The sequence below is a fragment of the Cetorhinus maximus genome, chromosome 19 (genome assembly GCF_964194155.1).
Source record: "Cetorhinus maximus chromosome 19, sCetMax3.hap1.1, whole genome shotgun sequence".
Lineage (NCBI taxonomy): Eukaryota > Metazoa > Chordata > Chondrichthyes > Lamniformes > Cetorhinidae > Cetorhinus > Cetorhinus maximus.
The window spans coordinates 13,760,273-13,832,361 of NC_135897.1; positions in this window are offsets into that span (position 1 = coordinate 13,760,273).

Genomic DNA, 72,089 nt, shown 5'->3' on the forward strand with positions numbered 1-72,089 from the left:
CCCTGCACCTGCAGAACTAATGAAGCACCCAGAGGCTTATTGAGCAGAAACACATTTAATGATGTGGTGCCTGGCATACATAATACAAATTAAATTGAAAGGTGTTATCCATCACACCAATGAACATTTAATGTAAAAGCGGGGGAAACAACTATCACCAGTGATAAGCCCATGTTGTGATTAAGGTGCTTTAAGTTTTCGCTTGCGCATGCTACGTCTGGGTGCTCCCCCCTCGCTGGCACCGGCATTGGAGACAGCCTGCTGACTCTGCTGTCCTGTTGGCCTCGATAACCTCGTCGGGCATCCTCTGGCCAGTGGAGCCTGTGCTGGCCCCACATAGGAGGGAGCGGCCAGTGCCATGGCTGGCATCTCCCCAGTCACCACAGCCTCATCGGATGCCACGGTCACTGGCAGAGGAGCTGCTGCCGTCATCTGGAGCACCCTGAGAGGAGCCCACAGAGATGACAGGCAGCTCGTGTGCCAGCATCAGGTCGCTTCTGACCTCCCTGCTCACCATTGATGGACACGTAGCTGGGATACTGGGTGCCCAATCCATCTCCCACACTGACAGTGACCACCTGAGGGCATTGCCGCTGTGAGGGCTTGCAGGTCCAAGCACATCCCCAGGAAACCCTGATTCAGCTCCTGGAGGAGTCTCTCCGTGAGAGTCGCCACTCTCTCCATGGAGGAGGCTGTGAGAGTCATTGCATTGCTCACACTCCGCATGGACTCCTCCGTCATGGGGACCATGGCACACATTCCCTCATGTATATCCGCCAGATCCTCCCACACACTCTGCTGGACTTCCAGCATCTGCCGCCTCAGGGACAACTCCAGAGGCTCATCATCAACCACCGACTGAGCATGTTCCTGGTCTCCAGCAGTCCTCTGACCCCGGTGCCATTGGCACTCTCTGTCTCTGCCTGCACCTCAAGCAAGTGTGAAGTGCCCTCACTGCTGTGCACCGAGATACTATCCGATAATCTAATGGCCACCGAGATGCTGGTATCTGCGCTGGTGCCTGCTTGGCTGAGAGGGTGTGACGCAGGTGCGTTGTGATGGTTGCTGTCCTCTGGGGTGAGCGGTGGGCCTTCAGGCTCCTCACCCCGATAGGCTGCTGGTGAGCCTGAAAGGAAGAACAAGGGCATGTCATTAGCTGAAGTCATTACACTGTCACTGTGCATGCCTGGCACCCGGGTCATGGTGCCCTGGTCTTTCCATTATCAATGGGGATTCCAGGTTCGAGGCTCACATCAATATACAGACAACAGTGGAATGGTTGCTATTACAGACATTCTGACCTCAGTGCACAGCACTCTTACCTCCCTGTGGCACCCCAACCTCACCGCGGCCGGTTCACTTAGGCACATGGCAACTCTCCAGCTCCAGGGTCTCCTGTTCATATCTACTTAGGATTAGAAGGTGGGGCGGTCCCCTGCTAGTCCACAACCTCTCGGCATTGTTATAGGATGTCTTCTGCTGAAAGGAGAGAATAGCATTGATTAGTCCGCCCTGTACCTGCATTGCCATTGCAGCCTGGCCAACCCCACCTGAGGAACACCTCGCAGGGCTCAGCCGAGTCGTGACCCTGGAACTGCAAGGCACTCAGTCCAAGCAGCCAGGGCTCACCCCCTTGGCCAGCTCCTGCCTCATTGACATTTGCCATTCACACTCTAAGAACCCTGAGTTCCGGGGTTGGCGGGTTGGGGTGAGGCGGGAGCAGTCCTACCTGCTGTCTAAGTGACCCATGCCAACACGGTACTCACCCTTCCCGATTGTAGGAGGTCATTGAAGCGTTTACGGCACTGCGCCCATGTGCGCCTCACCGCATCATGGGAGCTGAAGCTGGATGCCACCTCCTCCCAGGTATTTTTGGTGAGGTGGGGAGGCCTCCTCCTCCCGTCCTTGGGGACAAGTATCTCTCTCCGTGCTGCCACCTCCTCCAGGAGGGCAGTGAGACACTCGTCGGGAAAACGCGGGGCTGACCTGCCCCGCCGACCTGCCCTCCCGCCTGCCGTGTTCAGCGCTGAGGTTCTCCATACCAAGTGTCCTCCGAGTCAATGACAGCCTTCACATGGCTGCCTGGGCCACTTCTGAATCGGCTGCATTGTCACCATTGGACCCGGCGGACATTGAGCTCCCGCCCCCACCCGCCCCTTCTCACTGAAGCCGCTGTCGCGTATTACACTGGGAAGGCCTTAATTGGCCCACCCATGTAAAATGGCGGTGCGGAGCCGATCACGGGCGGTGGTCGGATTGCCGACCACCCCCGCCCGCTCTCGCCAAGCCTGCCCGACCATTGTAAAATCCTGGCCCATATCTTTCTCCCCTGTTCTCAAGTTTGGAGCCCTATTTCTGTTACAGTTTAGAATCCATCAGAGAGACAGAATTTTGGAATTCTGTCCCTCAAAACACTGTTGAGGTTAAATCAATTGAAAATTTCAAGACTGAGATTGATAGATTTTCGTAAGGCAGTTGTTTCAAGCGATAAGGATCAAAGGCTGGTAAATGGAGTTAAGATACAGATGAATCATGGATGGCAAAACAAGTGTCATGATGATGTGGTGTGTATGTGTGTGATATTAAACTTTTAATTTCATCGGCTCGTCAAATATACATTTAATTTCTTTAAAGCGACTTTTTAAAACAAACCAAGACATTACCTTAAGATGGTTGCCACAGGTCACCTGACATGTCTGGTATTACAAGTTGGCAAGTTTCTGGAAGTTTCCAATGTGGGTTACAATTAAGACATGCCAAGGCAACCCCCTATGGAATTTCACACCTGCAGAAGTCAAGAATTACTTCAAAGATATACTGAAACTTGTAACTGACTCATACCATTTACATTTCTAAAAAGCTACCTTTCAGGCAGAGACAGAAAATCTACTGGGACAATGGTTACATAGGAGACATTGATATGTTCTTTCTAGCTCATCACAGGAAAGAATTACCTATTCAGAAGTGATGGCTGAGACATTAAAGAATCTAATCTCCTAGGCCATAACACAATAGCTGAGGTCTATCCAGCATGAGCTAATCAATTACCTTGTGTGGGAAAACTCATAATTATGGCCAGAGAGATCATGTGACCAGAGCAACCATTTTAAAATGTCTTTTATTACAAAACCCAAGCTGCTAAAATACAGTCTAGAAGAAAACTGCCAATGGAACAGTAACACTATCTCTTTCTCCCTTGTTCTCAAGTTTGGAGCCCTATCCCTGTTACAGTTTGGAATCCATCACAGGGATAGAGAATTTCAATCGAAAGGGACCTCAGGTGCAATATCATCAACTAATGGAAAAGATGGATTACATTTAAAAAAACGAGACTGTATCCAGAAATTGCAGTTTATATCGTCCTCAACCCCACTGAAATTTTAAAATCACTGTAGGAAAACATCTGCCTCAGCCATAAACAACACCAGTGAAGGACTCATAAACAGTGAACTCTCCATGTTTTACATTTTGTCACTGAGTCTTAAATTTGGCCAAACTCCTACTGTATAACATGTAATTTTGCATGCTTGTGTGTATATGTGTGTGTGTTGCGAAGATCGGAATACGGGTTTACCTTTTTAAATATCTTTATATCCTTGCCTGGGTGGGTTTTTACCACAATTTAAACAAATCCCTTTAAGTCTGAACTCAAAAAGCCTGTCAGACTGAGTTCTTCGCAACCAGCACGTAAATGGTTAGGTACAGACACTGAATTAATACCTTCATCCTCGTAAATTTCAAAAACCCTGTTATGATTAATCGAGGAGTGAGAAAGAAAGAGTAACACGTGTCCTCACTGTTTGTAACACAGGTTAGAGCAATAAATGGCCTCCTCCTGTTCCCATGTAATTCAGCATATTGCACCTGAAACATCTGTAACCTCTATGGCTCAGAGACTGAAACTTTGGCTTTGCATCATCATTTGCAGTTTTTAAACTGGCAAGGGGAAGTTTTATAATCATATTTTTTGACTGATTTTTGGATGAGCAATTAGGAGAGCAAGTTTAAGTTTAGGCTTTGCTTCCTGTTCAGCACACACATACAAAACAACTCTTGCCTATTTAGTCCTTCGCTGGTGTTTGGTCAAGAATTGTCAGTGGAAAATTGATCCTTAGCTACCTTAGAGCATTGTGAATGCTATTATGTTCCTCATTGAATGGCTTGGCCTGCTCTGAAATGGATTGCCTTTGGGAAGATTGCAGATGTAAGCAGCTATTGGCAGAGGCTGCACAGACAAAGGGCTAAGTTCTTAAAACTAAAGCATCCTTTCCTGTAGCCCTTCAACCTTAACCTATTTCAAACTGTCTCCATTTCCTGCTCCTGCTTGTTTTAAACAGCGACTCTCTTCAGTGTTATCTATAGCAGATATTTTTTTGTGGGGTAGTAATCAGATTGTGTTGCTAGGGGTCGAGGTTATTGATTCTGTTGGGTGAAGTTGTTGGCTACCTGTTACTGCAGCAAAGTGACTCTGTCAATACAAGGCTCCAGTCTCATTTATATCTCCAAGGTGAATAGTAGTGAGTGTCAAACAGGCACCAAGCGTGCCTACCAAAGAGGCTGCTTGGATTGAGGCCTGAAAATAGGCTGGAGCTGTCGTCAGGAAAAGATAAACAAAGGAAAAACTTGAGCAATAACTGGGCTTGGTGGTGCCTGATTGTTTTGGCTGCTATGTTAGAGATCCAGAATGCTGTCTGCAGGCTATGCACACATTGCTAACACAAAGTAATGCTGGTTTGGCACCAGTGCTGCTATTCTGGAGCTTCACGCTTTGGCCAACATACTGCCTTAAACTCACACAGCTGAACACACATTAAGAAGCTGGGAGGACCCCTCATCTGTGTTTTGTAAAGCGATCATTAAATACCTACAGCTTCATTGTTGGTTGATTTCTTCTGACTGTTGCTACAGTTGTACATTTTTGACGCTTTCCATAATTGTTTCAAGTTGCAAAGGGAATGAGGAGGCAGGTGCTGAAGGACTTTGTCCTGGCTTCAGGGCTCCTGCACAAAGCAGTTGTTCACAGAAATGGATGCATTAGACATTCCACTTGGAACTGAATGTGACTGGAAGAACGATCTGAGGTCACACAGAGCAGGACGAGCTGTGGGAAGAGGGAGGAGGAGAAGTGGGAGAAGTGCTTTCAGCAGGAGACCCTACTTCACACAGGGTGTTAAGGGAGCAATTCTCCTATCTAAACATCAGTTACAAGCACTGTTTGCAATGTCCTTGCTTGAATAAGGAAGGCGTCACTGAAATCTACCAATAGCTGTATCCACAACTCCAAGTTGAGAGCCAGTGATTGTGAAGATGATCATTGATCGATGAACTTTTATGCATTTGGCTTCTTTCAGGCTGCTACTTGGAGCTGTTAGCAATGTCTCACAGTTTGCAGTTCATATGGGAAGCCACTGAAGCTCTCTATTCAAAGAGAGGTAATTTTATTTCCTCTTGCCAGTGATAAGGTGGCAGAGTGAGCACAAGGGTTAACAAGGCTTGCAGACTTCCCCATAGGGCTGAGTTCTATGGACTGCTTGCACATGGCTCTTGTCAACTCTGCCATGCACTTGAACTGAAAGGGATACCAGTCCCTAACATTCAGCCACTGTGTGACCATGGGACATGCATCATATACGTCCTGGCAACAGTCATGGTGTCTTCATTCAGTGGCAGCCCTCAGCTCCATCTGTACTTCATCCACTATGCCATACCAAAGGGTGACTACTAGGTGATGAGGATTACTTGGCGCCAAAGTGGCTCATGTCTTTGATTCGCAAACCATGCATATATGTGCAACATGCATACAATGAAAGCCGTGCTGTCACAAGAAGTGTAATAGACCACTGGCATGCTGAGAAAAAGCTCTGGAGGCTTCCTGCAACATCAAACCGAGTGGATCTCAAAATCTATCATGGTCTGCTGCAAGAAAGAGGAGAGTGTCAGGGAGTGTCGGAGAATTTTAGAATGGTTACAGCATGCAATATATTTGGGTGATGTGACTGTCATGGTTGAATAGCTGGCAGTGTATGCAAGATGTGAGATGTGGGTATGAGGCTTTGCAATATCTTGTACATCCTTGATTTTAATCATTACACCATTGGAAACTGTGTTTTCTAATGCCTGGAGCCTAGCTCAGGAATTCTCTCCTTAAACTTCTGTGCCATGCCACCCCTCTCTCCTCCTTTGCAACGCTCCTTAATCAAACCTTTAGTTATCTGTCCTAATATGTCCTGTAGATCGGGATCAAAAATATTTTCATTGCCATTGCTCTTATTAAGCACCTTGAAAAGTTTTTCTACATTAAAGGCACTATATAAATGCAAGTTTTTGTTGTTACAACAATGCTACGTGTGTGAAGCTGAGGAAAAACTTATTAAGGTTAGGTAAGAGTCCTGATCATTCAAGATTGTTGGTAGGTGAATGATGTGGTGATTTGAGCAGTTAGTGAGGTTATTGGTGCAGTTAATAGGATATGACATTTAAACATACGTTTACTGGCCTTGACCATTTGATGAGGTCATTGAACTTCTTGTGGTGCTGCCTCCGGGTCCTCAGGGCTTGACTTCTGGCATTGACCTCATGACTATCTTATCCCACTGTCCATTGATCATGTTACTGTAGAGCCTCCTGGCTCCTTGTGGATGCAGAACATCTCTCCACTTCTCCACCTCCTCCAACAGCATCCCCAGTGCAGAGTCCAAGAACCTGAGTGCCCACACTCTCTCATGTTCATTTAACCTTCTCTCTTTTCCACCTCCCACAGGACTCCCAGCACCTTGTCCAGCTACAATACACCTTCCTGTTAAGAGGTGCAGGCTAGCTTTAAGCAGCGTAGACTAGGTTTAAACAGTGTAGGAACATACATATATACTAACATATCAAATAGGAGCAGACATAGGCCATTCTGCCCCTTGAGTCTGCTCTGCCATTCAATAAGATTACGGCTGAACTGTTTCTGTTTCAAATTCCATATTCCCATCTACCTCTGATAGCCTTTGATCCCCTTCCCTAACAAGAATCTAACTACCTCTGCCTTAAAAATTCAATGACCCCGCCTCCAGCACCTCCTGAGGCAGAGAGTTCCAAAGTTGCACAACTCTCTGAGAGAAGAAATTTCTCCTCACCTCTGTCCTAAAAGGGTGACCCCTAGTTTTAAAGCAGTGCCCCCTAGGCTAGCTTTAGACAATGTAGGCTAACTTTAAGCAGCATTGACTAGATTTAAACATTGTAGATAAAAGCAAAATACTACAGATATTGGAATCTGAAATAAAAACAGGAAATTCTGGAAAAACTCAGCCGGTCTGACAGCATCTGTGGAGAGAGAAACAGAGTTAACATTTCAAGTCTGTATGACTCTTCTTCAGAGCTGAAGAAGAGTCATACGGACTTGTAACATTAACTGTTTCTCTCTCCACGGATGCTGTCAGACCGGCTGAGTTTTTCCAGCATTTTGTGTTTTTATTTAAACAGCATAGCCTAGTTTTAAACAGTGTAGCCTTGTTAAAACAGTGCAGGCCAGCTTTGAGCATTGTAGACTAGCTTTAAACAGTGTAGGCTTGCTTTACATAGTGTAGGCTAGCTTTGGGCACTGTAAAGATGCTATGCTGCCTATTCAGAATTGTGCAATGTGATTTCCATGCCTGTTTTTGGGGGCGATCCAACTTAATCCTCCCCATGTAAATTGATGTGTAGCTGGTGTATTGATGGAAGTTAGAGTCGGAGAATGTGGGGGTTCCAAGAGCAATGGTCCCTGGCATTGAGCTTACCACTGGCCCAATTAGGGCATTTACATTTCCGGGTCATGTTGCATGAGTGATGCCGATACAGGGTGGAGTCAGGGCCCGGAAATTACCATTGAAAATTAAGCTCAAAGTGTCCATTCTGCAATTTTTTCAGACACCCATGCTGTGAGTGATGTGTCCTGTTTCACAGGCCACTGCCTTGCACTAATTATCTCCCCTTGCTTTCACAGGCATATCTGGGAAACAGCTGACAGAGTCCATGACCCAGGGCCTCCAGTCTACTCCCGAAGAAACCTCTGAAGAGGAATCTGAAGGCACCCTCCCTGAAGTCCCATCAGAGCACTCACCCACACCCTCCACCAGTGCAGAGACACACACCTCGGTGGGACCTAGCTTTAGAGTAGCCTTGGGATCACAATCTGGTGAGCACAGTGCACATTCTGATCCACAGCAGGCGGTGGCAGGGAATTCCCAGATGTCTGGCACTTGGAGGACTGCTGGAGGCCAGAAATTTGCTGAGTCCGAGTCAGATGATGAGCCTCTGGACCCAGCCATGTCTCAGTTGCTGGAGCTGCAAAAGCAAACTCAGGAACATCAGGAAGGGATGTCCACTGCACTCCTCAGATTGCAAGGCACGATGGAGGAGTCCATCTGTCTTCAGGCTGAGGTGATAGCACTGGGATTGCAACACACCGAGGTCAACACTGGTAGTATGGTGGCCGCCATAGAGACCTTGGTCCAGGACATCGCTCCTGCACTGCTGCGTGGGCTGAACTCCATCACTGATGCTTTATTTGGCTTCCAACAGTGTGTACATGAGAGGGGTGCAGGGCAGCTTGATCTCGCTCCAGCTTCCCCTTTTCCTAAAGGAGTCAGCCAGGGGCTCTCGGGCACACATAGGGTGGAGGATCAACAGGTGTCCCACCTCCTGCCTGGAGCTATCCATCCAGGTGACTACGGGAGTGTTTGGCCCGTCCGAATCCCCTCTTCCTGTGATCTCAGCAGCTCCAGCTCCACAGGCTGAGGAGGGTGCCACTGCCACACAGCAGGACCCCGAAAGCAGGCCAGGGCCCTTCAAGTCTCTTTCTTCTAGAGGACGCTCACCAAAGTCATCACAGACAGGGCGTTACAGTCAGCAGGCTGCCTCCACCTCCGCTGTGGATGTCCGGGAAGCACTAAGACGTAGCCACAGGGTTAGGAAAGTTAAGAAGAAGTAGTTGCACAGCCTGGGCATGGGTGTTAATCACTTGTACATAATGTTCACTATTGCCAATAAACTCCAAAGAATGTCTCCCTGCCTATGGCTCCTTGTTCTGATGAACAGTGTTCTTGTCACTCAGATGTGAAACCTTTCTGCATAAGATAAAGGCTGGTGTCTCAGTCCAGGGCCTCTTCCCTTCAGACCTTCAGACCACAGTGATGGTCCAGCCTCACACTCCCTGGACACATTACTGATGCCTGCACCTCGATGGTGCTCGTCATTGCTGCCAGAATGTAGTGGGCAGGTGTCACAGAGTTCCCTCATTCTCTCTGTGTGCTCTCAACACCTTTAAGGTGGGGCTGGCCCCCATCTCTTCAGTATCTGTGACCGGTAATGCTGTGCTCCTGAAGGGCTCAGGTGCTGAAGGTGGACAAAGGATCAGATGCTTTTAAAGTTTCATGGCTGCGTCTCTACGATATGACCCTGATCACAGAGCGCAAGCGACCTGCCCTCAGCCAGACAGGAGTCAGACGTTCTCAGAGGCTGTGTGAAGATCTATGGAGTGTCCTCACTGCATGTCGTCATCATCCTTCTGCAATCGAGTGCCTATTACGGTCTCCACTGCATCTCTATGACAGGAGCATTCTCACAGAGGGTATTCGCACTGCCATCAGCCAGACCCGAGTCAAATGTTCACAAATGCGATGTGAGGATCTATGGTGTCTCCTTACTGCATGTTGTCATCCTCCTCCACAAATCTGGCAGCTGTGAGGGCCTCCTGAGTATCCCTGCCGCATCTAGCCAGTGTGAGGGCCTCATCGCCGCCATTGGTGCCTTCAAGGATCTCCTCACCCTCATCCCCAACAGCGTCCTCCTCATGGGAGGAGACCTCGAGCTCCTCCATCTCCTCCTCAGCCAGCTCCTCACTCCATTGCAGTGCTAGGTTGTAAAGGACGCAGCAGGAGACAATGATGCGTGACACCCTCTGTGGACTGTATTGCAGGGCTCCACCAGACCGGTCCAGGCACCCGAACCTCATCTTCGGCATCCCGACGGTCTGCTCCAGCAAGTTGTGAGCTGCTGCATGAGCCTCATTATAGCGTCGCTCTGCTGCAGTTGAGGCCACCGCACGGGTGTCATCAGCCACTGCCTCTGCGGGCAGCCCCTGTCCCCAAGGAGCCAACCCTGCAGCCTCTGTGGACCCTGGAAGACTTCAGGGATTTGTGACCAACTGAGGATGTAGGAGTCGTGCACACTCCCTGGAAACTGTGCGCACTCCTGCAGGATGTGTTTCTGGTGGTCGCTCAGCAGCTGCACACATTCAGTGAACACTTGCAGTTAATATAGTTCACCACATGTTGTGATGGAGAACTGAGCGCCATGTGAGTGCAGTCAATCACACCCTGCAACTGTGGGAAACCCGAGATCTGGGTGAATCCAATCGCTCTTACATCCTGGCTGTCCCGGTCCTGGGTGAAATGCACAAAGTTGTGTGCCCTTGTGAAGATTCCATCCGTGACCTCATGGATGCATTTGTGGGTGGCAGCTTGTGATATCCCACAGAGGTCCCTGTGGAGTCCTGAAAGGAGCCACTGGTGTAGAAATTGAGCACTGCAGTCACTTTCACAGACACTGGCAGTGGATGCCCTCCATGTCCCTGTGGCACCAAATCCTGCAGCAGGTGGCAGATGTGATCGACCAGTTCCCTAGACATACGCAGTCTTTGGCGGCATGTGCAGGAGCCCCAGCCGCTCCTGCCTCTGTGCAGTCCGGAGCCTCTTCTCCATCGTCTCCGCTCTCTGTAGGCCATCAGGCATACAGCTAGTTCACCAGGCTCCATGATCCTGATGTACTCCTCCTGCAGGATGAAAGAGAGACACGTGGGTTAGCATGAGTGTACTAAGACCCTGTCCTGGTTAAGTGTGATGGCCCCTTAACGATTCCCAGAGAGTGCTGGTCACCACTTGGATGGCCAGAGTTTAGTGCGCTGCATGGCTGCCCGAAACCCCAGTCACCTCCACCCCATTCCACCTGACCAATTGGCGGCAGCTTTGCCCATTGGACTGCACGCTGTGCTCTCAGCTCAGGCACAGGCATTCTCCTAACCCGCACTGCAAGGCTGCACTGTTAGCTTGAACCATGGGGGAGACTGGTCCAAACCGGGATGATGACATTGCAAGGGGCTGTGAGCACCTCCACCAGTGACTGCTCCATGGTCAGCTTTAGCAAGGAGATTGTACAATGTGTCCAGTCATCCAACTGTTCTGCAGTCCAATAAAACACACATGATTTTGCAGACTGCAGGGCTTGGGGGTGGGGTGTGGTGAAAAGCTCTGGAGCATTTGGTGGCACTTTGATGCCTCTGTGTTGCTTGAGTGGGCAGATAAGTTAGAGGCCCAACTCCAATCATATCAATGTGGCTCCAACTGAACTGTCTCAGCTGCAGAGCGATGGTCACTTCATTCAGGTTTCCCTAACGCGTGACCACTTCCCTCACCCACACTACTCACACCACCACCCCACAACCCCACCCCACAACCCCCCCCCCCACCCCCTCAACCTCCCATCCCCGTCCCATTATATTCAACAGCAGGGCTGCCCTTGTCATCTCCCTTCAAGTTGCCTCAACGGCAGGGCTGCCCCCAACCTCCCACAACGCTCCTCAAGCTTGAGGTCCAACAGGTGACACTGGCAAGTGCTGCACATCGTGAGCTGTGTACTCAGCTCCAAGTTCCCCTTAAAGTGCAGTCCGCCAAGTGCACGCCTTTCATGTGCTGTTGTGAAAAATGTTGATGTGCTGTTCTGCCGATGTGGACTGACGATCCAGTGGGCTGGCCTGATATTGATATTGTAATGTGAGGTATTACAATAAGGTTCCCGACACCCGACAGTGGGAAATGCAGCCCGCCATCGGCAGGCTGAGCAGACGACCGTGAACTGCTTTCACGCCATTGTGAAATGGTTCACACCATATTGCCCACTCATGCCACCAAACGCGCACAACACCAGCGGGCACGGAATGTCCCAGCCACTGTTTTGTGAAACATATGACAGCCAATTTTCACACAGCAGAATCCCACAAGGAGCAATGTGATAATGACCAGGTATTTTTTTGATGATGATTGAGTAATAAACATTAGCCTGGACATCAGGGATAACTGCGCTGCTGTTCTTTAAAATAGAACCATGGGATCTTTTACATCCACCTGAGAAAGCAGACAGATAGCTTAACATCTCATCTGAAAGACTGCACTGCAGCAGCCCCTCAGTACTGCGCTGGAGTATCAGCTTTGATTTTCGTACTCAGGCTTCTGGGTCGGGACTCAAACCCATGACCTTCTGACTCAGTGGCAAGAATACTACCAACTGAGCTACAGCAGGTGCTTATACCTGCATCTGCGATGTATTGTTTTATAAGCTAAAGTATAGATTAGTCCAGGTACTTGATGAGTTTCCATTTTATGGACCTATAATGAGTGTTTCTGGAATTTATGCTTCAGTCGTTTATCTCTATCGACCGTGTCCGAATGTTAGCCCTGGTGCTTTGTAATGAATAATCTGTCAGTGGTGATATAATTCTAAAAACTCATTAGCCCGGGTGTCAATACCTGTTCCTGTTCATTTTACAACGTCTGCTTAACAGGAACGATCAGATGCAGATGACACCTTACTTGCTCATTAAGAGTCATCTGGTGTGTTCTAATTAGCAGTGAATGTTTAGGTTGAGAGGGAGGTGTGTGCTGCACAATATGCAAATCTGAGGAAGCATTTGTTGGTTTGGAGAAGGGTTGTCACAGCACAATATGCTAATTACATGATTAATTCATAGCTTGGTGAAATCTGTTCATTAGGCAACCAGTATAAAGTCCAGTTCATCTGGTGGATGTCTGTATAGGCATATCAAGCCTCTGATCCTATTCCCTGCAAGGTATCTTGTAATTCACTATAAATTGGAGCATGATTAGGGCAATTTATTCAGTTGCCTTGGATTCCTTTTGCAGGGTCATTGATACAGCTGCCATTACTCCAAGGATCAGTCAATTGAATCTTTCCATGTATGACATTCATACTAAAATCAGCTAAAAATCATTCAGATCATCACTTCTCATCACTGCTTTTCTGTTTTCCAAGCTCTTTGCTGCTATTATGTGATAGAAGAAAATGTGCATCAAATTATCCAAATGCGTGACCTTGACTGGGACTTTTAGTTCATTAACTATGCAACTGGAGGAGCATCAAAGTGGAGCTCAGTGCCACCTTCTCTGGCATTCAGGAACCAACGGGACAGTACACGACAAAAACAAAATTCTGCAGATGCTGGAAATCTGAAACAAAAACAGAAAATGCTGGAAAAACTCAGCAGGCCTAGCAGCATCTGTGGAGAGAGAGTTAGCATTTCGAGCCCGTATGACCCTTCTTCAGAGCAATGAGGCAATGTTGCACCCAATTATATGAGCAGAGATTTGGGCGTGAGTCAGTTTTGCCTGATTTTTATCTGTTTCCAGCTCTGTTCCATCTCCCACTGAGGTCTGAGCTGGCTGGTGGAGTTCCCATCTGAAACATTGAGGAATCTCAGTTGTGGTGTTCTGGCTGCAGAGGTTTGCTTGATCTCACTTGAACGCTTGATGCTAAAGTTATTATAATATTTCATTTAATAGAACGACTCAAATACCAGCTTTAGAAAGGCAGAATTTGAGTTTACAATCTCAGGACTTCCCAAAGTGCTCCATAACCGATGAAATGGTTTTGAAGTGTAATCTGTGATAAATATTTAGAATTTTATTTTGTATCATCTCAGCATAGGTCCTGAGGTCTGCCCATGGTGGATACTGGATGAGTTGGCATGGAGGGTGCAAGGGCAAAGGGTTGTGGGTAGGGGGGCATGAGTTGGCACGAAGCTGGCATGGGGCTATGAGGGTGGGAAGGTGGGACATGAGTTGGCATGGATAAAGCGTGGGGAGAGGGTGGGAGATGAGGAGGTGCAAGGTGTGAGGATTAGAGGACCTAATGTTTAAGAAAACTGGGTCAAAGTCCCAGGGAACAGAAGCAGGGCTTTTAAACTGCCTGCCTCGACACTCAGCAGCACCTCTGGCCGCCTTTAATCTTCCTACCTGACTCCATCCTAAAACTGCAACCTTCACCCAACCCCTCCACCCTGCCACCACCCCCACCCCCACTCTTCCTCCTCCACCCCTCCCCCTCCCCTCACCACCTCCCCCCCCCGCCCAAAACCTCGGCACTGGGAAAGAAGATCCTGCCATTTGGAACACATCCTCCTGAGGCCAGCGAGCCAAGCTGGGAAATTTCCCGACTCTTGCTACCCGGCTCATTAACGAAAATCCAGGCCCCTGTTTCCCCTGTTAGTTAGCCAATCCTCTACCCATGCTAATATATCACCCCCAACATGGTGAGCAGTAAGCTTTACTGTGGCAGCTTATACTCACTGAAAGCCTTTTCTGTCCAATGACATTGCTCCGCCCCATGCAAAAGACCTGCTTTTGCGGGTTTCCTGCATTCACACCAGTAACACATTGGTGTAGATTTACCCTGAACAGTCAGCAGCAGCAGGACAGAAGTCAGACTGTCAGTGGTGTAACTGGAGAAGTAACTCACTTTTTCAGAAAAGAGATTTTTATGGTTATTCGTGATTCCTTGTTCAACAATACCATTTTAAAAATTTCTCTCTATGTCAATACTTCTAACTGTTAAATGAAGCCACCTTCGAGAAGCGAATACTTTTCCAACCTCCTGTCCTGAGGACCATTAGTTTAATTAAATGAATGTTCAATCTGAACACATGATCCAGTGTGTCCTTATGGAGCTGGATTATCCAGTCATTGTCACGGTGATGTTTGTGGGAGCTTGCTGTGTGCAAAATGGCTGCCTGTTGCAACAGTTTATAACAAGCTTTTGGACATCTTGAGGTCATAAATGGTGCAATATAAATGCATGTCATTCTTTAGATAAATACTGCCCCAATTCAGCATTTTTTTTCTATTCGTTCACAAGATGTGGGCTTCACTGGCTGGGCCAGCAGTTATTGCCCATCCCTTGTTGCCCTTGAGAAGGTGGTGTTGAACTGCCTTCTTGAACTGCTGCAGTCCATGTGGTGTAGGTACACCCACAGTGCTGTTAGGAAGGGAGTTCCAGGATTTTGACCCAGTGATAGTGAAGAAACAGCGATATATTTCCAAGTTAGGATGGTGAGTGGCTTGGAGGGGAACTTGCAGGTGGTGGTGTTCCCATCTATCTGCTGCCCTTGTCCTTCTAGATGGTAGTGGTCATGGGTTTGGAAGGTGCTGCATAAGGAGCCTTGGTGAATTCCTACAATGCATCTTGTAGATGGTACACACTGCTGCTGCTGTGCATTGGTGGTGGAGGGAGTGAATATTTGTGGAAGAGGTGTCAGTCAAGCGGGCTGCTTTGTTCTGGATAATGTCAAGCTTCTTGAGTGTTTTTGGAGCTGCACCCATCTAGGCAAGGGGAGAGTATTCCATTAGATTCCTGACTTGTGCCTTGTAGATGGCGGACCGACTTTGGGGAGTCAGGAGGTGAGTTACTTGCAGTAGGATTCCCAGCCTCTGACCTGCTTTTGTAGCCACAGTAGTTATATGGCTAGTCCGGTTCAGTTTCTGGTCAATGGTGACCCCCAGGATGCTGATAGTTGGGGTAATGGTAATGCCATTGAATGTCAAGGAGAAATTTTTGGGTTCTCTCATGTTGGAGATGGTCATTGCCTGGCACTTGTGTGACGCGAATGTTACTTACTTCTTATCAACCCAAGCCTGAATGTTGCCCTGAATGTTGCTGCAGGTGGACACAAATTGATTCAGTATTTGAGGGGCTGTGAATGGTGCTGAACATCGTGCAATCATCAGCGAACATCCCCATTTCTGACCTTATGATGGAAGGAAGGTCATTGATGGACTCTCACCGAACCTCTTGAGTTCAGCTCTTTTGTCCATGTTTGGTCTAAGACTGTAATGAGGTCAGGAGCTGAGTGGCCCTGGTGGAACCCAAACTGAGCACCAGTGAGCAGGTTATTGCTGATTAAGTGCTGCTTGATAGCACTGTGAGTGACACTTTCCATCACTTTACTGATGATCAAGAATAGACTGATGGGGTGGTAATTGGCCGGGTTGGAATTGTCCTGCTTGTTGTGTGCAGGACATACCTGGGCAATTTTCCACATTGCCGCGTAGATGCCAGTGTTGTAGTTGTACTGGAACAGCTTGGCTAAGGGGGCAGCTAGTTCTGGAGCACAAGTCTTCAGCACTAATTGCTGGAATGTTGTCAGAGCCCAGAACCTTTGTAGTATCCAATGCCTTCAGGCATTTCTTGATATCACGTGGGGTGAATTGAATTAGTTGAAGACTGTGATGTTGGGGACCTCTAAAGGAAGCTGAGTTGGATCATCCACTTGGCACTTCTGGCTGAAGATTGCAGCAAATGCTTCAGCCTTATCTCTTGCACTGATGTGCTGAGCTCCCCCATCATTGAGGATGGGGATCATTTGGAGCCTCCTCTTCCTGTTTATTGTTTAACTGTCCACTGCCATTTCCACCACCATTCATGACTGAATGTGGCAGGACTGCAGAGCTTAGATCTGACCCGTTAGTTGTGGAATCACTTATCTCTGTCTCTCACATGCTGCTTATGCTGTTTGGCATGCAAGTAGTTGTAGCTTCGCTAGGTTGACACCTAATTTTTAGGTATGCTCAGTGTTGCTACTGGCATGTCCTCCGGTACTCTTCACTGAAGCAGGGTTAACCCCCCAGCCTGATGGTAATGGTAGAGTGGGGGATATGCTGGGCCTTAAGGTTACAGATTGTGATTGTATATAATTCTGCTGCTGCTGGTGGCCCACAGTGCCTCATGGATGCCCAGTCTTCAGCTGCTAGATCTGTTTGAAATCTGTCCCATTTAGCACAGTGGCAGTGCCACACAACACGATGGAGGGTATCCTCAATGTGAAGACAGGACTTCATCTCCACAAGGACTGTGCGATGGTCATTCCTACCGATACTGTCATGGGCAGATGCATCTGCAGCAGGCAGGCTGGTGAGGATGAGGGCAATTAGGTTTGTCCCTCTTGTTGGTTCCATCACCACTTGCCGCAGACCCAGTTATATCATTTAGGACTCAGGCAGCTCGGTTAGTAGTGGTGCTACTGAGCTATTCCTGGTGATGGACATTGAAGTCCCCCACCCAGAGTACATTCTGCGCCCTTGCCACCCTCAGTGCTTCCTCTAAGTGATGTTCAACAATGCAATTATAGATGTGGTTGTATGAAACCATATGATCTAGCTATTGCTATTATTGCATCGGAACATCAGAACATAGAAGCAGGAATAGGCTGTTTGGCCCCTTGGGCCTGCTCTGCCATTCAACTAGATCATAGCTGATCTTCCACTTCAATGCCATTTCCCCCCACTAGCTCCATATCTCTTGATATCTTTAATATCTAGAATTCTATTGACCTGTCTTGGAGATACTCAATGACTGAGCCTTCATAGGAGTAGAGAATTCAAAAGATTCACCACTGTTTGAGTGAAGAAATTCCTCCTCATCTCAGCCCTAAGTAGCCTACTTCCTATCCTGAGGATGTGTCCCCTGGTTCTAGAACCCCCACCAGCCAGGGGAAACATCTTTCCTGCATCTACCCCGTCGAGCCCTGTAAAAATTTTGAATGCTTTAATGAGATCACCTCTCATTCCTCTAAACTCTAGATAATATAGGAGCGTTATCTTCAATCTCTCCTCATTGTTCTCTCCTCAAAGAACAATGCCACCATCCCAGGAATCAGTATGGTGAAACTTTCTTGCACTCCCCCATGGCAAGTATATCACAATAAGTATATTCAAATTAAAATGTATTTTTAAGTGTATTCAAAAGTGGTTTTCAATAAATTCACAGTTAGGTTCCTGAGTTAATTGAATTTTCAAGAACTCACATAGTGAATAACAGCATCTCGTTTATTAGTAAATTTGATGATTTTAGCTAATATTCAATGATTTGAAGATGTTATCAAGGGGGTTTAGCTTTGACCAACCTGATTTGAACATGACTGAAACTACCATTAATGTAAACTTCTGTCCAGCCATTTAGAATATTGAAATTAGAATGCAATGCCATAGGAGGAGACAGTTGCATATCAGTACTGTCACTGGGCTATCCAGAGGTCCAGTCTAATGCCCTGGGGACATGGGTTCAAATCCCACTGTTGCAGCTGATAGAATTTAAATTCAATTAATAAAGTCTGGAACTGAAAGCCACTCTTAGTAATGGTGACCATGAAACTATCATCGATTGTTGTAAGAACCCTTTAGGGAAGGAAATCTGCCATCCCTACCTGGTCTGGCCCACATGTGATTCCAGGCCCAAAGCTATGTGGTTGACTCTTAACTGCCCTCTGAAATGGCCTGGGAAGCCATTAATGGGCAACAATGCACTCACATCCTATCAGAGAATAATAGAATTTGGGATTGATTTTTGCAGGTTTTACAGCTGCAGGTAAAGAGTTCCTCAGGAGATTTAAGTGTAAGTACCATCAGTTAGATTGGACACATTTCAGCACAAATCTAATCCAGGAAATCCCAGGTCAACGTGAATGGAAAATTAGCCTTAATACTCAATGGGGCTGATTTTAGACTGGCTGTAAGTCAGGTCTGAATGATTATATGAATGATGCACTTATTTGCATAATTATTCACATCACCAGGTGAAGATTCAAACTGGGGAACGAAAACTGCAAGCAAGTCACATTTAAAGGGAGTTGACCAATTGAATAGAAAATTTACTGTAGGGCCACAAGGATCCTGAAAACCTCCGGGGATCCGCAAATGTCACTTCAACATATTGTGTCTGGTTTTTAAGGCTGAAGGGACTGGAGGAAGTGAAGGGAAAATGAAATCAAGGTGTAGAGCTGATTCTGCAGATGAGTGAGGGAACAGCCCAGCACTGACCCCTGTTTTATGGCTGCTAAAGGCTAGCTCTCCACAAAAAATGAGATTACTCATGTGGCACTCCATGGTATCATGTCATGGGCCACCACCAGGATGACAACAGGAAGGTGCAGTCAAATTTCAGCCCACAGCTGACGGTTAAGGGCATAAGTAAAACAGCCTGCCCCTCAACTTCACCTCCCCTCCCAAATTTAATTAGATCATGGCTAATCTGGTCTTCAGCTCCATTTGTCTGTTTTACCGCACAAAAGTCTGTCAGTCAGTCTTGAACACTCCACTTGTCCCAGCATCCAGCCCCTTTGGAGGCTCTGAATTCCAGATTTCCACTCCCCTTTGTTTGAAAGTATGCTTTATAACACTCCTGTGAAGTGCATTGTGAAAGGTGCTATGTAAATAGAATTATCGGTGATGCTGAAAAGATGCTTCCTGCTTTCATCCTTGAATAGCCTAGATCTAAGTTTATGATTGTGCCCCCTTGTTCCAGATATCCCCAAAAGAGGAAATAATTTATTTCTATTACCCGCTATTGAATTTCTTATTCATTTTAAAGAGTTTAATTAAATCACCCTTCAAACGTCTAAACGCCAGGGAACACAAGTCAAGTTTACATAATAAAAATAGGAAATACTGGAAAATTCAGCAGGTGAGGCAGTATCTGCGGAGAGAAAATGAGTTAACATTTTGATTCTGCACGACTCTTCTTCAGAGTCAAGTTTACATAACTTTTCCACATGACAGAGCTTAATGGAACAGTTGTTTGTTCTTGCCCATCCATTTTGAATATTTGTATAACTTCACACAGAGTTACATAGCATGTGCAGCACTGAAACAGTGCATTCAGCCCAACTGCTCTGTGCTGGTGTTATAATGCTCCATCTGACCCTCCTCCCAACCTTCTTCATCTCACCTTATTAGCAGGCCCTTCATTCTTTATTCCCTCATGTGTTCGAGCCTCCCCTTCAAAGCATCTGCACTATTCATCTCAACCATTCCCTGAGGTAGCGAGTTTCATATTCTAACCACTCTCTGGGCAAAGATGTTTCTCCTTAACTGGTTTTAGTTGTGACCATCCTATATTTAATACCCCTAATTTTGGAGCCCTGCAAGTGGAAATACCTTCTCTGCATAAACCCTAGCTATCAAACTCTCCCATAATTTTAAAGACCTCGATTAGGTCAATTCTCAAATCAACAGATGACTTTTTATTCTGAAGCAATTTGGGGGGTTTGATATTGGATTTCAATTTGCAGTTGAATTGCTCCACTAGGTTCCTTATTCAGTAATTGGGCCTGTGTAAATGAAACTCAGCTTCTGAAGGAGCAGTTTATAGAGATAAAGCACAACTTGAAATAGGTGTGCATACTCAGAAATAGAAAATGACAGTAGCGTGTGACTTTTCTACCAGGTCAGCGGGCACTGTGAAACTGATACACATAGCAAGGTCTCCTGTGCAGTCTTTTCAAAAACATACTGGATCGATGGATACCAGGTCCTAGGAATTAAAGCATGTGATGTTAATCATCAAGTCGATATGATCTTACTTTGTCTGTTATTTTAATGGTGGCATTAAACCTTTTATTGTAACTGGGTTAATGCCTTTGTTAAAATAATAAAGCAATGCCACAATTCAGTAATGTTCATATTTGATGTCAGCAGCACATTAGCTCAGATTTATTTTACATATCTGGCATCTGGTGTAGGAGAATCATGGGATCATGGAACGGTCACAATGCAGAAGGAGGCCATTTGGCCCATCATCCCTGTCCCAGCTCTCTACAATAAAAATTCAGCTCGTCCCACTCAACTGCACTTCCCTGTTGCCCTTCAATGCTTTTCTCTTCAGGTGCTTATCCAACTCCCTTTTGACAGCAACAATTGAATCTGCCTCCACCACACTCTCAGGCGATGCAGCCTAAATCCAAACCATTTACTGCGTAAAGACGTTTTTCCTCTTGTCGCCGTTGCTTTTTCATTCATCTTAAACCTGTACCCTGTAGTGCTTGATTCTTCCAGCAATGGGGACAGTTTCCCTTTCTCTACTCTGCCTAGATTCCTCATGATTTTGAACACCGCTATCAAATCTCCCTTCAACCATCTCCAAATAGAGCAGCTCCAACTTCTCCAATTGATCTGCCTAACTGAGGTCTCTCGTCCCTGGAACTGTCCCTGTTAATCTTTACTGCACCCTCTGTAAAGCCTTCACCTTCTTCCCAAAGTGTGATGCCCAGATTTGGACTCAAAGCTCCAGTTGAGGCAGAACCAGTGTTTTCAAAAGGCTCATCATAACTTCCTTGCTTTTGCACTCTATGCCTTTACTCCTTATTTTTACTAACCACTTTCTCAACCTGCCCTGCCACCTTCAATGACTTGTGTACTCACACCACATATCTCTCTGTTCCTGCACTCCTTTAGAATTATAGACATTATTTTATATTGCCTCTCCTTGTCCTCCCTGTGAAAATGCATCACTTCTCTGCAATATCTTTTATCTGCCACATGTCCGTCCATTTCATCAGCCCGCCTATGTCCTCTTAAAGTCTATCACTAGCCTCCTTACCGTACACAATACTTCATTTGTGTCATTCGTAAATTTTGAAATTGTGCCATCTGCACATGGGTCTAGTTACTAAAACAGCTTAAGAAAAGCAGCGGCCCTAATACTGACCTCTGGAGAACGCCATTATATTCCTGTCTCCAGCCCAAAAAGCAACTGGTCACCAATGATCTCTATCCCTGTCACTTAGCCAACTTAATATACATGTTGCTGCTATCCCTTTTATTCCATGGGCTTCAAAGTTGCTGGCAAGCATATTAGGTGATGCTTTATCAAACACCTTTTGGAAGTCCATGTACACAACATTAACAGCATTACCCCCATCAGCCCTTTCTGTTACCACATCAATAAAACTCAGTCAAGCTAGTTAAACATGATTTGTCTTTAACAAATCTTTGCTGGCTTTCCTTAATTAATCCACACTTGTCCAAGTGATTGTTAATTTTGTCCCGTATTAATGTTCCTAAAAGCTTTACCCTCCAACGTTAAGCTGATTGCCCTGTACTTGGTACATTTATCCTTGCACCTTTTTTTGAATAAGGGTGTAAGATTTGCAATTCTCTAGTTCTCTGGTACCACCCCAGTATCTAGAGATTGGAAGGTTACAGCCAGTGCCTCCACAATTTCTGCTCTCACTTCTCTCAATAACCTCAGAAGCATCTTATCCAGTCCTGGTGACTTATCAACTTTAAGTTCATCCAGCTTTTCCAATAGCTCCGCTTTATCAATTTTTAGCCCCTTCCAGAGTCTCAACTCCCTCCTCTTTCACTATGACTTTGGCAGCATCTTCTTCCTTGGTAATGACAGATGCAAAGTGTTCATTTAGGGTGGATTTTTACGGCAGTGGAATTTTAAGCTCCCGTCGACATCAATGGAGTTTAGAATGGCTCGTTGCATTTTATGGCCTCATGCCCGCTGTGGCAGGGCCATAAAATTATGGCCTTGGTACCTCAGCAATGCCCTCTGTCCCGATGTTTAAATCCTATTTTTGCTTTCTAATCAGTCCCACACTTCCTCTTACTAGTCTTTTACTGTTTATCCATCTATAGAAGACTTTTGAACTGCTTTTATGTTAGCTGCCAGTCTTTTCACACACCCTCTCTTAACCTCTTATTTCCATTTTTACTTCCCATCTGAATTTTCTATATTCAGCCGGGATCTCACTTTTATCATCAATCTGACCTATCTCATTAGCACCCCTTTTATGTTTCATCCTACCCTCAATCTTTAGCTCTGGCTTTGCTCTTCATACTTCTTCCGCTCGTGAGAATGAATTCTGGCTGTACCTGAACCATCTCCTCTTTAAAGGCAGCCCGTTGTTCCTTTAGTTTTGGCCTGCCAATCTTTGCTCCCAATGTGCCTCGGTCAGATCTGTTCCCACCCCACTGAAATTGGTCTGCATTCAATTAATTATTTTTGCTCTGAATTTCATAGCTAACCTAAATCTCATAATACAATGATCAGTGTCTCCTAAGTGTTCCCCTACTGACACTTCATCCATCTCATTCTCCAGAACCAGACTCTTTTTGGGCCTAAAATACACTGATCAAGAAAATTCTGTTGAACACACTTCAGAAACTCTTGCCCCTCTCTGCGCTTTAGATTATTACTATCCCAAACCATATTAGGATAACTAACGTCTCCCATTATCACAATTCTATAGTCTTTGCACCTCTTTGTAATTTCCCTGCAAATTGCTCCACTATATTTTCCCCACTATTTGGTGGTCTATAGAATATGCCCAATAGTGTAAGGGTACTTCTATTGTTTCTAACTAAATAGATTCTATCCTTGATGCATCCAGGAAATCCTCTCCCTCTAGCAATATAATATTCTCCATCATCAATGCCACCTCTCTTCTTTACTTTCCTTCCCTACTCAAATAATCTGAAGACTTATCCACTTTCGCAAAGCTTTTCTTTCCCTTGACAACTTGCTAGTAACAATCTGGGAATCATACTATTTAATAGTCACTTAACTCTTCAAATCACAGCACGATCATTGTACACTTTAGTAAAAACAGATAAAACTAATGTTACAGCATTTCATAATGACAAGTGAAGTAGGCAACACCTTTTGCACTGATGGTCCTCATCTCCAAACCAGGGTTTGCTCATGGTTTATGACACCTTTCCGCTGAAGTGACTCATGTCACCTACCAAACTTGCCAACCTCTATCAAATTGAGGAAGCTCTGAAATGCCCACTTCCGCAATGTCGGGACAGCAACATGCAGATTCCTGACCAGCCCACTTTCTCGTGCCGATGAAAATTGCCGGCACCGGAAATGGGGACGTGAACCCCGGATACAGATCCTGCCCGCCATTTTTAAAACCCAGCCGATGCACTTCTGCCCCACGTTAGGGTGGGAAAACCTAGCCCTTGTTTCCCAAACTTGGTCACCCTGCAAACACATCTCTATGACGGTTATTGGATCAAATTTTATCTTTATTTATTCCATAAACTAATGGTTTACCTTTCTGTATCCCTAGATCCCTTTGTTTCCGTATTCCATTCTTCATTCTTCTTACCAAAATGTACTACTTCACTGTTATCTACATTGAAATTCATTTGCCAATTATAATACCCCGGCTGCAAGTTTTTTTAATGTATCATCGACCTGAAACATTAATGCTGTTATTCTCTCCACAGATGCTGCTTGACTGCTAAGTATTTTCAACATTTTCTGTTGTTATAACTGTGGTCCCCACACTGATCGCTCTGGAACACCACCTCCCACCTTCTGGCAGCCTGATAAACTTTACTCTCTGTTTTCTATTCTGCAGCCAGTGTGTTATCCATTCTGCTACTTGCCCACTAACTCATCATGTTCTGATCTTATTCATGAGTCTACTATACTGTACATTATCAAAAGCCTTTTGAAAATCCAAGTTTATGACATCTATTGCATTACCCTTGTCCATTCTTTTTGTTCTTCAAAGAATTCAGTGTGATTGGAATCTGCGCTGACTACTCTTTATTGGATTTTCAGTCTCTAGATGTTTTCCCATTACATCTTTGAGTAAGGAATCCCATTACCTTTCCTACTACCTGCATTAAGCAGACTAGTCAATAGTTCCTCGGCGTGTTCTATCTTATTTTAAATACAGGAATTACATTAGCTGTCCCTCAGTCATCGAGAAGTGCGCTGTTTTTTAAATATTTTTTTATAAATAGATGACAGTGCCTCTATTTTCACTCCCTTAGCTGTTTTCAGTGTGCATGGATGGAATCCATATGAATCAAGGGTTTATCCTTTCAATATTTATCTTTCCCTTATCTATATTAAATGTTTTAATTTTTCTTTGAGTTCTCCTTCTAATGGCATGCACCCTTTATTAGTGTCTCTGGTAAATACTGAGACATGGTGATTATTCAATATTAATACCATTTTGTTTGTCATTACCTGTAAGTTTATCTTATGCATCCCTTCATGGCTCAATCACTATACTGATTTGTCTTTTGTTATTTATGTGTTCTTTGTGATACGTTCAACAACATTTACTTCATTGCACCATGTATTTAGAATCAAACAGGAATGATATTCCTCCGATGGAACCCTATAATGAACGGATGAACAGCTCAGTGGCAGTGAAGAGATTGAGAAAAGCGTTTGCTTTGACTGAGGCTTGTGATGACTGGTTACTCTACGAGCAGCAGCCCAGTCCCATGTGTTTGATATCTGCTGGGGAGAACTACTGGTGAGCAACTAAAAAAGCAACTAATTCAATAGGCTGGGGTTATGGGGGTTCTCTGTCACTGATATTTGTGACCAATTATTGCCCGCTGCTTCCAGTTCTTTGAGTTTTCACCAGCTATTTATCCACAATGTGATGTGAAGGCACTATCAGCGCTAACAGCTGAAATAGCTCCAATCTACAGCAAGTAAACTGAGATTCTTATCAAATACAAAGCAGAAGAGAACATTAATCTTTATTGTAAATGAGAGTGCAGCAATAGAAGCAGTCAATTAACTTTCGACGGGTTGATAGATGAAGCTTTGGGCTAAACAGTCATTCGTGTTTAATGAGTGTTGGGGGAGGGAGAGGAACTGACACCATGCAGTGCCCTGCACACTGCATCACCTGCTGGTTAGTCCCTGAACTGCGCTGCCCATTGTGGTCACACAAGTCTCCAAGCTGTTGCATGGTGTCCTCAATTGAACATGATGTTTTCCATGCATCCAACTGCAGGCAGAAAAAAACTATTAAAGCAATGCAGGATTTGGTGCAGTGGTAGCACGTCCACCATCTATTCTGAAGATTGTGGCTTCAAACTCCATTCTGGTTGCATTGATGGAGATTCTGTCCCTCCGGTGATACCTTAAATTGAGTCCCTTTACTCCCCACTCACATCAGTGAAAAAGATCCTTAACATGATTGGGAGAGCAGGTGAGTTGTCCCCAAAGTCCTGTCCAATACTGATTCCTCAACCGAAACTGCCCAGAGTCACATCTTATTTCCTGTGGTGGGATCTTACTCTGCATGCATTATGTTTGTGGGATCTTACTGTGCACACATTGGCTGCAGCTAAACACTATTCTTCATTGACTGGAAAACGTGCTGAGGCCATGAAAAGTATTATATGAATGCAAATTATTTCTTCTGTCTGGCAGCATCTGTGAAGAGAGAAACAGAGTTAACGTTTCAAGTCAAATATGAATCTTCTTCGGAAAGTGAAATCATGGTTTCACTCCAGTGGTCTTAGGGTTGCCAACTGTGATTAAATGTATTCCTGGACATTTCATCACATGACTTCCCCTCATGCTCCAGCCTTCAGTCAGCCAACACATCCATCCTTGTGACGCACTGCCTTCCTACGTAAATTGGAAAGCAAATTACCCAATTGGATGATGTTTTGCTGCCAGCCAAGCAGCCTTTCCCCACCCCATTTTCAATATTTTTATATCTGAAAATTTAAAAAAACGATCTTTTTTCATGTCCCGATGATTTTCCTCCAGGTATGCACACAGCAGTGTCCTGGAGATTGATCTTCAATTTCTGGAGACTCCAGGCCAATTCTGGAGGGTTGTCCTCAATGAGGGCTCCATTTAACACATGACTCGAACAGAAGTGGCAATCTGCAGCAAAGCCTGGGGCCCTGAGGGGAGTCATGAGCCATGGGTGCAGGAGATAGCATGTGTGCACCAGCCCGTCACTCCCTGTGTGAAGCGAAACAGCCAGCCTATCACTCCGTTTGGAGGCAAAGGGTGGATATTTTATCTTAACAGACCCGGATACAGCAGGGAGGCCGGGATTTGGTCAGGAACCTGTTTGTTCTGTCAGCAGTGTTTATTGCTGCTCCTTACCTCAGCCACGACATTAGCATCCTACTTCCAGGTTTACTGAGCAATCAGAGGGGGTTCTTTGGATGATGCACCAAGTCTGTCAAAGGAAGGACTTCTAGTTAATGGGACCCATGCAGGTGTCTGAATGGTTGAACTGGACATTGATTCCTGAGGATTCAGTAACCACAGGAATGGAGAGGAGACCTGGATAGGCTGCCCCCTAATGGGGGTCCATTACGCCCCCTCCCCACTACCACCGCTGGATCTCACACCCTTACCTGGGGGTTCTGATGTGGAATCTGAGGGGCTGAAGCAAATTGAGATATTGAGATTGACCAAGGACTAGAGGAAGAGGCCAGTCTCTCATTCCAAGTAGGTGTGAATGGAAGTGGCTAAGGGTGTCAGCAGCAGCAGGAGTGCAAGCCCTCAAAGCTGGAGGTGATGTCCCAGGTGGATGAGGGACCTCAGGACAGTAGAGACCTCAGGAGAGTAGGGACCTCAGGAGAGCAGGGAAGGTCAATGCATCCCACTCACAGGTGCCATCCCCCATATTCTGACTTACCCAGCATTCTCCGAGACAACACATTTGCAGTTGCACTCATTTCTCTCTCTCCAGGTACTCCCCATCAGAACAGCCAACACTCACAATCACAAATGTGACATCTCACACCCATGCCTCACAGTTATCCTCCACAAATGTCCTTGCCTCACCTCCAGACAGTTCATTTTCACACTCACAACTCTGCTTTCTCTCCTTGCAGGAGATGACAAAATAAAATGATTGCACAATGTTCAGCACCATTCACAACTCCTCAGATAATGAAGCAGCCCATGCCCATATGCAGCAAGACCTGGATAATATTCAGGCTTGGGCTGATAAGTGGCAAATAACATTTTGCATCACACAAGTGCCAGGCAATGACCATCTACAACAAGAGAGAATTTAGCTATCTCCCCTTGACATTCAATGGCATTACCATCGCTGAATTCCCCACTATGAACAATCTGGGGGTTACCATTGACCAGAAACTGAACTGGACTAGCCATATAAATACTGTGGCTACAAGATCAGGTCTGAGACTGGGAATTCTGCGGAGAGTAACTCACCTCCTGACTCCCCAAAGCCTGTCAACTATCTACAAGGCACAAGTCAGGTGTTGTGAAGGAATACTCTCCCCTTGTCTGGATGAGTGCAGCTCCAACAACATTTGAGTGGCTTGACACTATCCAGAACAAAGCAGCTCGCTTGATCAGCATCCCATCCACAAACATTCGCTCTTTCCACCACCGACGCACAGTAGCAACAGTGTGTACCATCTACAAAATGCACTGCAAATGCTAACCAAGGCTCCTTAGACAGCACCTTCCAAATCCCTGACCTTTACCATGTAGAAGGACAAGGGCAGTGGGTGCATGGGAACACCACCCTCTGCAAGTTCCCCTCCAAGCCACTCACCATCCTGATTTGGAAATATATCGCCGTTCCTTCACTGTCAGTGGGTCAAAATCCTGGAATTCTCACCCTAACAGCACTGTGGGTGTACCTACACCACATGGACTGCAGCGGCACAAGAAGGCAGCTCACCACCTTTTCAAGGGCAACTAGGGATGAGCAATAAATGCTGGCCCAGCCAGCGAAGCCCACATTCCATTAATGAATAAAAATAAAGAACCCCGGGCAGAGGCAGAGAAGTGCGGGGGAGGGGAGAGTGTGTCAGGTTGGGGGTGGGGACGTAGGTCACCCTCCATTGACAATCACTTTGTCAGGCACTGGCAATGCATGCCCACCTGCTCCCTGGGCAGGAGGACTTGTTCCAGAAGGTTGCAGGTGTCAGCAGTGACCTGTCACGAGAGCCTGAGTCTCCTGAGACACTGGTGCTCAGACATTTCAAGGCAGCTGATCCTCTACCTGTAGACCCTATGTTGGGGGTCTCACCTCCTTCCAGCTGGATCTCAGCCTCCATCCCCTCTGTCCTGAGACTGGTATGTTGCTGAGGAGAAGGCAGCTGGTGCTACTAGTGTTGTTTTTGCCTCTTTTGTTCCTCACCAGAGGTCCAAGGTGGGGCTGTGTGATCTGCTGACCTGCTGTGGTGAAAGCTGACAGCAGGGAAATGCAGCTGAAGGTGAGTGAAATGCAAAACAGGGGAACTGGCAATGTTGGCAATCACCTGCCAAGCACTCAAAGCACTCTCTTCGGGTATTAAACACAGCAATGAATAAAGAAACAAAAACAAAAATACCTGGAAAAACTCAGCAGGTCTGGCAGCATCTGCGGAGAGGAACACAGTTAACATTTCAAGTCCGTATGACTCTTCAACAGAACTAAGTAAAAATAGAAAAGAGGTGAAATATAAGTTGGTTTAAGGGGTGGGTGGGACAGGTAGAGCTGGATAGAGGGCCAGTGATAGGTGGAGATAACCAAAAGATGTCATAGACAAAAGGACAAAGAGGTGTTGAAGGTGGTGATATTATCTAAGGAATGTGCTAATTAACGGTAGACAGCAGGACAAGCAAGGTACAGATAGCCCTAGTGGGGGTGGGGTGGGGGGAAGGGAAGGAATCAAAGTAGGCTAAAAGGTAGAGAGAAAACAATGGATGGAAATACATTTTAAAATATTGGAAATAGGTGGGAAAAGAAAAATCTATATAAATTATTGGGAAAAAAAAGGGGGATCGGAAAGGTGGTGGGGATGGAGGAGAAAGTTCATGATCTAAAATTGTTGAACTCAATATTCAGTCCGGAAGGCTGTAAAGTGCCTAGTCGGAAGATGAGGTGCTGTTCCTGCAGTTTGCGTTGAGCTTCACTGGAACATTGCAGCAAGCCAAGGATGGACATGTGGGCATGAGAGCAGGGTGGAGTGTTAAAATGGCAAGCGACAGGGAGGTCCGGGTCATGCTTGCGGACAGACCGATGGTGTTCTGCAAAGCGGTCACCCAGTCTGCGTTTGGTCTCTCCAATGTAGAGGAAACTGCATTGCGAGCAACGAATGCAGTAGACTAAATCGAGGGAAGTGCAAGTGAAATGCTGCTTCAGTTGAAAGAAGTGTTTGGGCCCTTGGACGGTGAGGAGGGGGAAGTAAAGGGGCAGGTGTTGCACCTTCTGCGGTTGCATGGGAAGGTGCCGTGAGAGGGGGTTGAGGTGTAGTGGATGATGGAGGAGTGGACCAGGGTGTCCCGGAGGGAACGATCCCTGAGGAATGCCGTTGGGGGGGTATTCCCTCTGGGACACCCTGGTCCACTCCTCCATCATCCACTGCACCTCAACCCCATCCCACAGAACCTTCCCATGCAACCGCAGAAGGTGCAACAACTGCCCCTTTACTTCCCCTCTCCTCACCGTCCAAGGGCCCAAACACTCCTTTCAAGTGAAGCAGCATTTCACTTGCACTTCCCTCAATTTAGTCTACTGCATTCGCTGCTCCAAATGCGGTTTCCTCTACACTGGAGAGACCAAACGCAGACTGGGTGACTGCATTGCAGAACACCTTCGGTCTGTCTGCAAGCATGACCCAGACCTCCCTGTCACTTGCTATTTCAACACACCACCCTGCTCTCATGCCCACATGTCCATCCTTGGCCTGCTGCTTTGTTCCAGCGAAGCTCAACGCAAACTGTAGGAACAGCACCTCATCTTCCGACTAGGCACTTTACAGCCTTCCGGACTGAATAGAGTTCAACAATTTTAGATCATGAACTCTCTCCTCCATCCCCACCCCCTTTCCGATCTCTCCCTTTTTTACCCAATAATTTATATAGATTTTTCTTTTCCCACCTATTTCCAATATTTTTAAATGTATTTCCATCCATTGTTTTATCTCTACCTTTTAGCCTATTTCGATCCCTTCCCTTCACCTCACCCCATTCCCACTAAGGCTATCTGTACCTTGCTTGTCCTGCTTTCTACCCTTAATTAGCACATTCCTTAGATAATATCACCACCTTCAACACCTCTTTGTTCTTTTGTCTATGACATCTTTTGCCTATCTCCACCTATCACTGGCCCTCACTCCAGCTCTACCTGTCCCACCTCCTTAAGGGGGGGCGCCCTTAAACCAGCTTATATTTCACCTCTTTCCTATTTTTACTTAATTCTGTTGAAGAGTCATGCGGACTCGAAACGTTAACTGTGTTCCTCTCCGCAGATGCTGCCAGACCTACTGAGATTTTCCAGGTATCTTTATTTTTGTTTTGGATTTCCAGCATCCACAGTTTTTTTGCTTTTATCTTAATGAATAAAGAAACCTTGTTATCAGAAACGCTTTGTCGAGACGGTCATGTTTAAACGTTATTGGATTAAGTCCGGCAGAGAAGAGCCGTATTGTGTCTCAAAGGTACAGCACGGCTGATGAACTGCTGTGCCAAGCAGTTGGAGAAAGAGGGAAGAAAGCATCCAATCAGGTGGAATGTTGTTTGCATTGGGCTGCACTCACCAGCCTCTGTAATGGATGATTTCAGCTATTGGGCTCTCAACTGTCTGAGGGATAACAAAGCAGATCATTTCACGTGTGACTCATTGTGAATTTCTTTATTTTACACAGAAGGCCTGACTATCAAATAGAGAGGGTGGAAAATGCTAAATTAATTCAGCAATTAATCCAATTTATAAACTGCTAAAGCGATAGTTGGCAGGATAAATTGTCAGGTGCTTAAAATTCTCGCAATCACTTTCCAATCCAGAAACTGATCCCTGCATTCACCTTCAGTCAGATACTTCCTGGTGTTTACCTAAAATCACCTGCATTTCAACATGAGGAGCTGCAATTGTTCTCCAGAGAGCAGGAGAAGGCTAAGGCGAGATTTAATAAGTGTTCAAAATCAGGAGCTGTTTTGATAGAGTAAATAAAGGCAAACTCTTTCCACTGGCAAGTGGGTCAATTACCAGAGGAAATGGATCAAAGGTAAATGGTAAAACAACCAGAGGGGAGATAGGGAGAATTTTATTCTTTATGTTGCTTCCTCAATGTGCCCGGCCTTACCTTTCGTCAGTTCTTTTCCACCTTGATCTGGTCAGTAGTACAGATCGTGGTGTTGATTGTGGTTCTCAATTTAGGAAAATGAACAACTGGATATTCACTGAAAAGGGTCTGGCACATAGGGGGTTAATGTGGGACTGAGTACAGTACTGACCACACAGTAATGTAAGAGAACGCTTGACCCGCACCTAGGGGTCAGTCTAGTGTTAGACAGAGCAGTGTGCACAAGCAAGCATGGAGACAGCTCCTAGTTTGAACACTTTACTGTGTATGGTTCCTGTAGTTAACAAATACATACTACAGTTAACCTACTAAAAACTATGAAGACTTCATTAAGACTGACCAAATGGTATTCAACACTCTACAACAGCAGCCACTGAATCGCATAATGGTTTAGGCCCAAGGCTGGCACAGAGGCCTTAAAGAAAGACTTGCATTTAGGTAACCCCTTTCACAACCACTAGACATCTCAAAGTACTTTACACCCAATGAAGTATTCTTTTTTTGAAGTGTGGTCCCTGTTCCAGCTGTAGGCTTCCACAAACAGCATAACTGATTATTCTGTTTTAGTTATGTTCTTGGTGGGATACACATTGACCAACAGTATCTGCCCTGCTCTTCTTTGAATTAGTGCTGTGGGATCTTTGAATTCCACCTGAGAGGGCAAAGACTTTGGCTTGATAGCTCATCTGAAAGATGGCACTTCCAACAATGCAACACTTGTTATGGACAAAGAAATAGACAAGTTGCAAAAAAATGTTTTGGATTGGGGGAGAGTAGATTTTAGTAAAATAAGGCAGGATCTGGCCAAGGTAGACTGGGAACAGTTACTTGTGGGGAAATCTACAGAGGAACAGTGGGGGGTGTTCAAAAAGGAAATGGGGAGGGTACAGGCTCAACATGTTCCCTCTAGGGTGATAGGAAGCAGTAACAAGCCCAGAGAACCATGGGTGACCAGAGATATTCAGGTTACGATGAGAAGGAAAAGAGAGGGTTTTGGCAGGTACAAGGGGAGCAAATCAACGAAGGCATTAGTGGAGAAAGTGCAGGGTGGGGCTTAAGAAAGCAGTTAGGAGAACAAAGAGGGGATATGAGAAAGCTCTGGCTGGTAAAAGTAGGGAAAATCCCAAGATATTCTATAAGTATATCAATGGGAAGAGGATAACCAGGGAAAGAGTAGGGCCCATTAGGGACCAAGGGGGCAATCTATGGGTGGAGCCAGAGGACATCGGTAGAGTGTTGAACGAATACTTCACATCCGTCTTCATCCAAGAGAATGAGGATGAAGGTATGGAACTCGGGGACAGAGACTGCGAGGTTCTTGAGCAAATTGATATAGGGAGTGACAAGGTATTGGAGGTGTTGGCAGGCTTAAAAGTGGACAAATCTCCAGGTCCGGATGATTTGTGTCCCAGACTGCTGAGGGAGGCAAGGGAGGAGATCGCAGGGGCTCTGACCCAAATTTTTAATTCCTCTCTGGCCATGGGGGAGGTGCCAGAGGACTGGAGAACAGCTAATGTGGTTCCGCTATTTAAGAAGGGTTGTAGAGAGAAGCCAGGGAACTACAGGCCAGTGAGTCTCACGTCAGTGGTAGTGAAACTATTGGAGAAAATTCTGAAGGACAGAATCTATTTCTACTTGAAGAGGCAAGGTTTGATCAGGGATAGTTAGCATGGCTTTGTCAGATGGAGGTCATGCCTAAAAAATTTGTTTGAATTTTTTGAGGAGGTGACCAGATGTGTAGATGAGGGTAGTGCAGTTGATGTAGTTTATGTGGATTTCAGCAAAGCCTTTGACAAGGTCCCACATGGGAGACTTATAAAGAAGGCAAATGCACATGGGATACAGGGTAATTTGATGAAGTGGATTCAAAATTGGCTTAGCTGTAGGAGACAGAGGGTGATGACAGAAGGATGCTTTAGTGACTGGAAGCCAGTGTCCAGTGGCGTACCACAGGGATCTGTGCTGGGTCCCCTATTATTTGTCATTTATATAAACGACATAGATGTCTATGTGGGGGGTAGGTTTAGTAAGTTTGCGGATGACACAAAGATTGGCTGGGTAGTTAACAGTGAGGTTGAGTGTCTTGGGCTACAGGAAGATATAGACGGTCAAATGGGCAGATAAGTGGCAGATAGAATTTAACCCTGAAAAATGTGAGGTGATACACTTTGGAAGGAGTAATTTGACAAGGAAGTATTCAATGAACGGCATGACACTAGGAAATTCTGAGGAACAAAAGGACCTTGGCATATGTGTCTATAGATCTCTGAAGGCGGAGGGGCACGTTAGTTGGTTGGTGAAAAAGGCATATGGGACACTTGCCTTTATCAACTGAGGCATTTATTACAAAAGTAGGGAGGTCATGTTGGAGTTGGAGAGAACCTTGGTGAGGCCACAGCTGGAGTACCATGTGCAGTTCTGGTCGCCACATTATAGCAAGGATGTGATTGCACTGGAGAGGGTGCAGAGGAGATTCATCAGGATGTTACCTGGAATGAAACATTTAAGCTATGAAGGGAGGTTGGATAGACTTGGGTTGTTTTCGTTGGAGCAGAGAAGACTGAGGGGCGACCTGATCGAGGTGTACAAGATTATGAAGGGCATGGACAGGGTGGATAGGGAGCAGCTGTTCCCTTTAGTTGAAGGGTCTGTCACAAGGCAACACAAGTTCAAGGTGAGGGGCAGGAGGTTTAGGGGGGGATGTGAGGAAAAACTTTTTTACCCAGAGGGTGGTGACAGTCTGGAATGCACTGCCTGGGAGGGTGGTGGAGGCAGGTTGCCTCACATCCTTTAAAAAGTACCTGGATGAGCACTTGGCACATCATAACATTCAGGGCTATGGGCCAAGTGCTGGTAAATGGGATTAGGTAGGTTGGTCAGGTGTCTCTCACGTATTGGTGCATATTCGAAGGGCCTCTTCTGCACTGTGATTCTGTGAACACTCCCTCAGAACTGCACTGGGGTGTCAGCCTTGATTTTCATGCCATGGTCCTGGAGTGGGACTTGAACCCAGAAGCTTTTGAATCAAAGGAGAAAGAACTGCCAACTGATGCACAGGGCTCAGAAAGAGGGCTGTAGATGAGATTTTAAACTAAAACAGTGGGGAGACAGAGGGGTCAGGCAAGGAAAATGTTATAAATCTAAAGAGAAGAGTAATGAAGCAGTATAGTAATTTGGTTAAAGGTGAGAAGAGAGTGAACAGCAAGTGATAGAGAGTTTAGAAATACTTCCTTTCATCCTACCGAGAAGCAATATACTTGTGAGATATTGACCCTCTTCCTAAATACTCCTGTTAAATCAATAATTAGATGTTAATTTCTAATTTATAAGGACAAATGTTTTCATGCAAAATGGTTAGTTATCTTGGATGTTTAGAGTCTGCTTGAAGCATTCATTAATCCTGGGTCACAGAAACAGAATGCAACTAATGACAAGGAATGTGTTGTTTGAATGTTAAAAATCACTATCCATTTGGCAGTACTGAGGGCAAATCATCAAATCAGTGGGAAAATAGTTAAAAATTCATCAATACTTCAGGAACCTGCAAATGCTGGAAGGGCTGCACCTGAACAGGGTTGGCTCCAATGTCCTTGCAGGGAAGTGAATGAGTGCTGTGGGGAAGGGATTAACCTAATTTAACAGGGGGTGGGGCACAAGGATGAAACATCAGAAAAGAGATACCAGGTGCAGTGAAAGCCAGGAGGGAAAAGCAGCAAGAGAACAAAGAATAGTGTAGAAAGAGCAGGAATCAGAAGAAAGAATAAAGCAATGATGATTAGCATGGTATTGGAATGTTTGAGTTTTAACAAAAGGAGTGTTACATATAGGGTTGACAAGTTATGAGCACAAGTTTGTTTTCTCCTATTCATTCACGGAATGTGGGCTTCACTGGCTTTGCCAACATTTATTGCCCATCCCTAATTGCCCTTGAGAAGGTGGTGGTGAGCTGCCTTCTTGAACCGTTGCAGCCCCTATGGTGTAGGTACACCCACGGTCCTGTTAGGGAGGCTGTTCCAGGATTTTGACCCAGCGTCAGTGAAGGAACAGCGATATATTTCCAAGCCAGGATGGTGTGTAACATGGAGGAGAACTTCCAGGTGGTGGTGTTCCCATGCATTTGCTGCCCTTGTCCTTCTAGATGTTAGAGGTCATGAGTTTGGAAGGTGCAGTTGTAGGAGCCTTGGTCAGCTCCTACAGTACATTCTGTAGGTGGTACACACTGCTGCCACTGTGTGCCGATGATGATGGAGGGAGTGAATGCTTGTGGTGGATGGGGTGCCTCTGATGTTCTGGCAGCTCATGGTGGACAGGACCTCCGCCCGCAAGGTTCTTGCTCCTGGGGCGAGGAGAGCCACTGCTGCCCTGTTAAGTGCCTGAGTGGATCAATATGCTTTGGGCCTTCCTGCCTCTGCAGCAGGCAGCTAAGACCTCCACAAGATTGCTCTCAAGAGTGTGTACTTCAGACAGGAGGTTCTTATGATCTGGAGCACACCACCTGTAAATATGGTGCAATCAAATTCCATAGAAACCTTCAAAAAGCAATTAATTCTGTATTTGAAGAGAAATAATTTACAGGATTAAGGAAAGATAGCTGGTTTGTGGAATCAAATGAAATATCACTTTCCTGAGCTGGTACAGATATGAGGGACTGAATGGATTTCTTCTGTAAATGTTTACGATTGTATGAATAGTAATACTTTGTTTCACATGCTATGTTTCTATCTTACACTTTCTAAATGAAAAATCTGACCACAGGGTGTGCATTTCCTGGGGTAGAAATTGGAGTGTGTTGTCTCTGCTTTTCAGCAATAAAATGGATGCAAACAAAGTCAGTTTAGTCATGACAATTCTGTCCACAGCCAGTCCTATATGGTGATGGCTGTCAATTCTAACATCTATCTAGTGGGACATGGCGATAGCTGCTTCCAAGTGGGATATTATGGCTCAGCAGGGAATTTGAGATGAACTGTGGTACAGCACAACGAAAAGGAATTAGAATACAGATCAGCCATGATCTGGTTGAATGGCAGAACAGACTCGAGGGATCAATGGCTGCCTCCTGTTCCTAATGCAGATGAAATTCATGTTATACTCCCTGTCACCTACATTGAGTGTGTTTATGTGGGCATGAATTGTTTAACCTGAGGTGCAGCATTAGGCTCTATGGTTGTCTATGTGAGATCTTCTCAAGGCTCAGTTCACCCTAATGATAATGATGGGCGATTGGAACAAAGTTCACCAGAAGAGCCAGATTCATAATCAGATACCTGAGCCTCCACACTATTCCATGGTGTACTTCATATACTCACATAACTCAAAAGGAGACCATTCAGCCCATTGTGCCTGTTCTAGCTATTGGAAAGAACGATATAATTAGATTCAAGCAAAATACTGCGGATGCTGGAAATCTGAAAGCGAAACAGAAAATGCTGGAAAAACTCAACAGGTCTAACAGCATCTGTGGAAAGAAAGACCGAGTTAATGTTTCGAGTCCGTTCTGAAGGAGACGGACTCGACACATTAACTCTGTCTTTCTTGCCATAGTTAAATTCAAACTCTTTCCTCAGAGCTATGTTGATGACTGTCCAGCCAGTTTGTCTCTTTGATAGACCTGAAGGAGCTGAAGTTAACCAACAACTGTTTTTTCTTGCCATACAGCAAGTGCCTTTGACATAGTGAAGCATGGCAAAGCAGCTGCATGATCAGACAAAATTCTGGAGGTGGATTTTAAATAATGCCTTAAAGGAGGAAAGAAAAGTTGAGATAGAGAGATTTAGGGAGGGAATTCCCTAAGCTTAAAGCCCAAGCAGCTGAAGGCATGGTTGCTAATGGTAATGAAAATCAGGACATCGCAAGAGGCCAGAACTGGAGGAAACCAGAGATCTCTCAGCTTCAAATAGTCTGAGAAACAATCGTTTAACCAATATGGGTTGTGAACCAATGTATCATTTACTCTCTTTTAATGTATTAATCACTTTTTAACCATGTAACTGTTACATGGAGACACGTGAAGAATTGTACTGTGGGCACAAGGCAGGATGGGTAATTTAGTCAAGACACAGCCTTGCCAGAATTAGCAAGATCCAAAAAATCAATTAAACTGTACAGAAGGACTGGCCTAGAACTGTGAGAAGATAAACCCCTTTTTATGCTGGTTTGAGGCAGTAGAGACGCCTGTCTGTACCAGCCTAGGGATTGATAACTGTAAGAGATATCAAAATAGAGTCAGGCTGGCTCTACTCCTTCAAGCATGGCCTTGTGAGAGGCCCAGAACATAAAGATAAGGAGAAAGACACTGATGTAATTGAAAATCAATTAAATGGGCTAAAAACTGGTATTACCTTATATGGCACAAGGCTAGAGCCAAAAACAGTAGAAAGAAAGCACACAAAGACATCATTGCTGTAGTGGGTTAGAGCGATTTGAGCAGTTGTTCTGAAGTCATACACAGTGGGCTCGTCGGTGGACTGACCACTGAGAGGGACTTCAGATTGCAGGGAAGCTAAGCAACTGGTATTATTGTGAGTATGTGCTATTGCTTAGTGGTTTAATAAAGGCTTATCACATTTTGTGGAACAATATCCAAGTTGTTGTGTTGCCATTGATATCCAGAGTGAAAACAAGAACCTTTAGACCAGGTAGAGGGTGTTTCGGGGTGTCCTAGCTGAATAAACCACAGCAGACCTGGTTGATCTTGCCAGTAGTATATGCTTGTCTCAAAGATTAAGCCATGCATGTCTAAGTACACATGGCCGGTACAGTGAAACTGCGAATGGCTCATTAAATCAGTTACGGTTCCTTTGATCGCTCTAAACAGGCAGATTTTTAATCAGTAAGGGAATCAAAGGTTATGAGGAAAAGGCAGGGAAGTGGAGTTGAAAATTATCAGGTCAGCCATGATCTCATTGAATGGTGGAGCAGACACGATGGGCCGAATGGCCTCCTTCTGCTCCTACGTCTTATGGTCTTATAAACCCATGGATGCTTCGTGCAATATCTCTACTTACATTTGGGGTTCGCCAACTTTTGGCTTCTGTTAAACTGCATCTAAACACTCTGCCTTGGCAAACTGGAGGGTATCTATGAGACAGAGTGTACACTTCATATCAGGCAGTCATCCTTATTTGTCTGAATTTCTTGGTAGTTTGTTTGGAAATTTTAAGTGCATTGTTGGGTTTCTGCATGTGCCAGACACCTGGGTAGTCCAAAAATAAGTATTGCATTTGTGGAATGAGGTTCCTTTGAACACTGAACTTGAGGACAGCTTGCTCCCGGCACCAGCTGTTTTCCAGTGTTGATATACAGCAGATAGAGTGTGAAGAACTATGCCTAGATCAGTCAACTGCTTATTCAGATAGCATGACCGTCTGAAGATTCATGTTTGTATTGCTTGACAGCAGATAATTCATAGGATGGTCAAAAGCCCTGTAGCTGAAGTGGGGACTGAAGCACATCCTTCAGTCCAGGGCCATAATGGATGATATCAGTGTGATTAAACTGGCCAGCACTGTGAACATGACAGTGGATTAAACAGATTGTTCTTTCCCTTATGGTCTTTACTTGCTATTGGGGCTTGACAGCATTGTTAGATCCTCAAAATATATTGGTTGCACTTTCCATAAATGATGCCATTATACAGAATTTGTATTAATGTAATATTTTGCTGTGGCTTTGAAATATCCCAGGTAAAGCTTAGTTCTGCTGCATAGCTATTGAGCACAAACATTGTTCTGTATTTATTGGAAGTGACAGAGGTCTCTCCTGTCAACTGAAGAGCTGGTGGAAGCTTCGCATCATTACTCTTAGGGAAGGCTTGTTGAATTAAGTGCCACTCAGGCACTTAACTGGACAGTGAGGGCCCTTCCCCAGGGTCAAGCACCCCGGGGGTAGAATCTCTGCCTACCGAGAGCTGCCGGCCAATCAGAGGCCAGCAGCTGTATTGAATCGTAGTGCCACCAACAAGGTTGTGGCTGCTGCTGGTATTACACCCACCCTAGTCCTACAATCGCCGCTGGATCCTCGGCCACAAGTGAGTGGTGGCGAGATGGGAGTCATGTGGGAGGGTGGTGGGCAGCAAGGGCATGGGAGCGGTTCTCAGTGGGCACCCTTTCCTGATGCGACGTCCCTCAATCAGCCACTGAATGTCTTTGAATGAGGTATCCCTCCCTGGGAGCCCACAAGCAGCCTTGCCGGGGCTTGTTTGCCTTGCTCCCCACATGGTGAGCCCCTCATCAGAATGACGCAACTAATTTCCCATTTAAGGGCCTCAATTAGCAATGGGGTGGGAAGGCCATCCACGATCTTCCCTCCAAGCCATGGACTTAATCGGGGTGGCTGCAGGAAGGTGGTGAGGTCCCACCCTCCCGCCTGAATAAGTACCCTTGCCACCAAACCCACCATGGGGGAGGGCCTTAAATTCTGCCTGATAACTCAGTTTCTCTCTCCACAGATACTGCCATATCTGCTAAGCATCTCCAATATTTCTGCTCTTAGCCAAATCAAAGCATTTGATGTAAATGCAACTGGAGCAATTTAACAAAATCTCTTTTACTGATCCAATCATGTCAAGCAGCAGAACAAATGGCATTGAATGTATGAAATATCCCTTTGAAATGCTCCATTGACTTGAAACAAGCTACTTCATAAATGTGTCTCTAATCCAGAGCTCAGTGTCCACGCAAAGCTTCTACTGGCAATGGTTGGTACAGAGCTGGTTTACCATTTGTTCCTAAGGTAAGCAAACGTACTGAATGGTGACATCTGAAGGGCACATGCTTCTTTTGAATGGCCCAGTACTTCTAAGACAAGCAGCAGCTCACCTATATACAGACAGCCTTCTAACCACTTTAAACACCCCCATCACGTTCACCCTCTCACCTTCACCAGCTCAGCCTCACCCTCTTTCATTCAGGTGTGCATTCCCTTGCACCCTCCTTCCCCCCTTGCTACCTTCACCCCCTCACTCATTATCCACTTTATGAATGAAACTTAAAGGCCTTATTGTAACAGTTGGAAGCTGTTGAATAGCCCATAAAACTCACTGAGTAAACAAACAGACTCTCTAAAGCAGCTGTGTAAACAATGCCACGTGCTCGTAAAATGATTAGGCAGATGGGTTCCAGCCAAGAGCCCATAAAACACATTGTGTGAACAAACTTCAGAACTGCTATCTCAATAAATGTCTACACTACATACATAAAATCCATTGGAAAAGATTAAGCATTTGTATTTAGTTTATACTAGGCTATCCTATCAATAATGTGAAATGTGCTCTATCTTTTTATCCCTGGGATGAGCTTTTCTTTAACTCATCTGAAGTCTTTTCCACCATTTACAATGTTGGTCTTTTACTTGATAGCTTGTCCATTGGCAGCAGTAACTATCCGGCAAACATATCGTTTACTGGGTAGTCACATCTTCCAATCACAAGCTGCCATAAAACACCTCACTGAACACGGATACAACTCGTGCTGCATCATTTCAGGATGAGCTGTAAAAGAGGCAAAACCATTTTACGTACCTTTTAAACTCTTCCTGCCTCTAATGCATAATTCACACCTCCATACAGCAGTGTAAAACCTGACAGCTGCTAAAGTCCAGCTGCCTCCATGAAAATTAAAAAAAAAACTGACCTGGGATAGGCCCTCAAACAATCCACAATGTAGTCCGTTGCCTCCTTCACAGGAGTGAGTGGGTTCCAGGGCCAGCTCCCTCCTTGGCCCTCGTGAAAATGGCTGAGGGCAGGAATGGAGGCGGGAATTGCGTCCACCCCACTTGGCAGCCATTTCTTTTCTGGCCCCACCCCCATTCGGTCCCAACCATTACCATGAAAATGTGGCCACAAGTTTCAAAGTAACTTTGTAAGTAGGTGAAACTGCCAACATTGAATTAGCCAGGACTGTAGCTATTCTCCGAGGAGAATCGTATCTACACCTGGGGGTGGTGATAAGTACAGGATTGAGATCTCATGGTAGATATTACCATGAAGAATGCAAACAAAATAGCAGGATTCATTTCTGGAGAAATAGAATACAAAAGCAGGGAGGTTATGTCACAGAAGGAGAGTACTGTAGATGTTGGAAATCTAAAATAAAAACAGAAAATGTCGGAAATACTCAGCAGGTCTGGAGCATCTGTGAAGAGAGAAACAGAGTTCACATTTCAGGTCAATGACATTTTGCCAGAATGTAATGAAAAGATAATGTACAGGGTATATAGAATCCTGCTTAGACCACACAGATACAGCACTGTGTGTAGCTCTGCTTAATGCAGACAGGATACAGAGGCACTAGAGAAAGTGCAGAAACAATTCTTGAGGATGATACACCGAGAGAGCACAGCTAATATGAACAATTGAGCTCTTCCCTCTAGAAAAGAGAATACTAAAAGTAGATCTGATAGGACTATTTAAAAATATAAAGAGTTTTAATACTTTGGATGTGGAGTAATTGTTTCCACTTGTGAGTCCAGAACAAGGGAGCATAAATATAAAATAACCACTAGGCTCATAGAATCATAGCATTGTACAGCACAGAAGGAGGCCATTCAGCCCATTTTGTCTAAACTGGCTCTTTGAAAGAGCTACCCAACTAATCCCACTGGCCTGCTCTGTCCCGGTGGCCCTGCAAATATTTCTCTGCCGATTATTAATCCAATTCCCTTTTGTAGGTCACTAATTAATCTGTTTTCACCCCTTTTAAGGCAGTGCAATCCAGATCAGAACAACACGCTGAATGAAAATGTCTCATGTCACCTCTGGTTCTTTTTCACCTTAAATTCATGTCCTTTGGTTATCGATCCTTCAGCTACTGAAAACCGCTTCTTCTTATTTGCTCCAGCAAACTCAATCAAGATTTTGAACACCTGTTAAATCTCCTCATAACCTGCCCTGCTCTCAGGAAGACAGACCCAGCTTCTCCAGTCCTTCCACACAACTGAAGCCCCTCATCCCTGAGAACATTCTGGTATATCTCCTCTCTACCCTCTCCAAGGCCCTGGCATCTTCCTAGGCCGTGGTGCCCAGAACGGGACACAATACTTCAGGATGGGCAATAACTGCTGGCTTAGCCAGTGACGCCCACATCCCTGTGAACAAATAAGAAAAAAAGTTGGGTCTAACCAGTGATTTGTAAATGTTTAGCAAAGCGTCCTTCCTTTTGTGCTCGTTGTCCATATTAATAAAGTCAAGGTTTCCATAGGCTTTTTTAATGGGCCTCTCAAACTATTCTGCCGCCTTCAAACATTTATGCACTTACAACCCCCAGATCTCTTGATCTGTTCCTGCACCCCCTTTTTCTTTTGTTTCTAAATGGTTCAGTAACCTTCAATCTGAGACCACTCATTAATAGTGAAATCTGGTAGGGTTGGTTGGCTTTTACTGATGACTGTACTCTCTCTGTGGCTGGTTTGCAGTTGGTATCAGGCTGAGATGAGAGATATGCCCGTTCAGTATTTCAGAAAAGGAGTTTCCAGAGCCAGAAAGACTCAGCAACAATAACTTGTATTTATATAGTGCCATTTAATATTATAAAACATTCCAAGGTGCTGCACAGGAGTGTTAACAAACAAGATTATCCAGTGAGCCACATAAGGCGATATTAGGGCAGATGGCTAAAAGCTTCCCAGAAGGGAAAACCAGTTCAGACCTGTACTCTTATTTCCTAGCTTTTACTGGTGTTCCACTTTAAGGTATACAAGACCAGTTCAGACCAGTATTCTTATTTCCCAATTTTTACTGTTTTTCCCTTCAGGGTTGGTCAAAGAGGTAGGTTTGAAGAAGCATCTTAAATGAAGAGAGAGAGGTGGAGAGGTGTAGGGAGGGAATTCCAGAATTTAGAGCCGAGGCAGCTGAAGGCCTTGCCAATGGTGTCGTGATGACAATTGGGAGTGCTCAAGAATCCAGATCCTGGAGAGAATTCCCCAAGGACCTCCAGAGGTAAGGCATTAGAGTTAATAAACACACACTGTTAGGATGATGACAATGTTATTGTTCGATGTTACTAAGGGGAATTAGGAGTCTAAAACTAAGATCTATAGGTATAAGGCAGTCAATAAATCCAGTAAGGAGTTGAGAAGAAACTTCTTTATCCAGAGAGTGGGGAGGTGAAACTCACTACCACAAGCAGTAAATGCAATTGATGCAATTAAAGGGAAGCTAGTTAAGCAAATGAGGGGGGAAAGGAATAGGATGCTGATAGGATTAAATAAAGTCTAATCAAGGGAGCCTCATGTGGGCTATAAACCAGGTGGAATGAATGGCCTGTTTCTGTGCTGTAAATTCTATGTAATAAGTATCTTCATCCAACACCAGGATAGAGACATGAGCAGAGGCATTGCACCAAAAGTGCAACATTTGATCAGTCATCCAGAGCATAACCTTTCCAATTTTAGTCAAAGATAGACTGTGATTGATGGCTGACTAGACCTGTATGTTAATCCTCACTCTATCTCAAGTTTTCGTTCTGTTTCTCAGCGTATTTGAGATACACCCACGAACAAATTTCAAATAAACTTGAAATGGCTTCAATAGGACATTGAGTTTGTTTGTGAGCTGGGAGATGCTAGGTAGGGCTGGGGAGGAAAGGTCGCTGTGGACTCTGGTAAACTCTATAAACCAAGGCATCGCTCCCACTGTAAGATTAATTTGCCAGGCTCCCTCACATCCTTGGAAAAATCTATTGACCTTTTAAATTCTATCGTACTGGACCCTGAAGCACTTTTAATCTTCGGAAGTATATTATTGGTTTTTCACACATCTCTGTGAATTATTTTTTAAACTCTGAGTTTAAGGTTCTTAGGATATTTCTAGTGAAGTAAGAAAATCAAAATCAATTTGCATTAACTGGGCAAAATGATGTTAGGATGATCGAAGGCTGAATTTTTCAGAAGGGGGGCCCACTGACTTTGACTCTACAGAGTCATCATAGCTAAAGCTGCAGCATTGAGGTGGTCTTAGTAAGACAGATGTTTAAGCGCTGGTGCTCTGCTGCACTCTTAATGGGGTTGCTAAGCAGAGTCTGGTCGATTCTCCCCAGGTACGGTGGGGAAAGATGCTCCTCAGGAAAGAAAAGTTGCCAAATCTAAAAAGCTTTATCAAATCTCAACAAATTCTTAAACCTCTTCATTTACAATGAATTACTTTGAAGAACAGCAACTCCTGTGAAATAGGTGAGTGCAGCAGCTATTTTATGCAAAGCAAGGCCTCACAAATAACAATGAGTTAACCTGGTCTTTTTGGTGATACATGGCTGGGTGGGGGAGTGGGGAACGATTGACGACTATAACTCAAGAGAACTCCCTGCACCTCTTTACATACAGCCCTTTGGGCCTTTCATATCCAGCGAAGCTACTAAAACACATGTGGCATCAGCCTAGTGTCTCAACAACATTAATTTGTATTTAAATAGCACCCTTAATGTAATAAAACATCACAAGGCATTTTACAGGAGTGTTATCAAACAAAACTTGACACTAAGCCACACAAGGAAAAAGTAAGACAGATGGCCAAAAGCTTGGTAGAAATGGTTGGCTTTAAGGAGGAGAGAGAGGCAGAAAGGAAGTGAGGTGTAGGGAGGGAATTAAGAGTATATTTGACTCGAAACTTTAGCTTGTTTTCTCTCTCTACAGATACTCCATGATCCACTGAACACTTTCTGTTTTTAGTTTAGTTTATCAATGTCACAGTAATGTGACCTTCCTGTTCACGTCGATGCAAGCATTGTACATTAAGGCAAAGGAATCACACTCTGTCAGAGGATTGTCCCCAATTAATCTGTGAGGCTTCCAGTTGGGGGCTTGTTTAATTGCCACAGTGCAGCCAGTGAGTGCTCACACGGGAAGAAATTAGTTTAATCTAACGGAATTAGTCTAGTACATTGCCTTGATGATGTATCAGTTCCTTGCTACCGATGTTTCCGTTCCTTCTACGCTGTCTGGAATGGCGGAAAATTGATGCAATGTGCTTCTAAATGATGTCCAGTGGCCTTGTAAAGTGGTTGCAATGGATTATATAATGTAGAGAATAGGTTCTGTACAGCTTTACATAGCCACACTGGTTCGAAGTTATCATGCTTGCATTATGTGCTCTATGAAGTTTACACCAAGGATAAAGAAACAGTGAACAGCACAAACCTCACCTAATACCAGAGAAATCATTAGAACATTCGAAACAGGTACAGACTATTCTCAGCAAAAATTTCAGTGGCATTCTCGGAGGCACTGACAGACCAGTGCAAATTGACATCAATTTTAAGAGACATGAAAGTGTAAGCTGTAATGAGGACTCGAAGCTGTTTTCCTGCAGTAGCGCAGATGAAATTGTGAATCACAATCGCAGACATTTATAACTCAGTGTTGGATCCTGCCTTGCTATTAGGTGGTCCCTAATTTACTCTCTGCCTCTAGCTCTCTCTGTGCGCTTTGACTGTTTCATCTGAGTCCACATTCTTCCTCCAAGACAATTTGGTTTTTTCCCTGTTTTCCCCTGGGGTTTACAGTGCCTGTGTGATTTCATTCTAATATATTCCATCCATATACAAGAGAAACCAGCTGTCAGTGTACTGCATTATGTGTGATAGCAAAAACAAACACAATGCATCAACATCCTGTCAATGATGACATTGTGCTTAGAATATTATTTATATTAAAATGAACTACTTTAAACAAGTAATTATACCTTGGTGTACACTGGCGGCTGGAATAACTCCAGCATGGTGTTACTGCAGCTGCTGCTGAGATAAGACATTGAGCTACTTTGCCTTGGCCTCCTCCACAGTGTGAAGTGGAGATAATAAATGGAATGATGCCTACCCTGCATTCAGAGATAAAATCAGGCACATTAGATTCATACCAGGATACGCATGCACATTGTAATGATTCAGGCAATTCCACCCCCTACCCTTGTAAAAATGCAAACAAATTTAACCCCCTTTCCTCCTCCAGATTACTTTGAAGATATAATTTGGCAAGGCCTCTGTTATTTGTGTGCATTTTAAAAATTCCCATCCTACAAGGCTTTCTTAGCCCTCACATAGAGATTCACAAACTTTTTATTGTCTCCCCATCCTCTCCCTTTTTAAAACTCTCTTTCCCAAAAGAGGAGCATTTTACTTTCAAAGACAATTTTTTTCAGGCAAGGCCTGCATTTACTGTCCATTTTGAATTGCCCTGAGTAGGTGACGGTGGGTCTTCTCCGTAAACTGCTGCATTCCATGTGGTGATACTGCTCTCACTCTAGTATTCCAGGATATTGACCCAGTGGCAATGAAGGAATGGCAATATCTATCCAAATTAGGTGGTATAAGGCCACAGATTTACTTGGCAGTACAGTTCATGGGAGCGGAAGATGTGTTTGAAGTAAGGTTGATGAGTTATTCTGTACATCCTGCAGACTGTGCACATTGCAGCGGTGGTGGATAGTGTGGATATTAAATTCTAGGAATCAAATGGTCTGCTTTGTCCCTGATAGTACTGAGCATTTTAAGTGTGGCCGCACCTCTCCAGGCAAATTGTGAGCATTCACACTTCTGACTTAACTTGGTTGATCTGTTTAATTTTGATCTTCATCACCCTTCTTGTGGTGGGAACAGTTGCCAGAGGATTGAGGAAATGGCAAGTGCCGGTGGCCATAGGCAGGGGTCCATGGGCTCCAAAAAACCCGTGAAAGGAATGGATTCCATCGACAGCACATCTTTTATGAATAAATTCACAGAGCTGAGAGGATGTCCATCAACCTTATGGACTTAGACAGAAAATCCTGCTCTCCTTTTCTCTACCTCCCCCTCTTTTATGAAGTGTACATATCATGTGCATATCTCCAGATATTTCCCACATCTTTGACCTTCATTGAGATATCCCTTTTTTATTGTCATGTGTTTTTGCTACAGTTCATAATAAAACACTATTATACATTGAAGACTTTAAAAATGATAGAATTGTGATGGGACGATGCTCAGACATGCTTTTCAGTGAGTGATAAGCCTGGAGTTCACACATGTTACCTTCTACATAGGAGACCATCAATTACAATGACAAGGCTCTCAGGGAAAGTCAGACCATTCTCCACACAGGCCATAAAGACGGAAAATGTGAGAAATACTAAGTAAGCCTAACAGTAATTGCGGAGAGAGAAACAGAGTTAATGGGCCAGATCTTCCAGTATCAGGAACGGTGATGTACTGCTGCTAGTGCACGTTGGGATCATGAGGAAGTCCTGATGTGTGCACATGCACTGTAATTTCTCAGGAAGTTTAAACTTTAGATGGGCTTATTTGCACTGCCTGGAACCCACTGTGAATGTATTTTACACTGATTTCAGTTTCGGAGACTTAGGCAAGATATGCGCTACTTACCCAGATACTTACTCTAAAGTTGTTATGCTGTTTAATCTCTGATATAACTCACTGAATAACAGCATAACCCAACCCACCACACCTCCCACACCCTCAACACACTCCTGGATCCAAACCCCCCACCCTCCTTGACCCAACTACTTACCCCTAAACCCCAACCCGAACTGACTACACAACCCCCCAACACCACCGACTCCTCTGAAATGACTTTCCACTCCCACCACACCCCTGAACAAACCTGAATAGCCACACCCCAACCCAACTACCCACCCCCTCAACTCTGACCCCCCCCAACCCGCCAACCCAAACCCCAACACCCCCAACCCTCCAACCAACCCCCGCATCCCCCAACCCAACTACCCACTCCCACACCCCCTGACCTGACTACCACTCCCCTCAACCCCCGACCCACCTATCCACACCCTCCAACCTGACTATCCACCCCCTCCAGACTGCCCAAACCCCTGTCCCTCCCAGAGGCATGGCATCTCCACAGCTCCTCTTTGCCAATCTTCACTGTGGATTGCTGTACGGAGGCTTCATTTTCCAGCCTGGAATGGCAGGGCAATTTAGAAGAGTGTAAAAAGGTAAGCATGCAATGATCTCCACAGTTAGCAGCAGTGAGTGCTGTATCACCACTGGCCTATTGAATCAGCTTGATGAGAAAGTAAGAAATGTGATCGTTTTCAACAGGTGCAGAAAGGTGGGAATGAGAAAGAACAAAAGGGAAGATCTGTGATAGGGTGGAAAGTAAAAGAGGTTAAATGGCAAAAGGGATGATGGTGTAAGACAAAAGGAAATGGTCATAGGAAGAGTCTAGTGTAGAGGTGTAAATGGGAAAATGCAGAATTATCCACAAGAGCTGACATGCAGAATCTAAGGAAAGGGCAGAGATCATGATTTGAAATTTTTGAATTCACTGTTGAGTCCGAAAGTCTAAAAAGTGCCTAATTGAAATCTGTTCCTCAAAGCTTCATTGGAATAGTGTAGGATACCGAGGACAGCAAGAGTGGGAGCAGGGCAAAGAATTAAAATGGCAGGCAACTGGAAGCTCAGGGGCACACTTGTGGGTCGAATAGCAGTGTTCTGCAAAGCAGTCAGCCAATCTGCATTTGGTCTCCCCATGTCAAGGTACCAAAAGGTGAGCAGTGAATATGGTACACTAAATTGACAGAGGTGCACATAAATGGCTGTTTCACCTAGGAGTTAGGTAAAATAAATGTCAGGACACCTTGGTGGCATGCAGAATGATTGACATGGATGCCATGACTGGTGAGGCCTTGCAAAGTGTCCTGAGAAGAAGTTTTAGAGCAGGTTGGCCACAAATCGCCTTGAAGAAGTGATTTGTGCAGTGCGGGACCTGAGGGGGAATCAAATAAAACTTATTGGAATAAAAGAAAGAGTTTGGATTTGCCCTCCAAAAGAGGTTCCAATGCAGTCGATGGCTCTGTTGCAGCACAGAGGCAGCAGTACCAGTAGTCAGCAATGATAGGACTAAGATGTCACCTTCATACTGCCCACTCATACTGTTATGGTGGGGAGAGGGGAAGGAATGTCGAAGGCCACACATACATAGTCAAATACATAGCTTCCTACTGCCACTGAAGTTTGTACTGATTCAGTATGGTTAATGTCTCATGCCAGTGCACGGTCTTAAATTGTTCAGCCTGAGAATGAACTATGTTAGAAGGAGTCACATTTGTATATGTATGAAGAAAACTGCATGTGATTTGAAAGGTACTGAATGTTACAGACTGGAGAGAGACAGGCAAACAGTACTTATTTCCTCTCACCACCTGTCCATAGGCAGAAGGTGGTTTGAATTATTTTTAAAGTATATGGTGGCATGTTTTCCCAAATTCAATTTATCCAATTTATTAATAACCCGAACCCACAGAAAACTTGCGTTATGATTAACTCAGAAGGTTACTTTATTTCACATTCAAAACCAGGGGAGGAGAGTTTGCATCTTCCGACTCTGCTAAACACACAGAGTAAAGGCGGGTATAGTAAAAAGGAGTTTTACAGCTATGGATAGTAATAGTACAAGAACCACAGAAATAAATATTAGTTCACATGATTTCCAGAGTTCAGAGTCCAATGAGAAATTCTTTCATGTAGGATTTCAAGTTCATCTGGCTGAATACCGGAGTTGTAGAAATCGCTTTACAGTTGGTGCCGATACCGCAAGATGAAATAGGTACACAGAGACTGGGACAGTTCTGCAGATGATGGTAGGAATCTTCCAGCAGAAATAGGCTTGAGGAACAGGCTGTTGTTCTGCCTGGAGGGCTGCTTCTTGGAGGTTGGATGTTAAACAGCAGGCTGCTTGTCAGGCTAAAGATGTAATGTTAAAACTGTTCAGAAAGGCAAGAGGCTTGGGTCATATGACATGTCACATTAATGGCTAATTGTAGCTTAATAATAGTTTCTATGCTTCTGGTCAGAATTCCATTGTTCTTCTTTGGGAGAGAAACAAGGTGGTTATTAGCATCTCTTTCAGTATAACAAGTTTTGATCTCTCTCTTTTGTGATAGTTGCAATTGGGGGAGCCAGTTCATCTGCATTTCCTCTGCTTTTACTGATGACAAGGGGTCTGTACAATGAGGTGCGAGATTCCACAGGCTGAATGAAGAATTATTTTGTTCATGTAACTCCTGGCAGTAGCTCCCAGAACAAAGGGCCAACTCTGTGATCATGTGACTTGTAGTAGCCATCCTTTTTTGTTCAGCAGGAAATCCATTTTAAAGAATAGCAATAAAAATAAGATTTTGAACATACAGTGTTGGATTTCTTTTCATGTTGTGGGAACCCAACATAAAAACAATCAAGTTTGAACCAAATAATTTTCTATGAACATCGAACAAGTTTATGAAGTGTTCTGTTACCTGCTTGGGTCTGTGAAATTGTTTTATTTTGGTAATAATATCGATATTAAGTTTTAAATTTTAAAATTCACAATGTCCCAACGGAAGAAAAAAGCCCATAAATGCAACAAGAGTGCCCGGCTTAGGCAGTCATGGAATAAAAATCATAGAATAGATATAGCACTGATGGAGGCCATTTGGCCCATTATGTCTGTGCCAGTTCCCCACAAGAGTTACTTGGCTAACCCCACTGCTCTGCCTTTTTCCTGTAGCCTGGCAATTTTTTTCCTCTTTGGATAATTTTGAACGTTGTGATTGAATCAGTGTCCATCACACTTTCCGGCACTAACCACTCATTGCATAAAAAACTTTTTTCCTCATGTTGCCTCTGGTTCTTTTGCCAATCACCTTAAATCTGTATCCTCTGGTTCTCAACCTTTCTGACATTGGGAACAATTTCTCCCTATCTACCCTGTCCAGACTCCTCGTGATCTTTAACACCTCTACCCTATCCCCTTTCAACCTCCTGTTCTCGAAAGAGAGCAGCCCCAGCTTCGTCAGTCGATCTACATCACTGAAGTTCCACATCCCAGAACTGTTCTTGTAAACCTTTTCTTACCCCATCTAAAGCCTCAACATCCTTCCTGAAATGTGGTGCCCAGAAATGGGTACAACAGTCCAGGTGAAGCAATCTCGGTGTCAGCTGTGCCTCAGCGCTCTCATCTTTGAATCAGGAGATTGTGGGCTGTGAGTTTAGAGGTTGAATCCATAATCCAGGCTGACATTCCAATGCAGTGTTGGGGGAATGCTGCACCGTCAAAGGTGCCATCTTTTAGATCAGGTGAATGCAAAAGATCCTGTGATACTATTCAGAGCAGGGCAGGGAGTTCTCCTTGAAGGCTCCTTGGCCAATATTTATCCCTCAGTAGCATCACCTAAACAGAATGTGTAGCTAGTTATTACTGTTTGTGAGACCTTGGTTAGAACAAATTTCATGCTGCATTTTGTACATTACAGCAGTGATTATACTTTAAAAATTATCTCATTGGCTGTACAATGCTTTGGGAAGTCCTGTCATGAAATATGCTATTTGAATGCCTTTCTTCCTTCTTTAACCCATTTAATACAAGTTTACAGCATCATTTGCCTCAAGATGCATGCAGAAAATAAAGATTTGTTCCATTTATACTCTGTGCCGATAATGAGGAGGTAAAGGAACAGGGAGGGTGTTATATATTGTTGGATTATCTGTAAATATCTGTAAATATCTGTTAAGAGCTAGGAACTAATTAGTTATGAACTAATTGTTATGTATAAGTGACCCAGGGGGCCACACTTCATGGCTGCACTAGAGACTCATGTGAAGTATAACAGAACCAGTTCAATCCGGTCTTCCTATAGTATCAAACAGCATGGCAAAACTAAACATAAAGAGTTTCTGAACTTTCCAAGCTTAACGTGTGATTATTAACAACATCTCGGAACCAAAAGACAACAACACATAGCAGAGGGCAAATGGAAGATCCAGAACCAGCTAAAGAAGACTTGACTTACTCGAGAACTGAGGTGTAAATTAAAGAAAAGGGAGACAAATGAAGAATGTGAAGGAGGGGAGGTTTTCTGCATTGCAGTCTTGGCACACATTAAGAGCAGATATTAGGAAGTCATGCAGTCTTGCACGAGCATTAGGGAATCTTCTGTAGATTATTTATTTTCCAGAGTTAGCACTATGTCTGGTTGCTGACCCTGCAGGGGAGTGCAGTGTGCACTCTAGGGGGGCAATCTTCCTGGAGGTGATCTCCTAATGGGCCACCTCCTCATTCGCCATCCAGTTAAAGATGGTGGGTGGGTTCCTGATGTTGCCATCCCAATCAGAGGGCCCAGAGCTTTGGCAAACTGGCAGCCTCACCAGAAGCGGTGGGCACTGCTCAGGCAGAAAGGAGAGCCATGACGGGGCCTCCAAAAGGAGGTACCCTCAGAAGTATACATAGAATTTCAAAAAGAAAGTGGTATGAAGCTAGCTCACCCATTGGGATGCAGGGAAACCCCTCCGGAGGATTTGGTTGTGTCATAGATGTGGGACCCATAGCCCCATCACTGGGGCATGGAGCCTCTAGCTCTGAGGCCTACTTGGCTTGCTGTTGGGAGATTGCCTCTCCAGAGTTGCTGGGCTCTGCACTCAGTGAGAACTCTCTGATGCAGGAATATCTGGGCAGAGTCCTCCCCTTCCCCCTCCTTAGGCCCTTAATCAATGATTATTGGCTACCCACTGTCCTTGTTCACCTACCTCTGGCAAGATCACCCAGAAGCAGGAATGCACCAATCTGCTGGCCCGATCCCAAATTATCCGAGTTTGCTCCTGGTCCCTCAAACAAAACCCACCTCCGTGGGACTGGGAATACCATTTTCATGAGGCATGCTCCCAGAGGATAACCACCACACATCAAATGGACTAGAAAGCCTGTTCCCATTATGACATTCCTATGTAATTCCACCCTGAAGCTGAAAAATAGACCAAACAATTCCAATTTGTTTCATTTTCCCAATAATTTCATTCTCGGGGGAGTCTAGTAAATGTCTGTTAAACATTCCTGCAGAACTGAAAGATTTCTCTGAGGTAACAGATACATATACATTCTCTCAGACTTCAAGTTTGCTTGCCCACTGGTTGAATTTATTTTGACTGATGCAATGCTAACTGTTTCTCTGGGAAAGAGCTGAAGAAGAACTGGGCTGAGAAGCCAGTTTGACAATTAGAGAGCATCAGTCTGTAATCGGATTCATGGAGGTGATAATCTCCTCTTGAGGAGGCCTGAGAGAGGTTTTTGAAATGGTGAAGGGGTTTTAATATGGCAGATGTGGAGAGAACGATTCCACTTTCAAAGTGAAGAATTTTCTAATATTGTCACGCATGGCACACGGGAGGGAAGCCCCCCCACCCAGTGCTGAACAGGCAAATCCATTACCGGTCGTGAACCCTGCCTGTGGTATTGCATGGAGTCTCCATCGATCTCTCACACTGCTACTGCAGTGAAGTTCTTCCGATATATCATTTTCTGAAGAGACGAGAGCAGGGCGAGAATAGAGATTATGTCGAGGCCAGCAGAGTGATAAATTTCAGCACAAGTGAAGCTGATTGGGTAAGTCATGAGCAACAAGGTTATAAGTAGAATATGATCAGTCTTGTGAAGTGGAGATGTTTATCAGGGACCTACTGTCCCAGGTGATGAATTCCATTTAGAACAATTGCAGAGTGTTTTCAACCCCACGTAACAACACAAGTAAATACTTGTCTGGAGTGAGAAAGCCTGTAGCCGTTGCTTTGTGATGTCAAGACAAGGGCAATATATGTCAGTTTTAAATAGTATTTTCCACAACATATTTGAGAAATGACAGGCCAAATTTTCCAGCCTCCGGAGACTGGATGTGTGACTGGAGATGCAGGTTGGGACCTGACCCACTGACCCACGTGGGAATTTCCCGGGAAGTTGAAACTTCCAAAGGGTATTTCCCCTGCTCCCTGCCACACTCTGTGAATGCCTCAGACTCTGAGTTAGAGTCGGAGATTTTTGAAAGCTCCACTGTACTTACCTGGGCATTACCTAGGAAATGTTAGGCAAATTGAAACCTAATTCAGGTAACTACACACCCTAACTCCCAACCAAGTCCCTGACCCCCACCCCCCCCATCAATGCCCTGACTACCCCCCCCCCCCACATCCTGACTGCCTCCTTGAACCCCCTGTCAATGCCCCTGACCACCCAACTACCCCTGACCTGGCTATCCACTCACTCACCTACCCCCTTCCCACTTACCCACCTCACCCACCCACTCACTTCACCCACCTATCTGACTCACACACTACCCAACTCACCCACTTACACCCCTACCCACTTACCCACCTACCTACATCACCCACCTACCCAACTCACCAACCTCACCCACCTACCCACATCACCTGCTCACCCAATTACTCAACTCACCCACTTACCCACTCACCCACTTATTCAGTCACCCACCTCACCAACCTGCCCCCTACCCACCTGCCCAACTCACCCAGTCACCAATTACTCAACTTACCCACTTACCCACCTCACCCAGCTATCCAGTCACCCATTCACCTATCTCACCAACCTACCCCCTACCCACTTACTCACCTACCTACTCACTCATTCACCCAGCCACTCATTCACTCACCCATTCGCTCATCCATTTGCCAACATTCAGACTGGACCTTTAAACTTACCCGTACGGCAACTAGTGCCTCGGAAAGGTGGCGTGTCTGTCTTCCCCGACTCTACTCTGCTCTGACGTGGTTACCTGATGGATGCTGCGCTGCACATTTCTGTGAAAAATGGGTTTGGAAGGCCCGAGAAGGAATGTGCAGCAACGTTGAGTTGGGAATTTCCGTGTGCGGCAGTGATCCGATGAGCAATGCCGCTGCTCGGAAGATTTGGGCCGTTGTCTGACAGTGAAACATAGAAGGTCCACCAGTTTCCACAACTTTAATCGAGATTTAATAGGAGATTAAACATGAAATATCAAGGGATGTTGATGGAGTAGATGGGCAGAAACTGTTTCCATTGTTAGGAGGGTGAGTAAACAGAGAGCACAGAGTTAAGATAATTTGCAAATAAACGAGAAGGCACCTGAGAATGTTGTTTTTACACAGCGCGTTATTATGATCTGGAATGTCACAGCCTGAAAGGTTGATGGAAGCAGATTCAATAATAACTTTCAAAAGGGAATTTTACTTGAAAAGGTAACAAATAGACCAGGGCAATGGGGAAAGAGCAGGAGGGTGGGACAAATCAGTTAGCTCTATCAAATGATCATTTTCTATCCTTTTGTTTTGTGAAGTTGAGTTAATTCATAAATCTGCTGCCCATTTCCTAGCTTGTGGTAAGTCCTGTTTACCCAGTACTCTTGTGCTTGCCAACCCACAATACTGGCCCACTCCCGGTCCAGATCTGTTCTGAATCTATCACATTTAGTATGGTGGTAGTGCCAAACAACACAATGGAGAGTTGTTCCACAGCCAAGTCAAGCAACACCAAAGCAATGTACTGTGGATGCTGGAAATCTTAAATACAAACTGAAAATGCTGGAAATACTACATGTCAGGCAGCATCTGTGGAGAGATAAACAGTTAATGTTTCAGTCCTGATGAATGGTCATGGACCTGAAACATTAACTCTATCTCTATCTCCATAGATATTGCATGACTTGTCAAGCAAAAGCCTGACATTATCATATCCAGAGAATTATACCTTTCAGCCAATGTTTCAGACACCATCATCACCAACTCTGGGTTTGTCCTATCCCACCGGCAGCATCAGATGTACCAGCACAGTGATATACAGTCAGGAGACAGCGGCCCTGGGAATCCACAATATTGACTCCTCACCCTATGTAGTCTACCAGGTCAAACATGGGCAAGGAAACTTCCTGAAGGATTACCACCGATCATCCTCCCACAGCTAATGAATCAGGAATTCTCCATGTTGAACACCTCTTGGAAGAAGCACTGAGGGTGGCAAGGGCACAGAATGTAATCTGGGTGGGGGACTTTAATGTCCATCACCAAGAGTGGCTCGGTAGCACCACTACTGACCGAACTGGCTGAATGCTGAATCCCTCAGTTCCACCCTGGTCTTTCTTTGACTGAAAGCCCATTTTCTTTTGGATGCTTCCCTCCAGCAGTCTGACCTCACCAGCTTCATACCTGTTGGGGATGCTTTGAAGATTTTCCCAGGGAAAGCTTTCTATGGGAATTCTGGGCTCTTTGACAATACCTTCTGAAGGATTTTGTTTCTCAAGGCAGGCTGACACTGGGCTGTGACCTATGAGAGATGAGTGTAAGATAGATAGTTGTTTTGCGTAGGGCCAATTTATGAATGTGTCTGGTCATTTAGAAAGGCACCTTGCTTCTTGGTTTTGAAGAATGTTTAACATTTCTGTGGGTCAAGGAGAAAAGCTTTTAAAAATCAGAACAGAGACATAATAAGTGCCAATCAATGCATGGAAAGGGAAAGGACCAGATAGGTCATAGAAACAGGATGAGTCTTTTCATCCCCTCGAGCATGTTTTGCCATTTAATTAGATCATAGCTGATCTGTATCTTAGCTCCAATTACCTACCTTTGCTCGATCTTTCTCAAGACTCTGAGCCAACAAAAAAATTATCAATCTCAGTCTTCAAAGTTTGTATTGTCCCAGCATCCACAACTGTTCAGGGCGGAAAGTTCCAGATATCCAGCATCCATCGTATGAGAAAAGTACTTTCTGATTTCCCTGCTGAATGATCCAGCTTAATTTTAAAATTGCTCCTCCTTGTTCTGGATTCTCCAATCAGAGGAAATAGTTTCTCTCTAGCTCGCCAATCAAAAATTCCAGTCATTTTTAACACCTCAATTAGACAACTGTCTAAGGTGATACAAACTGTGTATTCATAATTTAATTATTTATGCCCTGTTATCAATCTGGTGAAACCGCGTTACTCTTCCTCCAAGGGCAATATATCCTTCTTGCCCAAAGATCTATGGGTTGAGAATTGGCCTGTTCAGACATGTGAAGGCCCAGGGCAGCAACTCGTGACCCTGAGTAGACATCATCATTGGATCAAGGGACTGCTGACAAGCATCCTTCCTGAGCTCTGGGTGTCTAGAGCTGAGCACAGTGCACCAGATGACCAAAGCTCTGTACAACGGCAGCATCACTTTGTATTTCAGTCCCTTGAGGTTAATGCCAGCATTCCATCATTTTTGGTCAAAGAGGTAGATTTTAAGGAGTGTCTTAAAGAAAGAGAGAGGTAGAGAGTTGGAGAGATTTTTGGAGCGAATTCCAAGCTTAGGGTCTTGGCAGTTGAAGGGTCAGCCACAAAATAGTGGAGTGATTAAAATTGTGGATGCTCAATTCTAGAATTAGAGGAGCACTCAGTCCATAGAGGGTTGTAGGGCTGGAGGAGGGTATTGAGGTAGGGTGGGGTGAGGCAGGACTCGGAGCTAATATAGAACAGCGAGTGGATGGGTGATGGGTGTACAGGATATAGTTTTGTATGAATTCAAGTTTATACCACTAAAGGAGGCCATTTAGTAGAGGAGGAGAAGGAGGTGGGAGTGGAGGTGATAGAGGAGGAAGAGGAGAAGCAGTTTGAGGAGAAGAGAAAAGAGCAGGAGGAGGTGGTGCAGGAGGAGGTAGAACCTCACCACATTTTGTTCTTGGTCCTAGCTACACATTGTGATTAAATCTGTTTTTTTATGGATTTTTTTTTTGTCTGTGTTTGTTTTCGATGAGGAACCACCTTTATTTCTCACCCGTAGGGGTGACCTTTGGTTGACTGGAAATTTTAACATTTAAGATACAGAATGTAGCAAGGATTGATACATTTGAGCTTGCCTAGGAATAGGGGCGGAACCCTGATGGGAAATATTAACAGGTGACACCAATCAGTTCAAGGGGCAAAGTGAACAGCAACCCATAGGGAACAAATGGTGAGGAGTGTCAGCTCCAAGCAGCTGAATCCTGCTGCTGAGGGGGCTAGGGCTCAGAGAAGCGCCAGGAGCTATTGATAGCTCCATGTTGCTAAGAATTTGGGAGCCCAGAAGTCGTTGTTGGCAGCAGCTTGGCTAAGATGTTGGGACCGTGGAAATATTTAGATGCTGGAGTATAACCTGGCCAACACAGAGGGACACAGTCTTAGTAGGAGATCAGTTCAGCTGGAAAAGAGGCCAAGAAGGTCAAACCTGGGAGCAGACCTGAGAGAGATCGGGAATAGTGTTCCTTTCCGGTGAGGATTGTACCCATGAAACTCAGCTGGAGTAGAGTTGCTGTCAGTTAAGGATCAGGCTGGCTCTTGGAAGAAGAGGAGCTGAAGTCCCTTGTGGAGAAGACAGAGTCTTCAAAGTAGTTTTGTGTCTCACAGTGATGACTAGGGTGGATTGATGAGAAAGTCTTGGAACCGATTCTGGTGGTGTTGCCATTTTATGTGCAATTTGTGGTGTGTTCAATCACAATTTGCCTGTTAATTCGTGTTTACTTCATGTTAGTTCTATATGTTCTGTATGGAGTATAAAATATTATTGACTGTTTACTTTGCTAACTTGTGCATAGTAACATTTCTTTGGTTTGTTTAATATCGTGGAATCATGTGGCTTTATTCCCTTAGTGAGTACCTGGGATTTCAAATTTTGCCTACTTTAACAACAAAAAAGTTATAGGTCCCTAACAGGGTTGCAACCAACTTTGGGGCTCTTGTCCGGGACCATAACAAAATTAGGGGTCACGTCTGGGATCGTAACAACATTGTATTTTCCCCATCAGGACTGAGGTTGGTGAGGAGAATATAGAGGAAGAGGTAGAGGGGGAAAGAGGTGGAGGAGTGGGTAGAGATGGAGGAGGAGAAGGTTAGTTTAGGAGGAAGAGGTAAGGGGGAGGAAGGAGGTAGTTAAGGGAGAGGAGGGGGAGTTAGAGAAGGATAAGGAGGAGGAAGGTGTGGTGGAGGAGGAAGAGGAGATGTAGGAAGAAGAGGAGATGGAGAAGAAGATGGAGAAGGGAGTGGAGGTGGAAGAGGAGATCAAGGAGGATGTGTAAAATTAAGTGGAGGATGATATGGAGGAGGAGGAGATGGAGGAGGTGGAGGACGAGGAGGCGACTGAGGAGGAAGAGGAGATGGAGGAAAAGGTTGAGAATATAGAGGTAGAGGCAGTGGGGAGGAGGAGGAAGAGGAGGAGGAAGAAGAAGAGGAGGATGAAGAGGAGGTGGAGGAGGAGGAGAAAGAAGGGGAGGTGGAGGAGGAGGTGATGGAAGAGGTAGAGGTGGAAGTGAAGGAGTTTGATGTTGATAATAAATGATGTGTTATAAAAACAGCAATATTTAAAGAAAGGGAAAATAAAGAAATGTAATTAGGCAGTGTGGCATCAGCATTCAACATTGAACACATTGTTACCAGCTCTCTAACCATTCAGGTAATCTTCATAAACCAAACCACAGCCAGAAATGATCCCTCACCAGGGCTGTTGTTGTTTCCAAAATAACAGAAAAACAGTCACTCAGTTTTCACTGAAATAAATTGGATTTAGACTCTCCACCCCCTTCCTGTGATTTATGAGCTAAGCAATTCTCCATTAAATTATTAAAACTTTTTTGTGCTTTTGATGGCAAAAAAATAGATGTGTCTTTGATAAATGATAAATGATGGTCAAATGATAATAGTCGCCAGCGAAAGCCATTACCTCAGCCTTATCTTTTATTGTGACTAATGTACTGGTGAATAGATGGCCTGAACATTCTAAATGTGGAAGGAAATATCGTAGATTTTTCTTAAGTGCATCTGTCAGACTGGTAAATGTGAAAAGAGGAACATTCCGGAAAACACAATTGATTTTTAGCCAGTAAATCATACCTATTTTTATTCTTGGTGTCTTCTGCTTTAACTAATTCATATATGTCCTTGATCCACAGAAGAACATAACAGCTAGGAACTGGAGGAGGCCATTCAGCCCCTTGGACCTGCTCCGCAATTCAATAAGATTTTTTACCTCAGCTCCATCTCCCGCATTATCCCCATACCCTTTGATTCCTTTTCTATCCCAAAAAGTTGAACTCTGACTCTAATGTATTCAAAGGTGGAGCATCCACAAGGCTTTGGGATAGAGAATTCCAAAGATTCACAACGCTTTGAGTGAAGAGATTTCTCCTCATCCTCGTCCTAAATACTCGACCCTTTATTCTGAGAAAAAGACCTGTTTCTAGATTCCACAGCTAAGGGAAATATCCTCCCGGCACCCACTCTGTCAAGCCCCTTAAGAATTTTATATGTTTGATTGAACCTTGTCATCCTAAACTCTAGGGAATATAGGCTATGTCTGCTTAAGATTTGGCAGCATGTGCTGATACTTGTCACCACAGCTGAGGTTTGATGCTTTGTAGCACCATTTTGATGCACCGCGTGTGTTCTACATGTGCCTTCTTTCTCAAGTTTGCTCTGCTCCTTCATTGAAGGCACTGGCTCTTACCACTGAGCCACAGCTAACATAATAGCACCGTCATCTCTGAATGAGGAGGCTGTGGGTCCCAGTCCCACTCCAGAGACTTGAGCCCATAATGAATGCTGATGTTCCCAGTTTAGTGTGGCGAGTGCTTCTCTATTGGAGGTGGGGACCTTAAAATGGGATGTCAAGCTAAGGCTGTGTAAAGGGACATAAAAGACCCCACATGCAGTATTGGAAGAAGACGGAGGAGCTCTTCCTGATGTTTGACCAATACTTAGCCCATAAACAACACTGCCAAAACAGATTAAGCTGGTCATCCTAATGCTCTTTGTGAGGTTTTGCTGTGTGCTATCTGATTATTGTGTTTCTTACATTGCACCAAGACTTTTTATGGTTGTTAAGTGCTTTGGTCATGGAAGATCCTATACAGAAGCTGCTTTTCCTTTTGTTGTTCCAAGAATTCCTCATCTACACGGTCAATTTTCATCTGGCACCTGAGTCAGTCACTCTTTAGCTGCCTACTCACCTCGTATCAGAGCCTCGCCACTTCTTGTTCTCAGCTAGTACCGAGCCCCAGCAGAACTGAAAACCTGGCTGATTTCATCACCCTCACTCCCTTCCCCAGCTCCCAAGCTGGCTGTGTTGCCCAGGGTTAATTGTAACATTCAAACCACTCTCTTGGTGAGATCAAGCAACCCAGCAAAGATCGGTTATTGATTCTGTTGTGGTAGGTTGCCAACTCTGGTTGGGCTTTTCCTGGAGCTTTCCTCATATGACCTCCTGTCTCCAGCTGGTCAAACAGACTATTTTTTGCGCCTCCGATGCTTCTATAATGAATAAACTAAAATAATATTCCTTTGATTCCCCACCCCCCCACCCCAGATTGCTCACAGCAGTGTCCAGGAGATTAATCTTTCATTCCTAGAGATTTCATGGCAATCCTGGAAGGCTGGTAAACCTACCTGGATTATTGTGGTAAAATTAGGTATCCTGTCCCTTTAAGAGAATGCAAGTGTACTGATCATGTGACAGCATTGGCGAATCACTGTACAGCAAGGCAATTGGGAACTGGAAGTCTCCTTCTGGAGGTTTCTGAGTGAGCATGTATGATCTGGTGCTCTGCCCTATGCCTCAATAAACCATCACTGTTTATTCTTACATCAGTCTCTCCCCATTATTGATTGCAAGCGGCAATTGTTGAGAACATAGGAAGGCATAAGTTAGAGTTCGTTTGACCCACAAACTCATTTAACCAAGCCATAAAAGTGGTGATGAGGATAAAGAACAAAAGAAAATAAATTTCAAGGCAGGTGAGCAAAGCGTTGGAAAGAGTGTCTGTACTTTTCTTGTAAAATAGGCGACAGCCGGCAATCAGAGCAGAAAGCAGTGCTGCAGTTTAAACTAAAAAACACTCTGCAGAATCCCAATCGCAGGAATCCCGCCAAAACTCAAAACGAGCGCAATATCCAGCAGAGAAAAGCCAGCAGCTGGAGAGACAGTTAAAAATAAGGTGGCTGCTCTTAAAGCGGCAATACATTTAAAAGAGTAAACACATGAAAAATGGCTATGGGCAGAAAATTATAAGAGGCCCCAGAGAGAGGGCGACTCCACGGTAAGCCAAATACCTAAATTCGTCATTACCTGGAAAGCCTATCGGGAGTGCAGTCCCTTTTCAGTCATTCACAATGCCACAGTTCAGGCGTGTCGATCCATTTGACCCCATTTCACATGACTGGTCTCAGTATGTTGAACGCCTAGCGTTCTTTTTTACCGCTAATGGCATCGCAGGGGAGGAGAAGAAACGGGCGATTCTTTTGTCCTCATGTGGGAGCAAAACGTATGGGCTGATCCGCAGCCTTACATCACCCAGCGCCCCAGACTCGAAGACTTTCAACGAGTTAATAAAAATTGTACAGAGCCACCTGAGGCCAAAGCCCTCAGTTACTATGAAGAGCTTCAAGTTCAAATCTCGGAACAGGTTTCCAGAGGAGACAATAACTGACCATGTCGCCATTTTAAAAGCATTAATTGAGCATTGCGAATTCGGAACATCCATATGTTGAGAGACTGGCTGATATGCAGGATTGGATTTGATACCATCCAAAGGCATTTGCTAGCCGAACCTAATCTAGACTTAAATAAGGCACTAGAATTAGCTACCATGATGGAGATTGCTGTTAGAAATTCCGAAGTTATAAAAGATACACAAAATGGCGCTGTCCATCTGGTCGAGTGGGACAATCCGACAACAAAAGGCTCAAGAACTTCGGACTCCATGGAAAGGCGGGAAACGCTCTCTAGCACCAGACCATTGAATAACAACAGTACTGCAATGAAAACCCACAAAATGAATGAGAGAAATACATCCAAGCCTCCAGTGAGCGAACGACAACTCAAACAAGTCGAGTGCTTTTCCTGCCACCGCTGTAGCCACATAATGTGGCACTGCAGAGAAAGGCTAAAACAACACTATAAAGGCAGAAGGAAAAAGTGTGAAATATCCCTCATAGAACCATAGAACACTACAGCACAGAAAACAGGCCATTCGGCCCTTCTAGTCTGTGCCAAAATATTATTCCGCTAGTCCCATTGACCTGCACCTAGTCCATAACCCTCCAGACCTCTCCCATCCATGTATCTATCTAATTTATTCTTAAAACTTAAGAGTGAACCCGCATTTACCACGTCAGATGGTAGCTCGTTCCACACTCTCACCACTCTCTGAGTGAAGAAGTTCCCCCTAATGTTCCCCCTAAACCTTTCCCCTTTCACCCTAAAGCCATGTCCTCTCGTGTTTATTTCTCCTAATCTAAGTGGAAAGAGCCTACTCGCATTTACTCTGTCTATACCCCTCACAATTTTGTAAACTTCTATCAAATCTCCCCTCATTCTTCTACGCTCCAAGGAATAAAGTCCTAACCTGTTTAATCTTTCCCTGTAACTCAACTCCTTAAGACCCAGCAACATCCTAGTAAATCTTCTCTGCACTCTCTCAATCTTACTGATATCCTTCCTGTAGTTAGGCGACCAGAACTGCACACAATACTCCAAAGTTGGCCTCACTAATGTCTTATACAACCTCACCATAACATCCCAACTCCTATACTCAATACTTTGATTTATGAAGGCCAGTATGCCAAAAGCTTTCTTTACAACCTTGTCTACCTGTGATGCCACTTTCAGGGAATTATGTCTCTGAACTCCCAGATCCCTTTGTTCCTCCGCACTCCTCAGTGCCCTACCATTTACTGTGTATGTCCTACCTTGGTTTGACCTTCCAAAATGTAACACCTCATACTTTTCTGCATTAAATTCCATCTGCCATTTTCTGGCCCATTTTTCCAGTTGGTCCAGATCTCTCTGCAAGCTTTGAAAGCCTTCCTCGCTGTCCACAACGCCTCCAATCTTAGTGTCATCAGCAAACTTGCTGATCCAATTCACCACATTATCATCCAAATCATTGATATAGACAACAAACAACAATGGTGCCAGTACAGATCCCTGAGGCACACCACTAGTCACAGACCTCCAGTCTGAGAAGCAATCATCCACTACCACTCTCTGTCTTCTCCCACACAGCCAATTTCGAATCCAGTTTACAACCTCTCCATGGATACCAAGTCTGAACCGTCTGAACTAACCTCCCATGTTGGACCTTGTCAAAGGCCTTACTAAAGTCCATGTAGACAACATCCATAGCCTTTCCTTCATCTACTTTCTTGGTAACCTCCTCGAAAAACTCTACAAGGTTCGTTAAACATGACGTACCACGCACAAAGCCATGCTGACTATCCTTAATCAGCCCTTGGCTGTCCAAATAATTATATATCCGATCTTTCAGAACACCTTCCAATAATTTACCTACTACTGATGTCAGGCTCAATGGCCTGTAATTACCTGGAATTACATGGAACAGCCAGGAGAAATAGAATCAGACATCCATTCGTTATGTAACCTCAAAGCGGGTAGAACTGAGCCAATCAAAATAGTCGTTACAGTTAATGGACAACCAATTAAGGTGGAGGTTTATGGGAACTTCGATGTCCGTCATTGGCGAGCATACATTTAGATATCTGAATCTATCCATTGAAGTTAGAAGTTTCGGACACAAAGCTGAGGACGTAGTCGGGTGAAGACATAAATGTGAAAGGGGTATGTCAAGCCAAGGTGCAGTATGAGGAACAGTGTGCAAAATTACCCCTATTTGTAACGTCAGGCAGGAGACCGAGTCTCCTCGGAAGGAACTGGCTGGGAGACATAAATCTTGAGGGTCCGCTAAGTTTCCAACTCATAACCAAAAGTGTTGCTGCAAGAAAAAAATGAGTGCGCAAAGAGAAGCAAGGAGAAACCCGCAGAAGTGTTACACCGGGTCAGAGTTCAAGCTGGAGTCAGCAGCCTTCGAAAGGAATTGGAAAATCTATTAAAGGACTCTGTGCACTACAAAATTCAATCAGCTCCCAATTTGTGCCACAAAATAGATATGAAAAAGAAAAGGAAGAGTTGAGCCTGTCTCTGGCCGAGTTATGGAATGAATTAGCTGAGATGGGGCAATGATATGTGATCCTCCAGGAAAGTATTAATGAGAATAGGAAAGAATTGGAAGAGCTGAAGCAGCAGCTGCATAAAAGCCCTGAAGTTTTAAAGGTAGAAGGCCCTGAATTCTCAGAATCACAGAAACAGAGAATCACACAGTACAGAAGAGGCCCTTCAGACCATTGAGTCTGCACCAACATGTGAGAAACACCTGACCTGCCTACCTAATCCCATTTACCAGCACTTGGCACATAGCCTTGAATGTTATGACATGCCAAGTGCTCATCCAGATATTTTTTAAAGGATGTGAGGCAACTCGCCTCCACGACCCTCTCAGGCAGCGCATTCCAGACCGTCACCATCCTCTGGGTAAAAAAGATTTTCCTCACATCCCCCCTAAACCTCCTGACCCTCACCTTGAACTCATATCCCCTCATGACTGACCCTTCAACTAAGGGGAACAACTGCTCCCTATCGACACTGTCCATGCCTCCCATAATCTTGTACACCTCGATCAGGTCGCCCCTCAGTCTTCTCTTCTCCAATGAAAACAACCCAAGTATATCCAACCTCTCTTCATAACCTAAATGTTTCATCCCAGGCAACATCCTGGTGAATCTCCTCTGCACTCCCTCCAGTGCAATCACATCCTTCCTATAATGTGGCAACCAGAACTGCACACAGTACTCCAGCTGTGGCCTCACCAAGGTTCTATCCAACTCCAACATGACCTCCCTACTTTTGTAATCTATGCCTCGATTGATAAAGGCAAGTGTCCCATACGTTTTTTTCACCACCCCACTAACGTGCCCCTCCGCCTTCAGAGATCTATGGACACACACGCCAAGGTCCCTTTGTTCCTCAGAACTTCCTAGCATCATGCTGTTCATTGAATACTTCCTTGTCAAATTACTCCTTCCAAAGTGTATCACCTCACACTTTTCAGGGTTAAATTCCATCTGCCACTTATCAGCCCATTTGACCATCCCATCTATATCTTCCTGTAGCCCAAGACACGCAACCTCACTGTTAACCACCCAGCCAATCTTTGTGTCATCCGCAAACTTACTAATACTACCCCCCACATAGTCATCTATGTTGTTTATATAAATGACAAATAATAGGGGACCCAGCACAGATCCCTGTGGTACACCACTGGACACTGGCTTCCAGTCACTAAAGCATCCTTTTGTCATCACCCTCTATCTCCTACAACTAAGCCAATTTTGAATCCACCTTATCAAATTACCCTGTATCCCATGTGCATTTTGCCTTCTTTATAAGTCTCCCATGTGGGACCTTCTCAAAGGCTTTGCTGAAATTCATATAGACTACATCAACTGCACTACCCTCATCTACACATCTGGTCACCTCCTCAAAAAATTCAATCAAATTTGTTAGGCATGACCTCCCTCTGACAAGGTCAAACCTTGCCTCTCCAAGTGGAGATACTCTCCTTCAGAAATTTCTCCAATAGTTTCCCTACCACTGACATGAGTCTCACTGGTCTGTAGTTCCGTGGCTTATCTCTACAACCCTTAAATAGCGGAACCACATTAACTGTTCTCCAGTCCTCTGGCGCCTCCCCCGTGGCCAGAGAGGAATTAAAAATTTGGGTCAGAGCCCCTGCAATCTCCTCCCTTGTGTCCCTCAGCAGTCTGGGACACAAATAATCTGGACCTGGAGTTTTGTCCACTTTTAAGCCTGCCAACATCTCCAATACCTTATCACTCCCTATATCAGTTTGCTTAAGAACCTCGCAGTCTCTCTCCCCGAGTTCGAGACCTTCATCCTCATTCTCTTGGGTGAAGATGGATGTGAAGTGTTCATTCAACACTCTAGAAATTCTCAGGAGAACTGTCGGAAAACCCAACTACTGAGCTCATTCACTTTCAGCTCGTGCCTGAGTCTAGTCCAGCCAATAGCGAAATTAAAGAGAAGACAGAGATATGGGTCACTGCTACCAAGAAAAGAACATACAGGATGGAAAGGAGAAAGTATTGACAGCCCTTGGAAAGAAAAACAAAAAGATTTTTTTTTTCCTTTTCCTCTTTCTCCTCACACATCATGTAGCTCATCACTGTATTGCTTTGTGCTTGTTGCCCTTTATCTGTTTCAGTTTGGGGGGGAGGGGTAGGAGGAGTGAATGTGTCTGCACCCGGAAGACTGTGAAATCATCCACTGAGGGACTTGGTGGGCAGATGCCCCTGAAAAGGAGGTATCGGAAACTCCAGCCGAGGTTGTTGGCTACGACGCTCAACCCATCATAGAAGCCTCCTGAGAGACTTGACCTGTAAATAGTTATTGTGTAAATAGTTCATGTGTTTTAAACTTGTTAGCTGTACTTTTAAGTAAAGGGGGAGGGATGTGGTAACATAAGGTACGCTGCCCCTTTAAGAGAACCCAAGTGTACTGACCATGTGACAGCACTGCTAAATCACTGTACAGCACAGGCAACTGGGAACTGGAAGTCTACTTCTGGAGGTTTCTGAGTGAGCTCGTATGATCTGGTGCTCTGCCCTATGTATCAATAAACCCTCACTGTTTATTCCGACATCAGCCTCTCCCCGTTATTGATTGCAAGCAGCAACTGATGCAAACGTAGGAAGGCTTGCAGTTAGAATTCGGTTGGCCAATGAACACATTTACCCAAGACATAAAAAACACCCTGATCTATAGGCCTCATTTTCAATCCAGATGATGGAATTGTTGGCTCCAAAATTCTGTGGCTGTCGGAGCTGTGCACTATTTTTCCTTCATGGCGGAACTTCCCCCCCCTTGCTTTTCCCAACCTTCAGTCATGAGACAAAGACTCAGGAAAATCTCTCCTCAATTATCATTATCAAAAATAGAGAATCACTACTGGGGTCCTTTAAGGCATCATTCGGAACATAGGGACAGAAATAGGCCATTCAACCTCTTGAACCTGTTCCACCACGTGCTGATCACCACAGCTAACGTTTGAAGTTCTATAGCACCATTTTGATGCACCGTGTGTGTTCTACATGTGCCTTCTTTCTCAAGTTTTCTCTGCTCCTTCATTGAAGGCACTAGCTCTTACCACTGAGCCACAGCTAACACAATAGCACCGTCACCTCTGAATGAGGAGGCTGTGGGTCCCAGTCCCACTCCAGAGGCTTGAGCCCATAATGAATGCTGATGTTCTCAGTTTAATGTGGCGAGTGCTTCTCTGTTGGAGGTGGGGATCTTTAAAGGAGAAGAATGATTGGCATTTATATAAAACAGTTCTTCGCAATCGATCAAAGTGCATTACATCAACTGAAGTACTTTTGGAGAGCAGCCGCTGCTGTAATGTAAGAAACATGGCAGCCAAGTTGCACACAGCAAACTCTCACAAACAGCAATGTGATAGTGACCAGATAATTTGTTGTTTTTGTGATGTTGATTGAATGATAAAATTGGCCAGGATACCAGAGAAAGCTCCCCTGCTCTCTTCAGAACAGTACTATGGGGTCTTTTACATCCACCTGAGGGAGCAGGCAAAACCTTGCTTCAACATCTCATCTGAAAGATGACACCTCCAACAGAACAACACTCCATCGGTATTGCACTGGAATATCAGCCTTGATTTTTATTTTGCACACAAGACCTGGAGTGGGGATTGAAGTAAGAAGCTCCTAACTCATAGGCAAGTCTGCTCCTACTGAGCCACAGTATGAGATCATGGGCAACCTAAACCATAACTTTACATCTGCACGTTGGTTCCATATCCCTTAATACCATTAATCAACCAAAAATCTATCAATCTCAGCTTTGAAATTTTCAATTGATCCCTGTCTCAAATAGCTTTTTGGGGAGAGAGTTCCAGATTTCCACTACCCTTAGTGTGAAGAAGTACTTCCTGACATAAAATAAAAGCAAAATGTTGCAGATGCTGGAAATTTGAAATAAAAACAGAATGTGCTGGAAAAACTCAGCAGGTCAGGCAGCATCTGTGGAGAGAGAAACAGTTAACGTTTCAAGCCTAATATGACTCTTCATCAGAACTGGAGAGAGGTAGAAATATGATGGGCTTTATGCTGTTGAAAAAGGGGCGTCATGTGGAGCATAAGAGAAGGTCAGAGATAGATTAGAGAGTGGAGGGGATACAATGACAAAGATGTCATGGAACAAAAGGCAAAGTGAGCGGTTATGGTAGTTTTGAAGACACAAGACTTGGTCAAAGTAGGTGTCGATAGCAGAATAAAGGTCAACACTGTCTGAACGCAAAATAGCAGAATGTATTAAAAGCAGAACAAAGGTCAGCTTAATAAAGGTCAGAATAAATGTTCTTCCAGGTGAAGCAGCAATTTACTTGTACTTCTTTCAATTTAGTCTGCTGTATTCACTGCTCACTATGTTGTCCTCTCGACATCAGGGAGACCAAATGCAGACTGGGTGACTGCTTTGAGAAACACCTTTGCTCAGTCTTCAAGCATGACCCTGACTTTCCTTTTGCTTGCCATTTCAATTCATCATCTTGCTCTTATGCTCACATTTCTGTCCTCGGCTTGCTGCAATGTTCCAGTGAAACCTAACACAGGCTGGAGGAACAGCACTCATCTTCTGATCAGGCACTTTACAGCCTTCTGGATTCAACATTGAGTTCAACAACTTCAAACCATGAACTCTGCCATCAATTTTGATTTTCTTTTCCCATAGTGCCAGTCTGTATCTTGTTCTCGTGCTTTTGCTTTCTGTTTTTGCTTCCTGACATATGCTAAATGGCTTAGCTCTCATTTCTATCTGCTTGTTCTGAATTTCCCCACCAGCTAGAGCAAACAGTATCTCTCTAGCTATCCTGTCAACTCCCGATCTCATCAGAAAGGATGAGGAAAGATTCAGCCAGCTCTGCTCCTCACTCAGAAGGTGATGTGATTGCTGCACAACCCTTAATGTGTTCTGCCACTGACAATCACCTTCTGCACTCTAAGGGGTAGAGATTGGTGTGCATTGTTCCTGTTTATCGAATGCAATATGGATGTGAAGCACATCAATTTAGCATTAGGATGGTATTTGCTCAATCTTTGAAGTCATTGGTCCCACTACCAAACTCATGGAGACCTTTTATCAGGTGTCCTGTTCAGTGGCCTAAAGCAGATGTTAGATCCCAAAGGATGTGAATTTGGGACCTAACACCTGCTGAAAGACCCCATCAAGAAATGAGACAGCAGTGAGGCATTGGGCCTTACCAGCTCAGGATTCTGCAGAGGCCTCTGCCAATTACAGGCAATTTCAGTTGTTCATTGTTCGGCCAGGACAGGCAGCAGGAGGAGGGCTGTGGATTTGAAAAGCTTCACATAATGACTGTTTTACAGACCTTATCCGTCCTTCAAGAGCATTTACATCTACTCTGAAAAGTTATTGCTCCCACACTGCGGGTTAAGGCCCTTGCTCCAGTGAAGATGGGGTCTGTTTGAACTCAGCACTGAGTTCAAATGGCCCTGCTGAGTTTGGGTTTCCCTCCTGTGTGAATCATGCCCACCTCCTTTCCACTACCGGTGAAAATGGGATCTATCGGAAATGGGGGCAGGACTTCCAGATCCGGATCCTGCCCACAATTTGAAAGGTTTTGCGGTGTCTCCCTGACTCCGTGAAAATCTGGTCTGTGGTAATGGAAAGTGATTTTGTGCGTTATTTTGTGTTTCTGCCAACATTTACTCTTGCACGATGTGCCCCATGCTGTTAGCAACATCAGGTTGAGGAATGGTGTTTGCAGTCTGACTGATTGTCATCTGTGTACAGCCTCAAATCCCCAGCTCCAAGCTACTGATGGTCAAACTGGGATTAGCAACCTCACCTCCTGTCCAGCTCCAGCAGAAATCAATTTCCTTAAATGAATTATTTATTTCATCCAAGTGGGTTTATGGTTTATCTACCTCTCCCTCTCTCTTCTGATTTATCTTTCTCTGTGTCTCTCTGCTGCTACTGGCTTTTGCTCTGACCACACCAAACCCCCAAGCCCCTGTCATTGTCCTCTGCCCCCATCCACTCAAATCTTACTCAAATGAGGGACACTGCCGATGAGGCAAATTGACCCAATTTCAGCTGCTTGAAGTAGGTGAGCTACCTCTGGAGGCGTGACAGCCATCAGTTAGCGGGCTTGAATCATTGAAGTGAGGCCTGAGGCCTTTTAGTGGGGCCATACATTTGGTGTACGTTATCACTTATGGACTCATAGACTTATGGGCTTTTGGTGTTCAAAATCATGAGGGGTCTAGACAGAGGATATACAGAGAAACTGTTCCTAATGGCTGAAGGATCAAGATTCAGAAGACACTGATTTAAGGTGAATGGCACAAGGAGCAAAGGCAACATGAGGGAAAACATTTTTCTTTACACTTTGAGTGGTTAGGATGTGGAATGCCTGAGAGTATGGTGGGGACAGAGGTCATTATCTGCAGAGATAAGATTTGGAGTGTGAGGGTGAAAGGGCCAGGGAATGGAACTAACTTCTCCTGCAGCCATCAAAGGCATGATGGGCTGAATGGCCTCCTTCTGTGCTGTAACAATTCTGATTCTGTGATTCCATTACTCAAAAACAAACCTTAAGCAATTTCCAACCATCCATGCCTATATTTCAACATCCTATTCTCTGTGCCTCTCTGTTTGCTGTCTCTGACTCTCT